Source organism: Mus caroli, unplaced genomic scaffold (assembly GCF_978045245.1).
Source record: "Mus caroli unplaced genomic scaffold, Mus_caroli_1 scaffold_13, whole genome shotgun sequence".
Classification (NCBI taxonomy): Eukaryota; Metazoa; Chordata; class Mammalia; order Rodentia; family Muridae; genus Mus; species Mus caroli.
In genome coordinates, this window is record NW_028227268.1 from 69772082 (window position 1) to 69843329 (window position 71248).

The following is a 71248-nucleotide window of genomic DNA, read 5'->3' on the forward strand; positions in this document are numbered from 1 at the left end:
AACAGTGGTGTCATCTATCTGCCTATAAACCCAGTACTTGTTGGGCAGAGGCACACAGGTCTGTGAGTTCAGGGCCACCCCTTTCTATATAGTGAGCTACAAGCTAGCTAGGCTTGCATATTATAATCCTGCTCCCCCCTGAATAAACAAATATACAAACAAACAACAAAATGAAGACGGAATCTCTGTTGGCCAGGCTAAGTTTTTGACGTAGCTGAGACTGACGCTGAAGTTCTGATTCTACTGCTTTCTCTTTCTAAGTTCAGGATTATGGGTGTTTGCCATGACTGTCTTTCAAGGGAATTTTTTGCTTAGCTTTCCAGATAGCTGGACCAATAGGTATATAGTACCACCTTCGCTGACTTCCTCAAAGCTCTAAAAATTGCAATATAAAGTATGTAACATGGTTGGAAAGAATACTCAGTGGTTAAAAAACACTGGCCACTCTTCCAGAAGACCATGGTTTGATTTCCAGCCCCCATAAGGCAACTCACAATCAACTCTAATTCCAGTTCTGGAAATCTGACACCCTCTTTTGGTCTCTGCAGACACAACTGAACATACATATATGCAGGTAAAACACCCATACACATCAAATAAATTGAAAAAAAATGTAGGGGCTGGAGAGATTGCTCTGCAGTTAAGAATTCTTGTAGACCTGGGTTTGATTCCCAGAGCCCACATGGTGACTCACAATTATCCCCAACTCCAGTTTCTTGGGATCCATCTTCTGACCTCTGAGGGCACCAGGCCTGTGTACACATGGTACACAGACATAAATGCAGGCAAAACCCCATACGTATAAAGTAAAACTGAAAAAATTTTAAGAAAAAAAATCTGTAGCATACAACTTACCATTTTAGTTGGGTGGTGGCACATGCTTTTAATCCTAGCACTAGGGAGGCAGAGGCAGGTGGATCTCTGAGTTGGAAGCCAAGCCTGGTCTACAGAATGGGTTCTAGGACAGCCAGGGCTACACAGAGAATCCTGTCTGGGAACAATAACAAAAACAAACCTAAATTCAAAACCAAAACTCTGTCTCCCTCCCCCCAAAACCCCAGAGTTTAAAACTAACTTGGGCTACATGTGACCCTGCCTTAAATTTTCACTCCAGAGTCACCAAATATATTCACAAGGTTGAGCCAACATTACTGAAATTTTCATCCTAAGGGAAACTGTTCTGGCACAGTAACTCTCCAGGCTCTCTACTCACAAGTCTGTCATAGTCAGTCAGAATCCCTCAGGCCATTCTGGGTTTGTCACAGGGTGGAGTCGTGCAGTTTCTCCCGTGGAGTTCGGCTTCTTTCCTTTGTCATGTTTCAGTGTTCGTCCATGTTGTTGCTTGGATCAGTTTCATTCACGCTTGTTTGTTTTGGCACAGGGTCTCACTATGTAGACCTAGCTGGCCTTGAACTCTCAGAGATCTATCTACCTCTGTCTCTGAGATCTGTGCTACCACACCTTAGTTTCATTCTTTTTTTTGTTTTGTTTTTTTGTTTTTTCGAGACAGGGTTTCTCTGTGTAGCCCTGGCTATCCTGGAACTCACTCTGTAGACCAGGCTGGCCTCGAACTCAGATATCCACCTGCCTCTGCCACCCAAGTGCTGGGATTAAAGGCGTGCGCCACCACGCCCGGCTCATTCATTTTTTTTAAACAATATATTTTTTTAAAAAAATTTATTTATTTTATGTATGAATGCTTTGCTGCATATACATCCTGCCTGAAGAAGGCATCAGTTCTTCCTAGAGATGGTTGTAAGCCACCATGTAGTTGCTGGGAATTCAATTCAGGACCTCTGGAAGAGCAGCCATTGTTCTTAACCATCTCACCAGCCCTTCATTCTTTTTTTTTTTTGGTTTTTCGAGACAGGGTTTCTCTTTATAGTCCTGGCTGTCCTGGAACTCACTCTGTAGACCAGGCTGGCCTCGAACTCAGAAATCCGCCTGCCTCTGCCTCCCAAGTGCTGGGATTAAAGGCGTGTGCTACCACCACCCAGCCTTCATTCATTTTTTTTCCTAAGATTTATTTATTATATGTAAGTACACTGTAGCTGTCCTCAGATACTCCAGAAGAGGGCATCAGATTTCGTTACGGATGGTTGTGAGCCACCATGTGGTTGCTGGGATTTGAACTAGGGACCTTCGGAAGAGCAGTCGGTGTTCTTAACCACTGAGCCATTTCACCAGCCTGTCATTCATTTTTTAAGGCTGCAGATTTCAATATATGTGTGTGTTTTACATAAACAATATTTATATATACATGTATATACATATATATTTATATACACACATATGGATACACACACACACCCCAATCAAAAAATTCATTTACTGTGCAAAGCCCTTAGGTTCAAACCCCAATACTTACTAAACAACAACACAAAACCCCACTCAGCCATTATTAGACATTCAGATTATTTTTACACTTATTCATTTATTTATGGCTATAGTTTTCTGTCATCCAAGTTGGCCTTGAATATATTCTGTTATTCTAGGGCTGGCCTGGTCCTTCTGCCACTACCTCTTGAGTGTGGGGTTACAGGCATGTACATCTATGCTCTGCTCCTTTTGGCCCTTGAATGTGTTGTTCTTTCTCTCCAAGGTCTCATGTAGTCCAGGCTGTCCTTTAACTATGTAGCTGACGTTAGTCTTGATCTTCTCCTGCTCCTACTGCTGCAGCCTTGTAACTGCTGGTATATCAGGAGTGGGCCATTCTCCCCAGCTTACTTTTTTCTAAAGGCTTGTTATGTGTTCATTTATAAGACCCTATTACCCTTTCCAGTAGCATCTGGTTATTGCCTTTAGTTCAAATGTGAGGATCTTCTGGTAATTGGCAAATTTAAAGATGGTACCATTTTGGCTACTAATGAATGAAATGCCTCCAGAGGCCGCAATAAATTCGGAGAGACTCTTCTTTCAAAGAAATGGTACGTGCTTTGTTTGCTTGGATATTAACTTCTTGAGTGATTACTCTTACTGGACCTGTCCTCTAGCAATATAAAACTTACTGTAGGCCATCCAATGAAAGGGCTGGCCAGAAGACTCTGCAGGTACCACCAGGCTTCATGTCTGAGTTCAATTCCTGGAACCCACAGTTGTCCTCTGATCTCTACATTTATACCATGGCACATAGATAAATTGATAAATGCAAGCTCAGCAGTTAACAGCACTGCCTGCTCTTTCAGAGATCCTGAGTTCAATTCCCATCAACCACATGGTGGCTCACAACTATCTGTAATGGGATCGGATGCCCTCTTCTGTTGTGTATGAAGAGAGCAATGGTGTATTCATATACATAAAATAAATACATCTTAAAAAAAAAAAAAACCAAGGAGCTGGAGAGATGGTTCATCAGTTAAGAGCACTGGCTACTCCTCCAAAGGTCTTGAGTTTAATTCCCAACAACCACATGATGGCTCACAACAATCTGTGATAGGATCTTATGCTCTCTTCTGGTATACCTGAAAACAGCTACAGTGTGCTCATATAAGTAAAAAACAAAACAAAACAACCCCAAAGAACCCTTTCTTGTTCAAACCATACTAAATACTAAATAATGTATTGCTTGTTTTCCCCTCTATCACGGCCTTTTTCTTTTGTGGAACGTTTTCTGAGTTGCCACTATTTTATGCCCATAACTCTCATTGTTAGATCAGGATTGATCGAGGTGATGTGGAAGTAAAAGGGAAGACCAACCTCTCACAGGATCAGAACCATGCCTAAATCAGAACAGCTGAAGGACAGATTTTCCTCCTTGGGTGTGGAGACTGTGTCGGGGCTGTAGGGGCTTGGGATTTTATAGGGCAGCAGAGGAAACTTTTGGGTGGGAAGATTTTTCTGCCGACCTACTTTGTGCTTTTCCATGCACATACATTTTGGTGGAGTCTTTACTATGTTGGCATCTATGCCAGGAGTCTGACATGTTGATCCCTGGTCTGGAGCTTTTCTACTCCTAAGTACCTGAAGGGAGTTTCTCAGGTTCTGAGGGCTTTAGGTTATTAACCCTCACATATTACCTTTGACTAGAAACTCTTTGCTCTCTCTCTCTCCTGATGGTGATAATCCAGTGTGTGTGTGTGTGTGTGTGTGTGTGTGCGCGCGCGCGCAACCGGTGTAGAAGTGCTGTGAGGGTGGCCATGTTCTATGAGGGCCGCCACGTGCTGCACAGAGGTTTGAGGGGAGAACAGATATCCCCTGTTGCTCTCTGATGTAGTTTTTGGAGGCAGGGTCTCTCTCTGAAACTGGAGCTCTAGTTTTTGGACTAGGCTGCTAGTCAGGGAGCCCCTCCAGTTAACCTCTAGTCTTTGTCCTGCTAGGTTCTCGATGATAGATCGATATTGGGATTCAAACCCCAGCCTGTATGGTTTCACAGCAAGTATTAACTGTGGAGCCATCTCTCCTGCACGGTTTACTGTGTTGAACACCGTTAGGCACCTTTGAACAAGAGGTGACAAAGAAGTGAAATTTAAAAATCCTTTCAATTTTGTGGTGTTGGGGATCCAGTCCAAGGCCCTGAGCCTGCAAGTGTTCTAGCACTGTAGTCCTCTATCTCCTCAGCCACAAAATAGCCAGAAACCGGGAAATTTAGGATTTTCCTCCTGCACTCTAGGTTAGTAATTACCAGAAACGCGTTGAAGCTGGTTCCCCTCCAGCTTTCGGCAACTGGCTAACGTAGTGGTCACTATAGTTTCAGATTCTTTAGTTTAACGCAGGGTGGGGGCATGGCTGTAAGTGGGTCCCAGCACTAAGGACAGAGACAAGCGCTTCCGAATTTCAAGGTCACCCTTGGAGACTGGCCTGCAGGACATTTTGTCCCCTCTCCACCTACTCTATATATTAATGTGTTAGCATTCACATAAACATGACACTGGTCTTAGACCTTCCACTCCATGGAGCATGTGACTTGGACCCTTGTGTCCAGCTCAGGGAAAACACCTAGGACTGAAAGGTCCCTCGTCTGATCATGGGAAGTGAGTGGGTAAAAGTAGGTGGAAGCGTGGCTTCGGATTCTTTTCGTTAGCGCTTGGTTTTAACACTGAGTTTTACGTAGAGCCGAGCTGAAACCCTTAGCGCCCTTAGCAGGATTAACTCGAGTTCACTGTGGGGCCTTAAGAAAAAACCCTGCAGAGAGCCTGCGAAGTCACTGCCGGAAGTCCCTCCGCGGTGACGAGCACGGCGGAAGTGGGTTCAATGCAGCTCCCCCACGAACTGTCTCATTCCCGCTTGCCTGACTTCTGGATGGGAGGCGCCCTGCAGCTCAAGGAGGATTGTGGGGGGCTTCTCCGCGCAGGCTCAGTGACCCATTTCGCGTCGGACCGCTTCCGTCCCCCCACTTCCTCTCCCGGTTCCTGTGCCAGGACGTGACGCCAGACTTCGTCAGACGGGAGGAGCCTCGGGAGGAAAAGCGTCTGAGCCGGGGTCTCGCGAGAACGTTTCGTTTCAGCGCAGTTCTCGCGCTGCAACCTTGCTCCTGTTGCAACGAGAGCCTTCGAGATCTTCTCCGCCTCCGCGACCGGCGCCTCCTCTGCGGCCGTGGAGCCGGAGCCGCGGCCCGAGCGGTAGAGGCCCCCGTCTTTCTCCAGGCCCCAAGCCTCCTAGCGGACGGTCGTCCGGCTTCGCCCGCCCAGCCGCGGCGCTCCACCGGCCCACGCGGCTCGCCCTCTTCCACGCGCCAGCCCCGCCGGGTTCCGTGTGCAGTGTCGGCGGCCGGCCCTGGGCCCGAGCCCGAGCAGTAGCCGGCGCCATGTCGGTGGTGGGCATAGACCTGGGCTTTCAGAGCTGCTATGTCGCTGTGGCCCGAGCCGGCGGCATCGAGACGATCGCTAATGAGTATAGCGACCGCTGCACGCCGTAAGTGGGGGGCTTGGCTGGCGGGGTCGCCTCGCTTTCCGGGCGAGGGTCCGCAGGAGACCCCCGCCGAGTGCCGGGTCGCCCGCGGCTGCCACCTGCTTCAGATCCTGGGCCTGTGCCAGGCACGAGGCCTTTTCGCGCGGGCCAAACGAAGGCTTTGAGCCGGTACTCTGATCGGCGGAGGGCAGGAGCAGGAACTGAAAGAGAAGGCGGGCCTGAGACCGTGGGATGGACCGACCGCTCTCACCTCTTTTTTTGGGGGAGTGGGGGTTGGGTGGTTCGGTCTGAAACGAGGTCCAGGGCTTGCTGAGCTCGTCGAACCCAATAGAGGTTCGAACTCGGCCCACGGCGAGCATTTAATAAAAGTTAACTTGCAAGATTGTGGCTTCGGGACTGGGAAGCGGTCTGAGTCCCACGTGAGTGGGGGCGGGGTGGTGCCCGGAAGATGTGGAGTCTTGAGTACCCACGGCAGGCCCTTTCTCCAGGCAGCTCGCAGTTGGGGTGGCCAGGATACCTAACGAAATTGAATAAAGTCCATGCTTTTCTTGATAGCGTTTTAATTCCCTTCTTTCGTTTTTGGATATTGAGTTAGGTTGGGTCATTCCTTACCCAGGCTGCTCACCTATTCCTTAATAGCGTTAGTTTTTCATGCTAATGAATTCCAGCCGGAAGGTTGCCACAATTGTTAATGCATGACTCAAGGGCTCTTTTTGACTTCTAGAACTTACATGAAGTTATGGGACCAGTATAGACAAATCTGCAAAAAAAAAAAAAAAAAAAGATGACTCACCCAGAGCTTGCTGGAGTAAAAGGGAGTCTACTTTTTAGACATATGTAGGATTTTTTTTCAACATTTAGCCCAGGATGACCTAAAATTTTCATTCTGCTTCTGTCTCCTAGAATCTGGCATTACAGGTGTGTTAAAGAATTTATTTATCTGGCGCTGGTGGCACAGGCCTTTAATCCCAGCTCTCGCAGGGAGGCAGAGGCAGACTGATTGCAGTGAGTTCGAGGCCAGCCTGGTTCATAGAGACCATTTCAGGACAGGCAGGGCTACGCAGAAAAGAAAGCTCTGTCTTAAAAAAAGATGTTAATCTACTGAATTCCTTTAGATAAACTTTGGAAGAAGCTCTGTTGCTTCTGGGTTCACAGTCCCAGATCATTGTTTTTATCTTGTTTTTAACCAACCTTCTGAGGCAGGTTTCCTACATCCCAGACTGTTCTGAAATAACTTTGTGTCTGGGAATGACTCTTAACCCTCCTACCTTCATCTCCCAAGTGTACATGTGTACAGGCTCAACACCCAGTTTGATGTACAGTGGGGGCTTGAATCCAGGGCTTCATGCATATAAAACAAGCACTCTACCAAGTAAGCTATTGTCTGGCACTTGGTGCCACAGAGCTCTGGTACCATTATCAGAGTCAGTTTTCACCGTCCCTTCCCGCCCCAGTGCCAAGCTCTTTTCCCATTTGTCCTTTTTAAGCTAGGTATTTGAGTAGTCTTTGTTTGTTTGTTTGCTTGTTTCTTTCCTTTTTTTTTTTTTTTTTTTTTTTTGAGACGAGTTTCTCTGTGTAGCCCTGGCTGTCCTGGAACTCACTTTGTAGACCAGGCTGGCCTCAAACTCAGAAATCCGCCTGCCTCTGCCTCCCGAATGCTGGGATTAAAGGTGTGCGCCACCACGCCTGGTGGTATGAGTTTTTTTTTTTTTTTTTTTTTTTTTAAGATTTATTTATTATTACATCTAAGTACATTGTAGCTGTCTTCAGATGCACCAGAAGAGGACTTCAAATCTCATTATGGATGGTTGTGAGCCACCATGTGGTTGCTGGGATTTGAACTCAGGACCTTCAGAAGAGCAGTCGGTGCTCTTAACCACTGAGCCATCTCTCCAGCCCATGAGTAGTATTTCTACAGAAGTATCTCATACTGGCATTTGAGAAGTTAAAAATTTTTGCTTCTAGTCATTTTAGCACTAATTTCGTATTTGGTAATGATGCTGCTGGTTCCTCACTTTTGAGAAGGTCATCTTTCCAAGAAATTTCAACAGGCTGAGCTGAAGATTTGGCTCTTTGGTCCTCATCTACTTAGAATTGAACATACTTAGCCGGGCCTTTGGGCAGAGCCTTGACCTGCAGAAGCCTGAGGCTTGGGAAACGCTGCTCCTACCTAGCCTTCCTTTAGATTGCCTGAACCTGCTCCTCTCTTAGTTTGCCATGAGTTTCAGTATTTGAAACTTTAGGAGTTGTTTTCTGTTGGCAGTTAAATTTGCATAAGGATTGAATAGGTCATTAAGTAATCCTGTGATTGTGCACACTGCATGCATACTTCTTTGCCTTAGTTTTCCTATGTGTTTCCCCTGACTCGGGGCTTGTTTTATTTTATGTTTTTAAGACAGGCTACATAGCTGTGGCTGCTCTAGAACTCAATGCTGGGAGTAAAGGTGTGCACCACCACACCCGGCTGTATTTTTTTATTTTTATGACAAGGCCTGACTCTTAGGCTAGCTTTGAGGGAACTACAGAACTGCAGCCTCCTGAGTGCTGGCATCACAGGTGTGCACCACTATGTCTGGCTTCATTTAAATACTCCGAACTATGCATTTGATTAACAGATTTCTATGTTGGAGGTGTGGCCTTAAAAATCAGAGCAGAAAGTTCAGAGTCTTTTCAGGCTGTGGGAGAATAGATTTAAAAGTATGCAGAGCCTGTGTTGTACGTTTCTTCCAAGGTGAAAGTGTAAAGGTGTGGGTCTCTGGTTTGACTGTGACAGGGAGATGCACCTCATTTGTATTCTAACACACTCCCAGTTCAACCTAATTCTGTAAAGGCAGATGAAAACCTTATGTACTTCATTGATTATTTCACATGGGGGTTTACTTGAACTTGAGGAGTAGCCAAATCTTTGCCTTTCCATCTCCTTTGTTTTAGTGGATTATGTAGTGTGACTATGTGGCTGTGTTAAGCACTGGAGATACTATGATGAATAACAAAATGCTCAGTCTTGCCATCATGGGCATGGTAATGGAAAAAGCCACAGGCTAAACAAGAACATTCTATTACTATCTGGTGAAGAACAAGATGGAAAAGTACAGAATATGGTGTAACTGACATAACTAGGTGTGGGCTGCTTCTAAAAGGTCATTTGTGACCTGGAAGGTAGGCACGAGTTCACATGGAGGCCACGGTGGGTTTGAAGGAGTTATTTGAGCAAATGGGAAGGCCTGGGGCAAATAAGTGTTTTTACAGATTGAGAGGATGGCACATCTTGAGGCAAGGCTTGGGGAATGGTTAAGATTTCTCTTGTTAGTGCAGTAGAAAGTGAGCCAGTTTTTTTTTTTAAAGATTTATTAATTATATGTAAGTACACTGTAGCTGTCTTCAGACACACCAGAGGAGGGTATCTGACCTCATTGTGGGTGGTTGTGAGCCACCACGTGGTTGCTGGGATCCAAACTCAGGACCTCCAGAAGAGGAGTCAGTGCTCCTAGGCAGCCCAGCACTCTTAAGGCAGAGGCAGGTGGATATCTGACTTTGAGGCTAGCCTGACTTTGTCTACAGAGCAAGTTCTATTGCTACACAGACTCTGTCTCAAAAAGCAAAGAGAAATGGCTTCTGAGAAAGTAAGAATGGATATGAGAAAAGGAAAGAGGTTGATACCGAGGAGATTGCCTTGTGTGGTAGCAGTGGGAGAGAAATGAGCAGCTTTTGAGTAAACCTGAGTTTTTAAACTTAATTTCTTACTCTAGCATTATGCATGTTTTATTGAGCACATTTGCCATGGTGTGGGTGTGGAGGTCAGGGACAGCTTGGAAGAGTTCTACCATAATGTGACCCAGGTATTGAACTATGTAGCCAAGAGTGACCTTGAGTTCCTTCAGCTTTTGATCCTTCAGCTTCCACTTGCTGAGTGCAGGGGTTATATGTGTACACCAGTATGCCTGGCCTGCTTTTATTCTTCACTCAGTGCATAGAATATAGTATAATACCAGAATATTTGCCAGTAGTCTATTTTTGTATTTCTCTCTCTCCTTGAAGACAGACTTGTGTCTGACTCAAATTCATGATCCTCCTGCCTCAGTTTCCTGAGCATTGATATTCTAGGCCTGATCTGCCATACCTGGACCTGATTAATACTCTGTTAGCTATATTATAATGACACTAAGATGAAACCATGGAGCCGGGCGTGGTGGCGCACGCCTTTAATCCCAGCACTCGGGAGGCAGAGGCAGGCGGATTTCTGAGTTCGAAGCCAGCCTGGTCTACAAAGTGAGTTCCAGGACAGCCCGGGCTATACAGAGAAACCCTGTCTCGAAAAACCAAAAAAAAAAAAAAAAAAAAAAAAAAAAAAAAAAAAAAAAAAGATGAAACCATGGAAATTTGTGCACTTTTTAAAAAAAGATTTATTTATTATATATAAGTACTCTGAAGCTGTCTTCAGACACACCAGAAGAGGGTCTCAGATCTCATTACGGATGGTTGTGAGCCACCATGTGGTTGCTGGGATTTGAACTCAGGACCTTTGGAAGAGCAGTCAGTGCTCTTATTCACTGAGCCATCTCTCCAGCCCCCCCTTTTTAAAACATTTATCTAATTTGTGCACTATTAAGCATTTTACCTGTTTTTAATGTGTATGGGTGTTTTGACTGCATGTATCCATACACCATATGTGTAGTGCCCTCGGAGGCCAGAGTGCATTTATGATTCCCTGGAAGTGGAGTTATAAACAGTTCTTACTTGCTGTGGGGTGCTGGGAACCAAACCTCTGTTCTCTCAAGAGCAGCAAGTACTCAGTTCACAGACCTCTGTCTAGCCCCCCACCCTTAATTTTTTTACTTATGTAATTTTATGTGTGTCTCTATATGTGTACTTTGGAGGCTGGAGGCTAGTCTGGGAGTTGGCTTTCAGTCCTCAGGCTTGATAGTAATTGTGTACCTGCTGAGCTATCTTGCTGGCCCTGCTCCTTTAAATATGTAGTGCTTACTAAGAGTTTGTTTAATTTAGGAGCTGCAAACTTTTTTTTTTTTTTTTTTAAAGATTTACTTATATCTCAGTACACTGTAGCTGTCTGCAGACACACCAGAAGAGGGCGTTAGATCTCATTACGGGTGGTTGTTGGGATTTGAACTCAGGACCTTCAGAAGAGCAGTCCTCCATCTGAGCCATCTCTCCAACCCTGCAAACTTTTGAGACATGGTTTTTCTACATAGCCAGAACTCAGTACGTTCCAAGCTGTTGCTGAATTTACAGAGATCCACCTGCTTCTGCCTACTGAGTGTTTGGATTAAAGGGGTGTATCGTGCTACATCCAATTTAGGAACTGCAGATCTTAAAATCTGAGTTTCTTAGCATATTTGGTATTAACTTGTTGTTATTTTCTAGTTCTAGTTTAAGGCCAGTATCCAGACAGTGCTCTTTAAGGGAATCTGCATTAGCAGACCAGCCAGCTGAAGAGACAGGTCTGTTGAAGAACGTGAGCTCGAGTAATTCTCTCTGCCCTCAGTGACACGACCACCCTGTGTTTAAGGATCTCGACATTCATCTTAACCTGTTGAAATGCATAAATATTTGGCTAGTATCTCATCTGAAAAAGTTAGAGCGAGTGTTCTCTGCCTGAAAAGTAGGATTCAGTTTAGAACAGAGGATCTTGAGCTTAAACGTGAACTCGTTTCCTGGAGTGGCAGTTTGTAATTTGGAATGGAGGAAAAGTAGTGTCAGGCTGTTACTGTGTGATTGTTCTTAGGGGTTTGTGCAGGGTTGGCTGATTGTAGTAAAGTGCACAGATATAATAACTACAGGCAAAACACCCTTGCAGATAAAAGGAAAGCACAGATGCTTACTGTCTGCAGTCTTTAACAGCCCTGATTTTTGAATTCTGGGGTTGCAATTTACTAGCCGTTTATAAAGCACTTGTCTTGAGTGAGGTTTTTCTTTTTTAAATTATTATATGTAAGTACACAGTAGCTGTCTTCCCCCAGAAGAGAGCATCAGGTCTCATTACAGATGGTTGTGAGCCACTATGTGGTTGCTGGGATTTGAACTCAGGACCTTCAGAAGAGCAGTCAGTGCTTTTACCCACTGAGCCATCTCGCCAGCCCTTGAATGAGTTTTTAAGATGAACAAGTATAAATAATTTTAAAGAAAGATAGGTGGTTAGATTTTAGAGGACAGCTTGGAAAGCCAATTTTTAGAGGAAATAATTTGGTATATTTTTGTATGAAACCTAGTCTATATGGCTTTTTGAAGCTGTAATAGTTGGGTTTTTTTTTTTTTTTTTTTTTTTGGTTTTTCGAGACAGGGTTTCTCTGTGTAGCCCTGGCTGTCCTGGCACTCACTTTGTAGACCAGGCTGGCCTCGAACTCAGAAATCCGCCTGCCTCTGCCTCCCGAGTGCTGGGACTAAAGGCGTGCGCCACCACGCCCGGCTCAATAGTTGGGTTTTTTATTATTATTTATGTTTGCAGTCTGTGATACGAGCTTTTTAGAAGTGGATAATCAAAAAATGGTCTTTAGCAATGTATTGAGATGGATGCTGTAATTTCTCCCATATAATGTAAGTAAACTACATTTCAGACTAGGAATGGCCCAGCTTGAAAGAAGCCCATAGTATGTTTATAAAGCCTCAGCAACTTGTCCATGCTTGTCTCCATCACCTATAGTGATTGCAGAGTAGAAATGCTGCAGGTCTCAGTACTAGTTCATGGGGTACTATGTGATGAGTCCTTGAGAATTTTATGTATATATAAATATATACAATGTAATTTGGACATACCTACCCCTTCCTCCTCCTTATTCTTGCTGGATACCTGCTTCCCATATCCTTTCACCCCAACTTCATCTCCCACCCTCAGAACCCAGTGAGACTAATACCTGCTTACAACATTGCCAGTGCACTTTGAATTCATGTTACTGGTCCTTTCTCCTCCCACCATAACTTGAACACAGGATGTCATGTGATCTCAGGTATCTGGTTTAGTCTCTACCACTGAGTTGTACCCTCAGCGAATTTATTTATTCTTCAACAGTTTCATCCAGATATATAATATATTCTGGTCACACTTGCCTTTCCCCCACCCCTGTGACTTAATACTTTTGAGGTTAGAGTTTGAACAAAGGGCTACAGGAAAAATGGAAGACCAATAACATTGCCTTACGTTAGGATTGTGTTCTTGTATAGTTCAGAAGGCAGATCTGGTGATTTGTAGAAAGATGGAAGTTTGCCAAGCGTTAGTTAGGCTAGGCAACCTTTTTGGAGTGGGATTAATGGAGTAAGGATATTTTTTTTAAAGGGCAGTGTGGCTTGTGATAGCGCATTTAAGTGGTTTCTTAGGAGATTTCTTTCTTTTCTTTTTAAAACCTGCTCTTTTAAAAAAGGGACTACTTCTGTCTCTGCCCAAACAGAGCTCAGGACTCAGAGAAAAGCCCCTAAGCTCCCTGGCTGTGTTCTGTCTGCCATGGACAACATAGCATACCGAGGCCTGTACCACCTTGTAGATGAGCTTAGAGGGTTCTTAGCCTCTGAAGCTCAGAGAGGCCTCAATTCTCTCCAGCCCCCGCCATTAGTGTAATGTAAACATCTTTATCTTTTATTTTGTGTGTGAGCTCATGAGTGGATATATAAATATATACAATGTAATGCCTGTGGGGTGCAGAAGACAGCAGCTTATGACAAATCAGTTCGATTCCACCTTGTGGGGCCTGGGATTAAATGTAGGCTGTCATGCTTGGTTGGCCCCTCCAGGACTCTTCCGTCTTGTTCTGCTGAATTGGAAAATGAAGTTTCATATTCAGGAGGGTTAGAGAGTGTCAAAGCTGGAGTATGAAGTACAGAGACATGGTCTGAGTCCATCACTTTCAGACCTTAGAGGAGTCAACTTACTCTACTGATGACATTCCTTTTCTCTCTGATGAAGGAGGTAAGATGGGATGCTTCTGAGGATAAGCAGGATAATACGTGAAGTAAGCAACCCATAGAGTCACCATTAATAAAGAAGGAAAGAAGAGATCAGTTACTGGAAAGGGAGATGACATATGAGCATAAAGAGAATATGACCTGGTTCTAGGGGTATTAGCATGCAAATCAAATGTACATAGCAAAAGCATCAACTCCCTAGTTAGTAACTTACTTTTTTTTTTTTTTTTTTTTGGTTTTTCGAGACAGGGTTTCTCTGTGTAGCCATGGCTGTCCTGGAACTCACTTTGTAGACCAGGCTGGCCTGGAACTCAGAAATATGTCTGCCTCTGCCTCCTGAGTGCTGGGATTAAAGGCGTGCACCACCACGCCCGGTGTAACTTACTTTTTAAACATAAGAGTGTTTTGTTTATAACATACAAACAGGATTCTGTTTTTTCTTTTTAAAAGAAGCAGCAAAGGAGGTTAGAATAATGTCTCAGAGTACATGCAGTTCTTTCAGAGGACTCGAGTTCAGTTCCTAGCACCCACTTCTGGCAGCTCATGACTGCCTGTAATTCCAGCTTTAGGAGATAGATCTGACATCCCTCTGTCTTCCTCAATCATATGCAGACATATGTGTAGACATAATAATAATACAGATTTTCAAAAAGCAAGTAGCCCAATCCAGTATATGTATGATTGATTTGGAATAGTGTTAGGTGGGAGTAAATTTTCTTGGCAGTATACTATTTTGTTTTGTCTGGAAGATCTAAATAAATTATTCTTTTTTTCTTTTCTTAATATTTTTTATTAGGTATTTTCTTCATTTACATTTCCAATGCTATCCTAAAAGTCCCCCATACCCTCTCTAAATTATTATTTTTTCACACAAGTAGGGCAGGACTGTTTTGCTTATTTCTATTTTATATCAATGAGTGTAATATGTGTGTGTCTGTGTATTACTTGCATACCTGGTACCTACAGAGGTCAGAAGAGGGCACCAGATTCCCTGAAGTGGAGTTAAAGATGGTTGTGAACTGCAGTATTGGTGCTGGGATTAGAACTCCTGTTCTCTAGAAGTACAGGAAATGCTCTTTCTTAACCACTGAACCCAAGAGTTGTCTTTAAGTTTTTATAGGCTGTATTCTTTGTTTGTTTTCAAGACAGGGTTTCTCTGGAGTTCCTGGAACTCACTCTGCATGCACTCTGTAGACCAGGCTGGCCTCAAACTCAGAAATCTGCCTGTGTCTTCCTCCCAAGTGCTGGAATTAAAGGCGTGTGCCACCACTGCCTGGCAACTCTGTTCATTTTGAAACTGAGCTGTGTTAAAAAAAACAAGACTGCTTGATCTGATAGGGGAACATGTTGCTTTGTACTAAAATTTGAACATGGGATGTGGAAGTTTAGGGTGGTAGGTCTTGTCCACCTTTCTTTAGTATTTTAAACAGGTGGTTATCAAGACCTGTGCTCCAGCTTTGAAATGACAGAATTCATCCTAAGGCAGCCTATTTCATGGATAGTTTTATAAAATAGAAATGTCAAAATCATAGATAGGTCATGTGCTGTTAAAATATGTGGCTTACACCTTAAATCACATATAAGCAACACTATTTGAATTCAGCAGATTATATTGTGTGTTTGACAGTAATAATAATTAGGGCCGGAGAGATGGTTCAGTGCTTAAGAGCACTGTTCTCTCTCAGAGGTCCGGAGTTCAATTCCCAGGAACCACATGGTGGCTCACAACCATCTGTAATGGGATCCAGTGCCATCTTCTGGTGTATCCGAAGAGAGCAATGGTGTACACACATACATAAAATAATCTTTAAAAACAAAACCAAAACAAACAAAAAATAATTAAAAAGAGGCCGCAAATTTAAGGAGAGTGGGAAAGGTGTGTGGGAAGGGTTGGAAGGAGGCGGGAAATGATGTAATGACATTTTAATTCAAATGTTTAAAAAAAAAACATGGAGTTTAAGTGATACTCAGATCTTACCTGCAGGGGTTTCAGATGTATTATAATAAAGTCTGATTCCTCAATGTTTTTATCTTTTAGGGCTTGTGTTTCTTTTGGTCCTAAGAATCGTTCAATTGGAGCAGCAGCTAAGAGCCAGGTATAGTTCTATCTTCCTCCCAAAATGACTTATTTCTCTGATTTATCTTTATTGTCACTCAGCACCAGAGCCCTCTTTGATGTACTTATGGATTTTCTTTTCTTTTCTTTTCTTTTCTTTTCTTTTCTTTTCTTTTCTCTTCTCTTCTCTTCTCTTCTCTTCTCTTCTCTTCTCTTCTCTTCTCTTCTCTTCTCTTCCTTTCTTTCTTTCTTTCTTTCTTTCTTTCTTTCTTTGATGTAGGTTCTTGCTATATGTCCTAGGTTGTCTTAGAACTCTGTAGCTCAGGCTGGCCTTGAACTCAGTCTTCCTGCCTCAGCTTCTCATGTGCTATGTGCCTGCACTCTTAAACAGAGTTAACTTTTGGTATTTTAAATGCTCTTTGAAACTATTCAAAGGCCTTTCACCTTTATATCTAAAGTTATTGTTAAGCAGGCGCCACAGGAAAGGCCTCTAGACCTGAATAGGCTTGGTAACAACATGCATTGTTCTTTGTCAACAAGGATCTTGATATATTTGCTTGTTTCTTAGTAACCAGAGCAACAGAAGCTCCAAGAATCTGTTACCCTGAATGTCTGAGGTAGCTGTAGAGTTAAGGAATTGCATGTTTGACCTCGATACAGTTCAGTCTGGAGCAGCAAATATGTGAGTAGCTTTTTTGACAGACAGGACCCAAAATGAGCCTAAGATGCTGTTGGGGTTGGGGAGATGACTCAGTGAGTGGTAAAGTGCTTCTCTTAGAAAATGAACTGGGAAGAAGTAGAGGAAAAAACTGGACATTGACTTTATGTGCACATAAAAATCAGAGAAGTTTCTTGCCTGGGAATGGACATCAGTTGGTAGCATGCATGAGTCCTGGGTTCAGTCCCTAGCACTACATAAAAACACTCAGTTTGTTTTATAATCGCAGCACTTGAGTGATAGTGTCTTAGTTAGGGTTTCTATTGTAGCAACGAAATTCCATGACCAAAAAGCAAGTTGGAGAAGAAAGGATTGATTGGGTTTATGCTTCTACATCACTGTTAATCACCAAAGTCAGTCAGGACAGGAACTCAAGCAGGAGCTGATGCAGAGGCTATTGGCTTGCTCTCCACAGCTTGTTCAGTCTGCTGTTTTTGTTTTTGTTTTTTGAGACAGGGTTTCTCTGTGTAGCCCTGGCTGTCCTGCAACTCACTCTGTAGACCAGGCTGGCCTGGAACTGAGAAATCCGCCTGCCCCTGCCTCCCAAGTGCTGGGATTAAAGGCGTGCGCCACCACTGCCCAGCAATTTTCGACTTTATAAGCATCTAGAAGTGTTTCTTTTCTAAGTAAGATCATGCTACACAGCATTTTTCCTATTAGAAGTGGAAAAAATTATTTTTCCACTTAAAAAGTATTACCCTTACAGTATTTCAGTATTTGGAGATAAAGTTTTCACTTCTCTGTTACAAGAATAGTTGGAAACACTCTTCCAAATAGCCTTTGTTCTGTAAATGTTCTCTGGTCGTTTTTCCTTCATGGGGCTGTATGTGCATGTGCGCTAGAGAGTGAATCCAGAGTGCTGTACATGCTGGGTGTGTACTACTTACAACTTTAATGATATTTATGAATTTGTAAGTATTGATGAGTTTGTTCTTGGAAAGTTTGAAGCATAAACTGTGAGCAGTTTTAGAAGCTAATAGTTTCTGGAAATATTAAAGGTTTAGGAACAAAATATTTTGGTAAGTGCAGTGGCCTGACTTGATGGAGAGGAAAAACATGCTCTAGATAGTCTTCAGCCTTGCCAGTGGGACCCATGTAAGTCCCTTGTTCTCATTTTGCTTGATTTAGAAGGATTGAATGTCTAAAGAAAATTGAAACTTGGACACCTTTTCCTTACATGTCATTACTTCCTGCTCCTTTTTTGTGTGTTTGAGCATTTGTAAGATTGTTACATTAGATGGATTGGTGAAGTAGCCATGTTCTCCTGTCCCACAGTAGAGTTTTACCAGGGACACATGGTTAGAAATAAAGAATAGGACAGTTTATTAAGAAAGGGAAAGTACGCATGAGAGAGAGTGTAGGCCAGGCACCTGGGGGAGAAGCATATCTTAGAAGCCTTTTGTGTGTGTGTGCACATGTGTACTCGAGGTGTTCTTCTTACGACATCTCCCTACATAGCCCTGGTTGGTCTAGAACTTGGTAATTTTTCTGTTTTTATCCCTAGAAGGAAATTTGGCGAATTAAAAGGATCCTAACTAACCCAAGGCTGTTGAAAATTGGAAATAGAATGGTTTTTCTATGCATTTTCTTTTTTAGGTAATTTCTAATGCCAAGAACACAGTTCAAGGGTTTAAAAGATTTCATGGGCGTGCATTCTCCGATCCATTTGTGGAAGCAGAAAAATCTAATCTTGCATATGATATTGTGCAGTTGCCCACTGGATTAACGGGCATAAAGGTAAGGATCTGCTGATACTGTGTTATGAGGCCCTATTTCATCAGTTCAGTGTGTGTTAGTGTAGTTCTCGTGAAGCTGTAATGAACATTCTCTTTACACCTTTATTTTTATCATACACGAACGAGGCTTTTTTTTCCACGTATGAGTATTTTGCCTGCATGTGTGTTAGTGTTCTGTGTATGCCTGTGCTCTTGGAGTTCAGAAGAAGATACTGGATCCTCTGGGGCTGGAGTTACGGTTTTGCACCCTCCTGTGTGGGTGACCTTATAATGCAAATGTTAAAGAACATTTCTTGCGGATTAAGGCTGATAGTCTTTGAATGATAGTGATAGTTTATGAGCTATTGATGGTGCTGTTTCTCTGCATTGGAAATCTGGGGAGAGACATTAACTCTGTCACTGCTATTGGTAGTGTTCACAGAGAGAGCCACCTTTCCAAGGTGATATTAGTGAAGTCTTATAGAAGAGCAGGCCAAAGTATAGCTTGTTTTCATTAGCCAGTCTCACTGCTGTAGTCATGTCAGTAGGACTGAAGCTGCAAACAGATGTTCTAGGGAAGAGTGCACTTTGTCTTTGAAACACTCACAGAAGAATCTCTGCAGCAGTAGTGACCCCATCACACTAAGGCTGGGATATAGGCTGGGGTGCTAACCTGTATCTCCTACAGTGGAGTAATAGGAATGTAGGCCAGTGAGCATAAGAGCATGTGTTATGGTTGTGGTTTTTGAGACAAGATCTTATTCTGTAGCCTAGGCTAGCCTTGAATTCACCTGCCTTGGCCTCCTGAGTGCTGAGATTACACGTGTTAGCCACCATCCTCAGCCCGGTGTGGTATTTGAGATCACAGCAGTTGTAGAACTAAGAATCCTGAGAATCTTAATTGAGATTCAAATGAAGCTGGGAGTAGATCTCAGTAGTAGAGCAATTTATGAGGTCCAGATTCAAATCTGGTACCACAAAAAAAATACACCCCGCAGAAATGAAGAAGCAGAGCAGTGAAGTTCTGCCACTGTAGCTGAGAACTGAGAGATGAGGAGCAGAGGTTCTCCTTAAGATGGATTACCTCCCGGTGCTTGTCACCAAGGCTCCGTGTTTGTGAACTACATTTACAGAGTTGTTCTCTGTGTGTTCCTCTATACATACTGTGGCACGCACCCCCCCCCCTCAAATAAATGTAATTTAAAAGTGATGACTAGGTTTATGTAAGGTAACTGTGTCATTCGTCTCAGAAGAGTTTGAATGGCTCACTGAGGGAAAGCGGAAAAGGTATTGTGAGGAAATGGGGACTTGTTACAGTCAGGAAACAGGGCAGATGTGTAGAAAAAGAAGGAAAGAAGATCTGGGGGAACTGGTCTGTCTCTGTAGACAGAGGGACTGTCTAGTCATAGGGACTGACCAAAAGCCCAGCAAGGTCAGTAGGTGGGGCAGGTTATGAAGGGACTCAGTGAGGGAAGTCTGTCCCTGTCTCTGTGAAGTGATCCAGTGTCAGCTTGTGCCTCAGGGTTGGAGGGAGATGCTTGCTCAGTCAAGCTCCTCCAAGTTGAAAGAGGTTCTGTTTTGGATGTTAGCTGCTGGGTGGGGCTAAGGGTAGAAGGATGGGTTATCAAAGGCAGAGCTTTATCATGAAACATTTCCTGAGACCTGGTCATCATTTATTCTTTAACCCAGTAAACATTTATTGTGACTGTGTGGGTTCTGGGGCAAAACCACCTGTGTCCTGGTTGGGGAGACGACTAATGTGAACACAGTATCCGATGGCGAGGCAGTCTCTCCTAGCAGTCCTGTTCATGGCAGGCGGGATGGTTTGCCTTCGGATCAGGTCATTGCCTCAAGGTTTGCTTTACGTTGTGATTGTCTTTTGCTGAATGGCATGTATATTAAACAAAAACGTAACATTCTTTGTAAAGATGACATTCTTCAGTCCCCTCCTGAGGTACTGCTCCATTGACTAGGACGTGAAGTGGACTAAAATTGGATCCCTTTGTCTTGTTGCAGGTTACATATATGGAAGAAGAGAGGAATTTTACCACGGAACAAGTGACTGCCATGCTTTTGTCGAAACTGAAGGAGACAGCAGAGAGTGTCCTTAAGAAGCCGGTGGTAGACTGCGTTGTCTCGGTGAGTTGGGCTCGAGCTGCCTTAAGAACCAGAGAGGAAAATGTTTTACTGCAAGTACAAATTGTACGTGTTGTGTGGCCGTGGTGTTTTGAGAAGTTCCTGCTTTGGCACAGTCTTGCTGTGTAGTCCAGGCTGCCCCAGTAGTTAATGTGTCTGCCTCGGTCTCCCATGTGTTTGGGATTGTAATGTGATACCATGCTCAGAAATCTAGCTTTCATTTTCTTTGGTTTTCTTCCTTTTTCTTTTTCTAGTTTTGGAGACAGGATCTCACTGTGTAGTGTGGGCTGGCCTGAGCTTGCTATGTAGACCAACGTGGTCTTGCACTTGGCTGCTATTCTTCTCCCCGAGCCTCTTGCCTGTGCTGGAATTCCAGGCATGGCTCAGCTTGCCTGGCTAAAAGGACCACCACCACGCTGCCCACTCACCCAGTCTGAGCCAACTCCCCAAGCTCATAGTCATTTTTCAAGTCTTCTCCTTTTTGTCTCCAGACTCCACTGGTGTACCGACTTAACTCTTGTCCTTCAAGCCTCATTTGAAATCCCACTTTTTTCCTAAGGTATTTTTTCAGTACCTAGTGTAGTGCTTAGGGACAGGTAGCTACTTGATTGAATGAATTGAATGTTAGATATCTGCCTTGCCTCCTTTTTTCCTTCCTGCCTGTATTTAGTTCTAGAAAACAGAGTAATATACATTGTTCAGTTTTCTGTGTGCCCTTGTTTTGATGGGAGCCTGGCTGCTTATAGTAGGGTGTGGTGTGGTGGGTCTAGAGGCTGTATGAGTTTGCCATGCAGTACTCTCTCTCCTTCTGCCATTGTTATCTGATTGTCCTAGTTAGGGTTACTGTTGCTGTGATGAAGCATCAGGATCAAAAGGAACTTGAAGGAAAGGGCTTACTGACTCATGTTTCCATATCACTGTTGATCATTGAAGGAAGGAAGTCAGATAGGAACTTGAGCGTGGCAGGAACGTGGAGGTAGGAGCTGATTGTCCAGGCCACAGAAGAGCTGCTTGCTGACTTGCTTCTCATGGCGTGTTCTGCCTGCTTTGAGACAGAGCCCAGGACCACTAACAGAATAGTTCCATCCACTGTGGGCTAAGCCTTGCCCCATCAATCACTAATGAAGGAAATGCCTTATAAACTTGCCCTTAAAAAAAAAAAGATTTATTTATTTACTTATTTATTATATATAAGTACTCTGTAGCTGTTTTCAGATACACCAGAAGAGGGCATCAGATCTCATTACAGATGATTGTGAGCCACCATGTGGTTGCTGGGATTTGAACTCAGGACCTCTGGAAGAGCAGTCAGTGCTCTTAACCGCTGAGCCATCTCTCCAGCCCCAGGCTTGCCATCTTACGGAGACATTTTCTTAGCTGAGACTCCCTACTCTTGTTGACTTGTGTTGAGTTGACATAAAACTATCCCCCACACTGATGTTTTAGCTTTTTTGTCTTAATGGGTACATTGATTAGCAAAGCAGGACTTTTGGCTGCCTTTTTTTCACTGCAGATTCTTGATCATCCAGCAAATTGGTACTGGTACAGATAATGATTGGGGAGTAGTTGTCCACACTCTGGGGATCGGAAGAATAGAAAGGCTGTTAGGAGCCCAAGGGAAGTGATTGATTACTTAGTACTGTGGTTTTCCACATGTGGATCATGATCCTGTGGGGGGTGCATGTCAGATAACCTGCATACCAAATATTTATTTGCATTACAATTCATAACAGGAGCAAAGTTATAGTTACATGGTAGCAACAAAAATAATGGTTGGGAGTCACCACAACATGAAGAAATGTATTAAAGGGTTGTAACACTAGGAAGGTTGAGACTGGCTTAGTAACTGAGGTGTAGGTATAGATACTGTGCCAGGTTCTCTCTACCATTCCTCTGCTCTGCATCGGGCTCCCAGACTTGACCTCTTTCCTTTGTCTAGTGCCTTTTACTTTGAGTAATGCTCACATAACATTTTTATGAAGTAGTGGGGATATCTAAATTTTTTTTTTCTTCCTTCTTCATCCCATTTTGAGGGACCTGGGTTTTAAAGGTGAGTTTTCTAATTGTTGCTTAGAAGTCCTTAAGATCTCACTGAGTTTGAGCGATGTGCTGGCACAATTCTTTTGCAGTGACAGGCCGCTGCAGTCTGCAGGGAAAAGGCAGTGGAGCAGGTTGTGTAGGAAGTGAGGCACAGCGCTGGCCCAGGTGTGCTTCATCCCTTCAGCATACAGTGTAGGAACATGTATGACACAGTTTCCATCCACAAAATGTGGCCGGAATCTAGAAGTTCATGGTTATTTTCGGGTTTGGTTTCCTACCCAGCATGAGCATGGACAGCATTTTGGACTTGAGAATAGCAGTAGTCAGTACAGCAATATTGCTAAGAAGTACAGTCAGCTGTTTTTCTAATTGGTTAAGGAAAAATTTCCACCAACTTATTAAAAAAATTTTTTTTTTAGCCTGGTCTGTTTATCTCTGCTACCTTTAAATATGCTGGGATTATAGGTAGACTCCTCCAAAATTAGCCTGAGGAAACAATTTTTTTTTGCTTTGTTTTTCAAGATATCCCTGGTTGTCCTGGAATTCACTTTGTAGACCAGGCTGGCCTCTAACTCAGAAATTCGCCTGCCTTTGCCTCCTGAGTGCTGGGATTAAAGGTGTGCGCCACCAAACTGTTCCGGTAGGAACAGTTTCTTAATCTGATTTCTAGATGTCAACTTTTTGCAGGCCTTTGTAAAGAGAATGTTTCTTTTACAGGTTCCTAGTTTCTACACTGATGCAGAACGGCGGTCAGTGATGGATGCAACACAGATTGCTGGTCTCAATTGTTTGCGGTTAATGAATGAAACAACTGCAGGTAAGAGGGATTAACGAGGCTAGGTGGCAAATTCCTTTATTCCCAGTATTCTCAGCAGAGGCAAGTGGATCTCTTGAGTCTGAGGCCATCCTAGTGTATAGAATAAGTTCCAGGACAGCCAGGGATCCATTAAACAGAGAAACCCTGTCTCAAAAACAAACAGAAAGGGGGAATGAATGAAACAGCTGCAGATGAGAGGAACGTCCTTAACTCCTACTCTCTTAATTGTTAAATACTGAAGCTGCTTAACTTGAGCACTGTGATGGTAATGTTCCACATGAATAAAATTATGCAGTGTTTATAAAGAAATTGATTGTCACCAACACAGTGCGCAGTGTAGCTTGTTCCTGAGATATGAAATGTGTCCTCTTTTTTTAAACTGATGAAATGAATTGTAGTATTTAGGGATACTCTGTTGAACTGACCTTTTTCCTCTTGTGTAGTTGCTCTTGCTTATGGAATCTATAAACAAGACCTTCCCGCCTTAGAAGAAAAACCAAGAAATGTAGTTTTTGTAGATATGGGACATTCTGCCTATCAAGTTTCTGTATGTGCATTTAATAAAGGAAAACTGAAAGTAAGTATTTTTCCAGAAAACTGGAAATTAAAATTTGATTAAATTTGATTAGATTTTTGAGTGACAAAATTTTTTTTTCCCACCAATTGGAAGCATGTTGTGAGTCACCTGAGCTGGAATGCAGATATGGTGGGAGGAGTAGAGGTGTGGGCCCCAAACAAGCTTTACGTAGAGTTGGTGTGGTGTGAAGTCAAGAAAGAGTATGAACTTCGAGGTGAGGCTCCCGAGATCGCCATCGTAATCTCCTCACTTGGACAGTATAGGAAGCAGCCCATCCTCTCGGGCTTCTTCGGAGCATTTTCCCTGTCTCCTCTCTTGGTAACAACAGAGAGGATGTTTAAGGTGCTCTTGCTATTTGGAGAGTTGTAGAAAGAGGCTCTTGATTGAAATTTTAGATGCTAAAGGACTCTAGAAGTGATAGTCTAGGTCTCTAGAACAGCTCTAGAGTAACAACCATTGTATATAGAATTGTAGAGCTGTTTAAAGAGAGCGATTGCCACAGTGTGTGTGTCTGGCTCCTTTGAGGAGCTACACAGTGAATAGAGGCTAGTGGTCCCTTTGGCTAGGTAACTTTATCTAATGCCTGCTTTAGTTGAGTGTGTTTCAAGATTCTTGGTGTTAAGGTTTAAATTTGCCCCCCAGTTTTGTAGTGCAATGTAGGGAGGACTAACGTGAAATCGTTTGAGGGCATTCTTGGGTTCTAGTTCTGTTTCTTTTTCTTCCTCCTCTTCCTCCTCCTCCTCCTCTTTTGAATAATAGACTTGGTTCCGTTTTACTTTCTTATCTATATTTTCATACTCTAGGGTTTTTGTTATCAAACATTGGTTGGGAAATGAGTATTTAAGTTTTATAGCTATAAATTATGGGTCAGACATAATTCTCAATGTTCAGGTAATATTTTAAACTGCACTGGTAGCTCATGACTATAATCTTAGGCTTTGGGAAGCAAAGGCAAGTGTATCATACTGAAGACCAATGTGATCTATATAGTGGGAAAAAATAAATAAATAAAAGAGTTGGTAAGATGGTTGAGTGGATGAGGCATGCTTGTTTCCAAGCCTGATAACCTGAGTTCAATTCCCAGCACTCACAGGGTAGGAGAGAGCTGAGTTTTGAAAGTTGTACCTCTATCCATTTATGCATTCTCAATAAATATGTAAATAAATGTGTTAAAATACAAAAAAATTAGCCACTGTCTTAGGGTTTCATTGCTGTGAAGAGATACCATTTAAAGGACGCCATATAAGAACCACTCCATAAAGGACAACATTAATTGGCACTGGCTTAAGTTCAGAGGTTTGGTTCATTATCATCATGGTGGGAAGCATGGCATGTCCTTGTAGATATGGTACTGGAGAGGGAACTGAGAATTCTGTGTGTTGATCTGAAGGCAGCAGAAGGAGACTGGGGTATACTGGGTGTAGCATTAGATAGCCCCACCCCCACTTCCTCCATACCTCCTAATAGTACCACTCCCCATGGGTCAAGTCTGTGGGGCCCTACCTATTCAAATTATCACAAACTACTGATAGAATTATTTCTAAAAATCTGACACTTTCACATTTAAAATAATAGATTGGATTTCGAGGCAAGGTCTCACATTAGCTTAGGCTGGTGTTGTGTCTCAGCATGGAATTCTGGGATTGCAGATGTGTACCTGTACACCTAGCTTTATTGTATTATCTTTTCGGGGTGCTAAGGGTTGAGCCTAGGGTTTCAGGCTTGTTTAGCAAGTGCTTTATTGCTGTGCTACGTCCTTATCCTCAGTTGTAGAAAATAAAATTGGAATCCCTGTACTCAAATCTATATCCAGTTTTTCAGTTAACTTATTAAAAAAATTTCTTGAGCCAGGCAATGGTGGCCTGTGCCTTTAATCCCAGCACTGGGTTCGGGGGCTGTAGAGGCTGTTGGATCTTTGTGAGTTTGAGGCTAGCCTGGACTTTAGAGCAAGTTCCAGGGCAGCCAGGACTACACAAAGAAAACCCTGTCTCCAAAACAAAATAAACAAGATTCTTAATGGATTTAATGTTCATTAAAGAGGTTATGTTTATCAGGTTTTGTTGCTTAGCTTGTCTCACTTACTGGATCTGCTTTAGATCTAAACTTACAATCCTGCTACAGATGTGGAAAACTGTCAATGCAAGTTTGATAGACTTAAGTGGCGCATAAAACCACAATTATGCCCAACATTTCTGCAGCTTTCAGGCAGTGAACTGATTAGAAGTTGGTACAAGTGTTTGGTCTTGAGTGTGAAACTCCTTTTGAAGTGGTTTCTACTACAGTCAGTGTTAGCAACCTGAAGATGGCTTTTTTTTTGCTTCTACATGATGTGTAAAGTAGAGAGAGATAATGAACTGTGTTATTTATTGCTTGCGTTGGAGTTGATGCTGGTCTGGAACTCACAGGCTTGTGGCAGTTGTCTTGCCTCATCCTTTGGAAGGCTTCCGTTAGTGGAGTTGAGCCATGCCTTTTCAGAGTGTGTTCATGGTGTTTCCTCTCATCCCCCCAAAGAAAGAAAAAATTTTATTTAGTATATTACCTGGACAGTGATGAAAAGGACTGCCTGTTTCATAGTGTAGCGTTAGCAAGTATTAATGTGCAGCATCCTTTTTTTTCACCCTTGATGAACACATTTTCTGGCCTTTAGGAAATAAATCATGGCCAGGTGGTGGTGGCACATGCCTTTAATCCCAGCACTCTGTGAGTTCTATGCCAACCTGGTCTACAGGGTAAATTCTAGGACAGCGAGGGCTACACAGAGAAGCCTTATCTGAAAAACCAATAAAAATAAAAGTAATAAAAATAAGAGTGTATGTATCATGGTAAATTTTACAATTGGTTAATTTTTGGATTATCCTCTTTTTCTTTGAAGGTTTTGGCCACAGCTTTTGATACAACATTGGGAGGCAGAAAATTTGATGAGGTGTTGGTAAATCACTTCTGTGAAGAATTTGGAAAGAAATACAAGCTAGACATAAAATCTAAAATTCGTGCTTTATTACGACTGTCTCAAGAGTGTGAGAAACTCAAGAAATTGATGAGTGCGAATGCTTCAGATCTCCCTTTGAGCATTGAATGTTTTATGAATGATATTGATGTATCCGGAACTATGAATAGGTAACCACGTTCTTAATGTTAAGTGAACAGTGACCTTTATTTTGTTTAACTGATTAATGAAATCATAGTTGTTAACATGTTAAAAATTACAAGCCATTTAGGACCCAGTTTTCATTTAAAAGTTGTATCCAGTCGTTTTAGCAAGGGAGACTGAAACTTTTATTCTGGTAACTTTAATGTTTCTGAAAGTCACTAGTTAGTTCAAATATGTATTAGACACAAATGACTGGGTTTCATAAAACTGTTTTAATCCTAGAAATAGGATGAATTTAACTTAGGCACCAATTTAAAAAAATGTTCTTTTTGAGTAGTTCAGGATCATTTGAGGGCAGTATCCCTTTTCTACAGCACTGCAAGAATTCTGGGTAACTGACATTTAAGGTTATTTCAGAAACACTCAGTGTTATTGTTGCCTGATTGTGTTGCTTGGATGAGGGAGTGAGATGTTCTTTTGGCTGTGAACTCCTGGTAGAATTCAGGCAAGACTAATGACTTGTTTGGAGAAGTGTGCCTGAGTGACCCTTAAAAAATTTGAGATGGTATTTATTGTTGACCAGTGTCCAAGTATATCCTAGCTCACCCTTTTCTCCTGCTTGGAATTTTTCCTCTTTGTTTTTAATGAGTGTGAGGCCTCCCTCCTCCTCCCGTGTGCATGAAGTGGGGCGGGTGGAGAGGGAGGGGAAAAGGGAGGGAGAGAGAGAGGGAGAGACAGGGGAGGCCAATATGTTTTTAAAATTTGTTAGTCAAATGCTGTTTATAAGAGTTAAAGTGTGTGTGTGTGTGTGTGTTTTCAGACTCTGTTTTGCCTGCATGCTGTTCTTTTTTTTTTCTTTTTTTCGAGACAGGGTTTCTCTGTATAGCCCTGGCTGTCCTGGAACTCACTCTGTAGACCAGGCTGGCCTCGAACTCAGAAATCTGCCTGCCTCTGCCTCCCAAGTGCTGTTTTTCTAATGTTAATTTTTTATGTGTACGGGTGCTTTGCCTGCATATATGTCTGGGCCACATGCATATTTGTCTTTGGAGACCAGAAGGAGAACTCTGGCACTAGAATTAAAGACAGCAGGGGCTGCATAGTGGGCGTTAGAAATTGAACCTGTGTCTTTTGGAAGGGTGGACAGTGCTTTTAACTACTGAGCTATCTAGTCTCTCCAGCATTGACTGCTACATTGTTGTTAAAAAATGTGTTGTATCTACATGTGAGAACACAACTATTTTATAGCTCTGATTTTTTTTTTTTTGAGGTTGACTCTGCTTAATTTTTAAATGAATGGGATTAGATTACTTTCACCATTTCAGTATTCTAAACTAACTTTGTCTTTAGTTTTAAAACTATTGAGGTATGACTGGATGTGATGCCACATGTCTTTAATCCCAGCACTCAAGAGGCAGAAGCAGGCAGATCTCTTGAGTTCGAGGCCAGCCTGGTCTACAGAGGGAGTCCATGGAGAGCCAGGATTCAGTTACACAGAGAAACCCTATCTTGAAAAACAAACAAACAAACAAACAAACAAAAAAACAAAACAAAAAAAGAGAGAATGAGAATTGAGATAATGGCTCAGTAGGTAGTGTGTTTGGTTAGAATTCCTGGTTTCAGTTTCTATCAACCTATAATAGGTTGATAGGCTTAGAAGTTCAAGATCGAGCCGGGCGTGGTGGCGCACGCCTTTAATCCCAGCACTCGGGAGGCAGAGGCAGGCGGATTTCTGAGTTCGAGGCCAGCCTGGGCTACAGAGTGAGTTCCAGGACAGCCACGACTACACAGAGAAACCCTGTCTCGAAAAACCAAAAAAAAAAAAAAAAAAAAAAAAGAAGTTCAAGATCAGGCTAGAGAGATGACTTGACAAGTAAAGGTGGTTACTGTCAAGCCTTGTGTCTGAGGTCAGTCCCCAGGATTTCCATGGTAGAGGAAGAGCACCTCCATGTGTGTGCTGTCTCTGTCTCTGTCTGTCTGTCTGTCTGTCTCTCTCTCTCTCTCTTAACTCACATACTACTCACTAAAAGGAAACACAAATTTTAGCTCCATAGTTTGAGGTTGGCTTGGTCTTCATGAAACGTTGCTATCCTGAATGTGTCATTTCAGTAATTAAAGACAAGGGTTTGTCGCCCTGGGTAGGGACAGGGAAAGTGTCACTTCATTTAATCTTCTGTCTGGGTAAATGTGATATCTCAAGTTAGGTGGCTGCTTGAATATGTACCATCAAATGAGGTTCAGGCCAGCCTGGGACACGGAAGATGCCATCTCTAAAATTCACACACCATGCAGTGAAACACTTCCCAGTGACCAGTCAGTGGTACTTACTTAGTCCATGCAGTGCTATGAAGCATCACTTGTATATAATGGGAACAGTCATTGGGTAGCTAAAGCCCTAGAGTCTGTCTGTCTGTCTGTCTGTCTGTCTGTCAGCAGTTCTCCTTTGGGTCTGGTTCAGATTGTATTTGCATTCTCTGCACATATCCTAGCAGTGGAACCATGCATGTATGTCATGTGTGTAATGCATGATGGTTTTGAGGTTTATTCGTGAAGTGTTCACCAGTGCGTCGTTACCTGTTCTGGCAGATGTGTGCATTCATAGTCAGTGTTTAGTGATGGTTTGAGAATTGAGGCAGGCAGATTTGAACAGAGATACTTGAATGTCTGTTTTTAGTTCTTTGAGGTGTGCACCTAGGAGTGTAATTGTTCTCATGAGGTAGTTCTTAAAACCTTTCCTTGTGTGTGCAAGCCACTTTTTGGAGCACCATCTTCCCAGCCCCCATCTGGCTCTGTTCTTAAAGTAAGCTTGTCTGGGGAGGAGTTGAGTGATCGTTGTGTTTTCCAGCTTTGCTTTTCTTGAGGAACTTTGCCTTTCTGGGATGTGACAGTCTCTGCTGGCTTGTTTGCTCTTAAAAACTTTGTGGTTTACTTTCCCTATTTTTGTTCGTATATAATTTGTTTTCACTTCCTGGTTATTTTTTGTTGTTGTTTTTTGTGGCTGTTGAGGTAGTCTTCATATAAAAGAATCTACCATTTTAAATGTACACTTCAATGTTTTGTATGTATTCATAAGGTGGCCACTGTCTAATTATAGAATGTTTTTTGTCATCACCTAAAAGAGACGGACGCTCCGTCCTGATAGCAGTCTTCAGGAGTTCCTTCTAGTCTCAGGAAGAGACTCTGGATTTGTATATTCTTTTGTGCATTTTTAGTTGAAATAGGTATTTCTAGGTTCTTTTCAGTTTTTCTGCTCCAAACCCTTTTACTTTTGTGACATAGTTGCCACTCTGTGCCTCTTTGGCTTGGAACTCACTGTGATGCAGGCGGCTCTTCACCTCCCCAGTCTTTCTCCCCAGCACTGGCATTACATCATGGCTGCTTACTTGGGCTTTTTTTTTTTTTTTTAAAAATCAGGGTTTGTAAGTCTGTGTAGCTCTGGCTGTTCTGTAGACCAGGCTGGCTTGAATTCAGAGTTCCACCCACCTCTGCCTTGGGAGTGCTGGGATTAAAGGTGTGTTGCCACCATTGCCTGAAGAACTTTTTTGCTTGCTTTTTTTGGACACAGGTTATTTTGTATGTTCTAAGTATCGTGGGATATGGAGTGCAGGGCTTCATGCATGCTAAACAAGCACTGTCCAGCTAAGCACTATGCCCAGGCCTTGGGAAGCAGTGTTTAGAGTGGTTTTTCTTCCTTTTGACTTTACTTCTACTTTCTTGCCCAGTTTGGGTTTATCAGTGTTTTTTCTTTCCTTACATTCTTGTTTCCCTTTTAAGAGAACTTTTTAAAATGCTATTTAAAAGGTTTATTTTTCTGTATGTGAATGTTTGCCTGTGTGTATGTAGGCGTACCATGTGCGTCCCTGGTCCCTTCCTTCAGAGGTGAGAAGAGGGTTTGGATTTTCTGGAACTGGAGTTGCAGTTATATGCCATTATGTTGGGTCCAGAAAAAGCAGCAACTGTTAACCCTTGAGCCACATCTCTAACCCCTTTTAAGGGAACTTTTTAGGTTTGCCCTCTGTTGCTGTCCTGTCTTATCAGGGACTCTTTTATTTTTTCCCCCAACAAACAAAACGTGTCTTGGCTCATTGCATGGATTATTTTTTGAAACATGTACATATGGAACTGGAGATATATATATTTAAGTGGCTAAGAGGCCCTGGGTTTTGTCCAGTACCATCCTGGTAACTTACAACCATCTATAACCCCAGTTTTAGGGGATCTAACACCTTCTTCTGATCTGAGGGCACCAGGCCATGCACGTATGTACATAGATGCATGCAGGCAACATGACTATACACATAAAATAAATATAAAAATAATAAAATGTAGATATAGAATAAATCATGGATGGCCTGTGAAACATGCTAGTTATTAGACTCATTTTGAAATAACTTGAGTATTGCATAGTTCTGTTTATATAATTATGTTCAGAGCAGATTAAACTAAAACCCAAAATGGTTTTTTTTAAAAAAACAAGCAAACAAAAAAGATAGATGTTGTCAAGGATTCTGGAGTAAAAGTAGAGACGGGTGGGAACCACCTGCCCCGTTGCTAAGCCTGTAGACAACTGGCAGAGACTCCTGTGTCAGTAGTCACTAATTGTAAAAGATCACCACACTAGTTCTTGCACAAGGTGTAGACAGAAGAGCTGTGCTCTTTTTCTAATTCTAAACCAATCTTACAGAGAAGAATTTTTTTTCAAGATTTATCTGTCTGTCTGTCTGTCTATCTATCTATTATATATAAGTATGTTGTAGCTGTCTTCAGACACACCAGAAGAGGGGGAGGGCATCAGATCTGATGACAGATGGTTGTGAGCCACCATGTGGTTGCTGAGACTTGAACTCAGGACTTCTCTTTTAACCTCTGAGCCATCTTTCCGGCCCACAGAGAAGAATTTGATGTATGTTAATGTTCTTTCTCTTTTTTTTCCTACTCAAGCTGGCACTGAACTCTTGTGTGTGTGTGTGTGTTGATTTACCTATCCTGAGTAGTTCATATAACTGGAATAAATAAAAGATGTCCTTTGTTTGACTTCTGTTTAGCACAGCACTTTCAGATCTAGCCTGATATCACCCTTTTCTTCCTGAGTACATTGACAGGCATTTGAATTGTTTTTGCTTTCTGGATTTTATGAATCATGTTGGAAAGCATCCTATCATGTGTACATGTTTTATTTCTGTGAAGTTACGTTTTAATTCTATTAGTGTGCATACCCAGTGTAGAACGCAGTCCTCTGGCAGTGCTGTTAAAGTTTAGCATTCCAAGCAAAAGCCAGACTCTTAGTGTTCATTTTACATTGCCCAGAAACGTGTAAGGCCTGCAGTTCCCAAATCCTTATCAGTGCTTGTCATTGCCTTTTGTTTTACGTATAAGTGGAATGTGGTTTAATTTGTATTATTTCTTTACTAGAGGCAAATTTTTGGAGATGTGTGATGATCTCCTAGCAAGAGTGGAGCCGCCACTTCGAAGCGTCTTGGAGCAATCCAGTGAGTACTTTTGTCATTGAATTAATTGTTTGTAGATCTCAGACTCTGGGGATGTATTGCATGTTATCATTTTCTCCCAGTCAAATGTTTGCTGCATGAACACTGTCAGTTTAGCTTCATGCTATAATAAGCTTTATCTGTCCCCTGGAATATTTCTTCTTTATAAAGCCTTCTATGAAGAATACAGGGAAATAAAAGTGTTTTCTCTGAAAACTTTCTTTCTCAAGCACAGATGGATGTAGAAATCTGTTTACTGAGTTGCTTTGCAGTGTGTATGTGGTAGTCTTTTTGTCAGTGAGCCCTGTGTTAACTTAGTATGGCTCTGTGGGTAAAGCCTTGCTGCTCAAACATAAAGACCTTTGGCTCCTCGGCATCTCTGTAAAACCCAGGTGCAGCTGCACACACTGTAATCTCCAGTGGTGGGAAGGTAGACAGATCATCCTAGAATCAAGCTCCTCGTTCAGTGGAAGACTCTCTCAAAACAAAACAAAACAAACAAACCTAGAGAGATGGCTCAGAGGCTAGAAGTAGCTGCTCTCTACCAGAGGACCCAGGTCAAAGTCCTAACATCTTCATGGTGACGATAACGCCAGTTCCAAGAGACCCGACCTCCTCTTCTGGCCTGTGTCACCATCAGGCATATATGTGGTGCATGGATGAACATTGTGCACAGACACATGCACACAAAACAACCATATACATTTTTAAAAAATTATTTTTTTGAAGGACAGGTTGAATGGTGATGCGTGCCTGTATTTTCAGCAGATAGGTCAGAAGTTTAAGGTCATCATTAAATTTTAAGGCCAGACTAGGTTAGAGACCCTGTCTGAAAATCTCAGTAACCAGGAGAAAGAGACAGATGGATCGACGTGAACTCAGGACAGCCAGCAGTCCTAAAAGAGATCCAGTCTCAATCAACCAATCAAACAAACAGATTAATAAATATACAAAAATAAAGTGGAGAGTCATGTTGAAATAGGAGCACAGAAAGACATGCAAACCAGGTGTGATTTATAAGATGTTTTAATTATGTTTCAGACTAAAGGGTGACAATTCCCTTAGGAATACATTATTAACTAAAACGGTTTGGGGTCTAATGTTTACATTTTTGTTTGTCACTGATTAATTCAGGGTGTTCATGTAATGTTAGCTTAGTACTGGCTTGGCTCTTAAATCAGTGTTGATGAGAGGTAAGTGTGTTTTAACTATGGATTTTGGGAGTGTCACCCTCCCTGTTTCCCATTTTTCCGTCTTCTCAGGAGTTGCAGTTACATTGTGTAGGCTGGCCTGCAATCCTTGGACTCAAGCAGTACTCCTTCCCCTGCCTCCAGCTGGAACTGCAGGCACATACTTAATATGCCTGGCTGCAGCTCATTTCTTTTTTAAAAAGTGAGTTAGTGGAGGTCAGACAATATCTAAGTAGAGTTGATGCTCTTTGCACATTTTTGTGCATCCTGGAGGCTGAACTCTGGGGTCACCAGGCTTTCTCAGCATGTGTGTTTAACCCTCGAGCGGACAGTGGTTGTTAGATAAAGTGTGACTGGGAAAGCACTTGGCATTAGATAGGTTTTGGGCAGTAGCAGAGCCTTGCCATGCCCTGATCCCCAGGAGACCATAGTCCATGGCTGTGTGCCTGTGCCTTGTTATTTGGAACTTCCTTGCTTTATGGCAGGTCATGGATGACGTAGTATTTTGAAGCCCACTTTGGGCTAACATGCTGGCTGGAATGTTGGATCTCTTTACAGTACTTTGTGTAGCCCTCTAAGGGAATGCAGGACCTGCACAGGCAAAAGTGTAGTGTCCTTGGGCAGTGTCTTCCAGACCCCACTATTGTTATTTGAGAGTCAAGATGAGTACTTTTTTGTTGTTGTTGTTGTTTTCAAGATAGGGTTTCTCTATAGAGCCTCAACTCAGAAATCCGCCTGCCTCTGCCTCTCAAGTGCTGGGATTAAAGGTGTGCGCCACCACTGCCTGGCAAGATGACTACTTTTTACCAGAGGCTATGCTCCAGGGTGAGAGAATGTGAGTGTGTGTGGGTAGGGCATGGTGGGGGATGGGTGGGTGGGGGAGGATGATGAATTTTGGAATGGGTATGTGAGGGAGTTGTTTGTTTTTTAAAATGTTTGTGGACACCATGAGCTCTACTACTTTGTTCTTCATTGTAGAATATTGGTTTAAAGATTCTTTTTATGTTTTGTTTTTTGTGGTAGAGTTAAAGAAAGAAGATATTTATGCAGTGGAGATAGTTGGTGGTGCCACACGAATCCCTGCAGTGAAAGAGAAGATCAGCAAGTTTTTTGGTAAAGAACTCAGCACAACATTAAATGCAGATGAAGCTGTCACTCGAGGCTGTGCTCTGCAGGTGAGTTTGGTCTTCTTCAGAAGTCATAGCACAGATCTACCCATTAACAAAAGGGCAGCTTAAGGTGTAAGATTCTGAAACTCTTGCTTAAAATGGGCAGCTGACATACATACAAGGTATTGATGGCGTAGCGTGTAGTAAGAGGAGTTTAAGCCGGGCGTGGTGGCGCACGCCTTTAATCCCAGCACTCGGGAGGCAGAGGCAGGCGGATTTCTGAGTTCGAGGCCAGCCTGGTCTACAAAGTGAGTTCCAGGACAGCCAGGGCTACACAGTGAAACCCTGTCTCGGGAAAACCAAAAAAAAAAAAAAAAAAAAAAAAAGAGGAGTTCAGAAGTGCAGAGAGAGGCTGGGGGCTGTGCTGACGCAGGCCTTCAGTTTGATTCTAGCACTTGGGAGGTAGAGGCACATGGAGCTCAGTGAGTTTGAGGTCTGGGCTACAGAGTGAGTCCAGGACATTCACAGAGTGAGGTAAGCCTGGGCTGCACAGAGAACATTGTCCTGCAAAAACACAAACAAACAAACGGAATTGTGGGCCTAGGTTAAGGGCCTAAGCTAGAGCTGACAGAACTTGTTGGATTGTCGGTATTGATTCATGAAGTAGTAGACTTCAGTTAAAGTAACTAGTTAGACAGTAAATTTAACAATGACAGCAGTTTGTAGAACTATTCAGATAACGATTATATTACTACTGAAAATATTCAATCAGTGATGGCCTCCTACTGCTTGTAGTTCTATAATACCAAGTTATAATGTCTGTGTCAATGGAATTGTTAACATTTTCCTTCTAGTGTGCAATCTTATCACCTGCTTTCAAAGTCAGAGAATTTTCTATCACTGATGTGGTGCCATATCCAATATCTTTGCGATGGAATTCTCCAGCCGAAGAGGGGTCAAGGTAATGCATTGTCAGTCTTGTTTTTATGTACTCAGTTGGATGTTGAATCTAGGCAGTGTGTTGTCCTTCTTTTCAATTTACGCGTGTATCTGTCCAAGGCATGAAATGTGGTGGTTGTTGGTGTAAATTCAAGGCCAGGCATGATAGTGAATCCCTGTAACCGAGCAGGTTTTGGTAGAGGGAGGCAGGAGGATCAAGATGTAAGGCCATCCTTGGCTGCATAGTGAGTACGAGCCTCTCCGTTTTTCCTTTTTTTTTTTTTTAAAGGCATGAGTAAATTAGTGTGCCCTGTCCTTTAAAATTATATATACTTGTTCAAGTATATTATTTTTTAAACAGTTCATAAAGAATTTTATAAGATTGATGTTTTATTTGTGTATTTTAGCTGCATGTATGGCTGTGTACCATGTGTCTGCCTAGTATATGAGGAGACCAGAAAGAGGGCATTAGTTGTAAGATAACATGTGGGTGTTGGGAATCAAGCCCATGTCATTTAGAAAAGCATCCAGTGCTCTTAACTTCCGAGTCATCTCTCTATGAACCTGCATATAGTAACAGCTGACACGGAGGGGAAACTAGGACTGTTGAGTAATTACAAAGCTAGGATACATGTGTCAAAGGTGTTCAGAATGTCATACATTTTTGTCTGAGGAAAACGCTTGCCATACAAGCCAGAAGACCCCCAGAGCCAATATAAAGCTAGGGTGAGATGGGAGGCGGAGGGTCAGGACTCCCCAGAAGCTTCCAGGCTGAAAGCCTGGACTGGGTAGCAGCAAAAAGCAGAGATTGCTGTCTCAGATCAGGGGGAGTTCCTCTCACCTCAGCATGGACACACTCGTGCCTCCCCCCCCCCCAAAAAAAAACAAAAATCAAAGGAAGATTGGAATATTTTAAAAAGAAAAAGTTTTATGAAGTTTTTTGTTTTTTGTCCTTTTTCTTCTTCCTAGTGACTGTGAAGTCTTCCCCAAAAATCATGCTGCTCCTTTCTCCAAAGTCCTCACTTTCTATAGAAAGGAACCTTTCACTCTTGAGGCCTACTATAGTTCTCCTCAGGATTTGCCCTATCCAGATCCTGCTATAGGTGAGTAGAATTGAACTGAAATAATAACAAAAACTTGTCTGTACTTAGAGTACTAAATGGAAAAAAAATAGACTGTTCAGAAATGTAGGCGCTTTAGGCCACAGAAGCAAACATCTTCTGCCCTTTGTACTTGCTGTAGAAGCAGTCAGATGGTTATTTAATGGAGGCTTGACTTTTGTAGCAGTGTTCCTGGGTTGAGTGCATATTGTGGGTCATTGCTTAAGGTGGTCCTGATGTCATAGAGTTGAGTTGGATTCTAATATAGGGTTACAAGATTTGCACAGAAACCACTAGATTGTTTACAACATCAGTTTATTGTAGATTTTGGAACCAAGTTGACCAGTCTTTACAAATTGAGAACATTTACAATTTGGAAATATCACTTGACAGAGAAACCAAGAGTTGTAAAGATCTGTGCGGTGGATGAACAGCCAGGAGCAGTGTCAGTGACCTTTAGGAATTGTGGGAAGAAGGTTGGCCTCCCTGCTTTTCATTTGTATGACAGTCATACGCAGAAAGGCTAACTTCTCGAACTGTATTCTTTTCTATGTTTTCCCAATATTGGTCTAGCCCTGGGAACGCTCACTTACACATTGGGCTTCCATAGCCTTCCTCTGAAACCCACCTTGGCTTTTTGTCTTAGGCAACTCCAAGATGTACAGCTTGCCCGTCTCAAGTTTTCCATGGTTTTGTTTATTTTTGTTTTTAAACAAAATTGTTTTTGAACTTTAAAAGATAAGAAAATAAAATTCCACAACAAACTCTTGGTATGGTAGTAAAATTTACAAATGACCATTTCTTGGAAGATGACAAACTGGAAAAATTTAAAAGTAAATTGTGGAAATTGGATACTTGACTATCTGGCACAGCACATGCAGATGACATAGGGGATTGGAGGAAAGGAGAGACCAACAGGAGACGTTTGAGCCCTGAGTGGTGGGGGTCAGGATTGCGCTGTGTTGAGAGGAAGGAGATGCTACTTCTCTGAGAAATGGTCTGACCCAGGAGCCTGGTTGTTTTATTACTACGGCTCTGGATGTTTAAGGTCAGTCTCACTGTGCTTTCTTTCCTTAAATCCCAGCTCAGTTCTCTGTTCAGAAAGTCACTCCACAGTCTGATGGCTCCAGCTCAAAAGTGAAAGTCAAGGTCCGGGTGAATGTGCATGGCATCTTCAGTGTGTCCAGTGCGGCCTTGGTGGAGGTGCACAAGTCCGAGGAGAGTGAGGAGCCCATGGAGACGGATCAGAATGCAAAGGAAGAGGAGGTAGCCTGCATGCGATACCATTTGTATTGGTCACAGCTGACGACGGGCTGACAGGAGCACTGAGGCCACTCAAACCACTTTTCCATTTCATTCCAATGGAAAGGAACTGAAATTGGCTCCTCCCTCAGACTGTTTCTCAGCTTAACCCTGTACTTCTGATTATGTCTGGTGATTGTTTTTAGAAGTACAGGAGATTATGTACTCTTGATAGATACAGGTCTTTGTCTGTCTGTACATCAGATTCAAAGCTTTGAAAACTCTTCCCCAGCCGGGCGTGGTGGCGCACGCCTTTAATCCCAGCACCCGGGAGGCAGAGGCAGGCGGATTTCTGAGTTCGAGGCCAGCCTGGTCTACAAAGTGAGTTCCAGGACAGCCAGGGCTATACAGAGAAACCCTGTATCGAAAAAACCAAAAAAAAAAAAAAGATAGCCTTTCTCATTTTGGGCTGGTGAGATGGCTCAGTGGGTAAGAGCACCCGACTGCTCTTCCAAAGGTCCAGAGTTCAAATCCCAGCAACCACATAGTGGCTCACAACCATCCGCAATGAGATCTAGCGCCCTCTTCTGGAGTGTCTGAAGACAGCTACAGTGTACTTACATATAATAAATAAATAAAATCTTTTTAAAAAAAAAAAAAAAGAAAAAAAGAAAACTCTTCCCCATGTGTGGGACCTGCACTGTGCAGAGCACCCACATTGAGATCCTGGTTTCAGATGCTTCCCAGACTTTTTTTGTTTGTTTGTTTGTTTGTTTTCTGAGACAAGGTTTCTCTGTGTAGTCCTGGCTGTCCTGGAACTCACTCTGTAGACCAGGCTGGCCTCGAACTCAGAAATCCACCTGCCTCTGCCTCCCAAGTGCTGGGATTAAAGGCAAGCACCACTATTGTTCAGCCCCAGACTTTTTTTTTTATTTATTATATAAGTACACTGTAGCTGTCTTCAGGCACTCCAGCAGAGGGCATCAGATGTCATTATGGATGGTTGTGAGCCACCATATGGTTGCTGAAATTTGAACTCAGGACTTCCAAGTCAGTACCATCTCTCCAGGCTCGCCCCGACTTCTTTATTAGTGAATGGTGCTGAAAGAATTCTCTGTGGGTCTCTTGACAAAAGTCAAGCCTCTGGGAGAAGGCATGTGGAAGAGAAGCTCAAGTTTTCTTAGGAGTTTGTGTTTCCACACTCCATTGAGTCTTTTATGATTCACAAAGGAGTTCCATAGTTCCTACAAGGGTGGGCATGCTGGGCAGGGCAGGTACCAACCACACTGTTGTGCTGAACTCCAGAGAGGAAAACTTCATGCTTTATGTAATTGTGCGTAATTGGAATTTTGAACCCTGTTACAGTGATGGCTGGTAAGTCAGCAGGCATCCTATACCATGTGACTTTGAGTATGTTGTGAAGGCTGCCTAGGTTTTTTTCTGTTGTAATCTTCTTGTTTCAATGTTTGATTTAACTGGTCTTTCAGAAGATGCAAGTGGACCAGGAAGAACCACATACTGAAGAGCAGCAGCAGCCACAGACACCAGCAGAAAACAAGGCGGAGTCTGAGGAGATGGAGGTACAACCTTAGGATTCTCAGTCTCTCAGGAACCCCAGGGCCTGATTGGAATGTGGTTCTGTGCTGTTCTGTTTATTTGTAGAAGTTTTTAGCTACATTGCATAGTGTGTTTTGGAAAGTTAAAAATAAAAAAGAACATTACCGCTAAATTTTTACTGATGAAACAATGAGACATAAAATTTCCTTTTGTATTTCTCAAATTTTGCCAATTATTTTAGCCTGTTTTGTTTTTGTTTTTGTTTTTTTTCTTTCTCCCCACCCCCACCCCCCCACCCCCCCACCCCCCAGACAGGGTTTCTCTGTGTAGCCCTGGCTGTCCTGGAACTCACTTTGTAGACCAGGCTGGCCTCGAACTCAGAAATCCGCCTGCCCCTGCCTCCCGAGTGCTGGGATTAAAGGCGTGCACCACCATGCCCGGCTAATCTGTTTTTTTTTTCTTCCCCTTTTCTCTTTTGCTATAAGTTTTAGTGAAGAAGAATTTTGGTGGTTTACTTTTCATGAGTCTGTTCTGACACGTTTGTAAATTTAAGAATATTGTAGTTATTATAGTGGTAAGCAGTAGCGCAGGGCAATGTGATACAGTAGTCTAGGAGATTTATGTCTTTGTGGTCACCTTTCTGTATCTTAGGAGTGGAATGGCTACCAACCAAGAACAGTCTCGAAGGTGGCTAGGGAGCCAGAAGGGCCACTCCTTTCTATTGTAAGGTGTTACCATGTGGCTGGGGAGATGAGTCAGCTGGTACCAGGGATAAGTTCTACACCCAATTACCTGTTGCCAACCTTGCCTACTTGAGTTGGATTCCTCAGGCCCACTTGGTGGAAAGAAAACTGATTCCCCACAAATTGTCTTCTGAACTCCACCCACATGTACCAGGGCATGTGTGTATGCATACATACAAAGTCTTAAGAACGTAATTTTTAAAAAGGAAGATGCAGCAGTGCATTTGTGTAGGTACAGAGACGAGGTGGGTAGGACACAGGACCCCAATCCCTAATGACCACCATTATGCTTTACTCCTGAGTGTAGTATTCTACATATAACAGACTCACTCTTTAGTTACTAGATATGATACTTAGGAGTTACATCATTAGTTAACTGAGGCCAAGTCAGCTTTTGATATTTGATCTATTTTAAAATATTAAGTTAGCCTGTGTGGTTTTGTTCTTCATAGTTTTTGTTTCTTTAGACATCTCAAGCTGGATCAAAAGATAAAAAGACGGACCAACCACCTCAAGCAAAGAAGGCAAAAGTGAAGACCAGCACTGTGGACCTTCCCATTGAGAGCCAGCTGCTCTGGCAGCTGGACCGGGAGATGCTCGGCCTGTACACAGAGAATGAGGTATGTTTGGACTTTAAGTCAGTGCTTTTAATTCAGTTCCTGGTGTTGTGTTGATCTCCAACAATAAACTATTTCCTTGCTGCTTCATTAACTGTAATTTTGCTTCTGTTAGGAATTGGAATGTAAATATCTGATATGCAGGTGTCTGTTCCTGACTCCTGTGAAAGGGCTGTTTGATACTGCTTTAGGGTTTCTGCCAGTTTGGACTATTTTTGGTAAAAGCAGATTTAAGTTGTAAGCTATGGCTCTTTATGTTCTTTTGTGTGTGATAGTAACTTGATGTCTACATTGCTATCTCTTGCCAGGTGCCTTTTTGTTTTGTTTTTGTTTTATTTTGTTTGAGATAGGGTCTCTCCTCGGCTGTCCTAGAACTCACTATGTACTTCATGCTGGCCTGGCCAGAGATCTGTCTGCCTCTGCCTCCCAAGTGTTGAGATTAAAGGCCTGTGCCACTCTGCCTGACACAGAACTCTGTCGCCCCAAAGTAATAACTAACCCTTTCCTATGCCCCCCCCTTTTCTTTTAGTTTGAAACAGGCCCCCCCCCCCCCCCCCCCCGACTGGGTTTCTCTGTGTGGCCCTGGCTGTCCTGGAACTCACTTTGTAGACCAGGCTGGTCTTAAACTCAGAAATCTGCCTGCCTCTGCCTCCCGAGTGCTGGGATTAAAGGTGTGCACCACCACGCCCGGCCACCACTTCTTGTCTTAAATGTTTTGTTTTTGCTTTTGAGGATCTTTATTTTTATTATCTCCCCACAAAGAACCCCCCACAAAATCTGTGCTTTTCAATTTTTTAATTCCTGGGTCTATTTTGTAGGGGTGACTCAAGAATTGGAAGCTTGTTGCTTTTAATGTTAGTTGATGTGTAAGAGGAAATTGTCATAGTTGTCCTCGTGTTTAATTCATTGTTCTGTTCCAGGGTAAGATGATCATGCAGGATAAACTGGAGAAGGAACGGAATGATGCCAAGAATGCTGTGGAAGAGTATGTGTATGAGATGAGAGACAAGCTTAGTGGTGAATATGAGAAGTTTGTGAGTGAAGATGTAAGTGCCCTGTTCCCTTACTGGTGTGGTCTAGGGGGAATCCTTGGACACTCAAAGGAAGCTGTGTTAGTGTGTGTGATCATGTTACCAAGAAATGCTGCCGAGACCTGCGTGGTAGGAGCACAGGCAGGCTCTTCAAAGGCTGGAGTTTTGGTCTTAGCACTCATAGTGGCTCATTCTGTCTATAGCTATAGAGAATTGACAGCCTTTTCTGCCCTACATGGACACTTACATACATTAGGCAAAACATTCATATGCATACAATCCAAAAAAATGTGAAATTTTTCTGTTTGGGAGTTACATAGTTGTAACTTTTGGAATAGTTGAATGTTTAGTATTACACGTGTGAAGGGTTCACACGCACGTGAGTCCATGGAGAGCCTCAGAATTCTTGTCTGCTGTCTTCCTGGATTGTTCTCCACTTCTACTGTCAAGACAGTCTTTCTTGAACCTGCAATTGGCTGAATTTTTTTTTTTTTTTTAATTTTTTTTTTAAACTAGTGTAGCTAGGCACCCTGTTTTAGGGATTCCCCATCTCTTGCCTCCTGAGTGTTGGATTAGAGGAGCTGACACATCTGTTTGGCTTCTACATGGGTTCTGGGTTTCAGAACGCAAGCTCTTATTTATACTTGGCATGGCAAGCCCATGGTTACTCACTGATCCATCCCTTAGACCTGGTTTGCACTTCTGTATTGTCTCCCATTACAATGTGTGTAAGTCAGAAAGTCAGACATGTAACTGGTTTTTCTTTTCTTTTTCTTTTTCTTTTTTTTTTTTTTGATTTTGGTTTTGCTTTTTTTATTTACAGGATCGTAATACTTTTACCTTAAAATTAGAGGATACTGAAAATTGGCTGTATGAAGATGGAGAAGATCAACCAAAGCAAGTTTATGTAGACAAATTGGCTGAATTAAAAGTAAGTGACTCAACACAGAGGTATCTGAGCCTCTAGTTTCCAGAGTGGAGCTTCCATGTAAAAGCACAGGCTAAAAATGCATGCAAGAACTGTATCACTCTGATGACGTAGCCTGTTATTCTCTTAACCGGTTATAGAATGAGCTAACTTTTGTTCCAGTGGATTAGCATTGAGGCCCTTCTTGGTGTCAGGATATAGAAAGCGCATGGAGTTGTAGCCCTTCCTCAGGTACCTGCTGTGCAGTTTGGGCCAGGGTTGTGTATGTATATACCTTTCCCACAGTGTAGCTGAGGCTCTCCTCCAGCTCCTCAGCCTCCCCCGGTGCTGCGTGTGCAGGCTTGCCACATGCCCAGCAAAGCCTCTCGATGTGAGGAACATGCTACGGAGCTGGATGGGTAACATAGAAAGTATTACCTGTTTGTTGGGGGGAAAAATTGTTTGAAAACAAAGTTGTAAATTCACTGAGAGGAAATTGGAACTTTCCCTTTTGTTATGGCTTTTATTGTGGACTTTCTGGAAGAACTGGGCCATTGTAGCTGTCCAGAGTATATGGCTCAAGAACAGTGCCTGGGGCTTAGTTTACTTTGGTAGGGATGCAAGTGGTTCTGCTAAACAATGTTTTCATTTGTTTGGTTTTTGTTTTTAAAAAGACAGGGTTTCTCTTGTTGTTGTCCAAGTTGTTCTAGAACTCAGTATGTAGACCATGCTGACCTTGAACTCAAGGGATCCCACCCGCCTTTGCCTCCCAAGTGCTGGAGTAAAAGGCTTGCACCACTACTGCCTGGCTTCACTTCTTCCCCCCCCCCCCCCCCCTTGGAAAATGCCAGACATAAGAAAGTTAAGACTAATTATTTCAGCCATTCTGGCTAGTGTGTCTTTTCTGTACCTTCTTCCAGTTGAGTTAAGCTTTTTGTGATTTATGTTTTACTCAAAATCTACAGCCTCTTGCTACACCATCATTGCACCAGAAATCTCCAGTGTTACTCCAGTTTTCTGGTTCTTATTTATTTATTTATTTTTTAAGATTTATTTATATCCCAGGCGTTGTGGTGCATGCCTTTAATCCCAGCACTCAGGAGGCAGAGGCAGGCGGATTTCTGAGTTCGAGGCCAGCCTGGTCTACAAAGTGAGTTCCAGGACAGCCAGGGCTATACAGAGAAACCCTGTCTCAAAAAAACAAAAACACAAAGAAACAAACGAAAAAAAGATTTATTTATTTATTTTTTATATGTAACTACACTGTAGCTGTCTTCAGACACCTCAGAAGAGGGAGTCAGATTTCAATATGGTTGTGAGCCACCATGTGGTTGCTGGGATTTAAACTCAGGACCTTTGGAAGAGCAGTCAGCGCTCTTAACCTCTGAACCATCTCTTCAGCTCCAGTTCTTATTTCCTAAACAGTGACAACCATTTAGTTGATCAGAGTTGGGACCCAAATAATGTACATATGCATAGTTCACCTGTGTCTATAGCTGATTTTGTCTCCTGCTTTTCCTCGTCTATGTGTGGGAGAGATGGGATCAATTCATTGTGGAGAGTTTTCTCTGTGTGTGTGTTTCTGAGCCAGCGTATGGGTGTGGGGGCTTGAACCCAGGTTGCTCTTAACTGTGGAGCCATTTCTCCGGCCTCCCCAGTTTGTTTCTTAATAAAAAATGTTGGTTAAGTAAAAGTTGTTGGCTAGGTAACTTTTGGTTGTCCTCCCATTGTGAGGATTGGGCTTGGTCATGAGGAACAACTTCACTTGGGACAATCTTGACTTGTGGTCATGAGCAGCTGGAGAAGGTGCCTGGGACTTTCAATGGTTTGGACAAACATTTAGCTTAAAATAACCTGTATTATTTTAAGCATGTGTTGTGCATATATATTTGTGTGTATATTCATGTTCATCAAGTGTGTGCATACACATACCCAGAGAGTGACAAATTACCCCCATTACTCTTAATCCTAGTAGTTATATAACTTGGATAGTTTAAGCTACCCTGTATAAACCTGTGTATTCTCCTGTTAGACTTTAGGTCAACCCATTAAGACACGGTTCCAGGAATCTGAAGAAAGACCAAAATTATTTGAAGAACTAGGGAAGCAAATCCAACAGTATATGAAAGTTATCAGCTCTTTCAAAAACAAGGTATCTTAGTTTCATTTTCCTATGAGTTTTGGTTATGGCAGTGTGTGTTTGTTTGATTTTGTGTTTTTGAGGCAAGAGCTCACTGTGTAGGCCTGGGTGGCCTGGGACTAGCTATGTAGGCCAGGTATCTTTGAGCTCACCAAAGTCCATATGCCCGTGCTGGAATTAAAGCCATGCGCCAACACAACCAGTCTTGGTTTTTCCAAGATTTTTTTTTTTAATCTTACTAGTTTTATTCTTATGCACATATCAAAGTGTTGGATCTTTATTGGGGGCTGAAGTTACAGTTGGTTTTAAGCTGCCCGATGAAGATAAAGGGAACTGAACTTGGATTTTGTACAAGAGCCTTTAGCTGCCAAACTGCCTCTCCAGCCCCAAGATGAGAAATGTTTGAGAGGCGATACTGGGTAGGGAGTTGCTCATCTTCCAATTAACTGTCATCTCCACTTGTAGGAGGACCAGTATGAACACTTGGATGCTGCTGACATGACAAAGGTAGAGAAAAGCACCAATGAGGCAATGGAGTGGATGAATAGCAAGCTTAACCTGCAGAACAAACAGAGTCTGACGGTGGATCCAGTTGTTAAGACAAAGGAGATTGAAGCTAAAATTAAGGTAGTTCTTGCCCTTGCGTACTTTGGACATTTCTTTTTTTTCTTTTTCTTTGAGACAGGGTTTCTCTGTATAGCCCTGGCTGTCCTAGAACTCACTTTGTAGACCAGGCTGTCCTCGAACTCAGAAATCCGCCTGCCTCTGCCTGAATTAAAGCCGTGTGCCACCATGCCCGGCCCTGAACATTTCTTAACAGCTCTTTGTTATTAACAGTTGGGATTTCATTATGGCTTAGGTACTGGGGCTTAGCATGTCATATAAAATTTGTTTCATTTATAAGAAACTATAGTTTTCTTTACCATTCTAGGAGCTGACAAGTTTTTGCAGTCCTATAATTTCAAAACCCAAACCCAAAGTGGAACCCCCAAAGGAGGAACCAAAACATGCTGAGCAGAATGGACCAGTGGATGGCCAAGGAGACAACCCAGGCTCCCAGGCTGCTGAGCACGGTGCAGACACATCTGTGCCTTCTGATGGCGACAAGAAGCTTCCTGAGATGGACATTGATTGATTCCAACACTTGTTTATATTAAAACAGACTATTATAAAGCTTTAAGTTGTCAACTTTGTTCTGAATATCAACTAGAGCAAGCAAATACTGGAGATTTCTTAGTCAGTTTTTAGGGGACCTCGGGGGTGGGGTATATAGGTAATATACAGAGCATTTTGACTTCTAAATAGTTAGATCCAGAGATGAAGTGCACTGTTCTCTCTTCATTACGGCCCTGTTTAAGAGCCCAGCTAGTCTATCTGAGCTCTCGCCTCCCTCCTTGTTTTAATCATGCTTCTAGAAGGTGAAGTGTGCTTGGGGAAACTGAATTCTAACAAAGCTGAGACGGCCGCCAGGCAGGCTTTTCCTCACACATGACACAAGTTCAAATTATGCTTTGGAAGGTCTAGGTGGAGATCACCACCAGCATTCTCTGCCTGTGCGGTTGTGGGGCTGGTGCTTTCTCCATTTCTGAGGGTCAGAATGGCCAAGCATGGATTAACACAGGAGAGCGCAGAGCGCAGCAGGGCCTGCTCTCATCCCTCTATCCCCAGCCCCGTCTTCCTCCTCCATCCTCAAGCAGTATAAATGCTATGTGCCCTCTTCACTTAGAGCGAGCTTTAGTGTGTCAAGGGACTTGGACTCTGGCTTCCTGTACTTCCTAAAAGTACATTCACTAATACTAAAGCATCAAAGTTAGTTTAACCTTAAGGTTGGGTTGTAAATAACACAGTTGGGTATAGGCATGGTAAATCTGAGCAGTCCATCCTTAGTATGGTGGAAAGATTTGTACCCTGACCTGCTCGAGTGGTGGTAGATGTATGTAAATTAGAGGTTTGAATGGAACAGGTTGAGAGTTCGAGGCTCTTTGGTATCTTTTGTGTTAATGTGTCTTGAATCTGCCAATCTGTATGTTAAAACAGCTGACAGATTGTAAAGCTATTGCACTGCATTGCCCTGGACAAGTCTGAAATTGGTATAAAAGACAAGGTGCCCAAGGTCACAAGAACACCTCATTGCTGACTGAAGCCAGTGTCAGGGCACCACATATTCCTGGGGCAAACAAAGGGGCGGATGGATGCCTGCAGTAGAGGTCAGAGTTGGTTGCCTGCCTTAGTTACAAGTGTCGCTTATGTTCTGGGTCTTTGTATCACTGATCTCTGTAACAGAGCCTCTGTTTATTTTTTGCTTGTTGGAAATAGGGTTCAACCATGCATAGTTAGAATCACTATGCGTCTTGTCTGTCCACACAGGAAGTGCTATAGCTCTCAAGTGCTCTAGAGGCAGTTGGGAAGGAAGGAATGCTTATGTGAGCAGCTGGACTCGCGCTCAGTGCAGGCCTGGAACCCCAGGCCAAATGTATGCTCTGCTTCCTTGAGTGCTGCAAGAGTGCCCACTGGCCTTGCTCTGAGGCCAATAGCTTTTTCAAATGCAGGCTGCAGGATTAAGCCAACTCTTATGCAACTGACTGTCCTTAATGACGAACTCTCATAAACATTTGTGTGTGGGGGTGGGAGGGTTTGGGTGTTGGGATGGGGATGAATTTGAAGTTAAAAGCTAGAAATCAGATGGTCTGCTTCTGCTCTGTCTATATAGACCGATTGGATTTATGTGGAGGCTGGCCAGATGGCAACTGATGACTTGTGTGCAAACAAGTGTTTATCCAGGTTGCGTTATCCAAACTGGTTTGTTAAAAACTCTGGGTCACATTCTTACACTAAGAAAAGCAGTTAACATGAGACAAAGTTTAGGAAAAACTAATAAAAGAAACCTGTCTTAACTTGAATGGTTTTCTTAATTTTCTTAAGTGGGCTGTGTGTGTGTGTGTGGGGGGGGGGGACTTACTTGAGTTGTTACATATGTGGGTGGGTGGGTAGGGGCAGGCTGCGGGAGACTGTCAACAGAATAACCTGGACTGCATGCAGTCCATAATCTTGCCTTAAGGTGTTTATTTTGGAGCCCTCTGCCCCGGAGAATAGCAGTCCAGTGTTGTTCTTGGTATAGTAATCTGCGAGGCTGGCCTTTAGATTTGATGGTAGAAGGTAGATGGCACAGAGTATTAACATAAGTGCCAGGACTGAGTAGGGCCAGAATCTGCTAGGAACTGATGCCTGGCTAGTGGGTACATGCCCTGTGGTGAGGCAATAGGGTTGAAGTGTGAGCCCTTTACTGCCATGGCATGGGTCCTATCTAGGGAGAAGTCAGACGCTGGTTGGTTGAAACTCACCTTTATGGTCCGTGCTGGCCTCGGATTCAGATCTGCTTGCTTCTGCCTCCCCAGGGTTGGGATTAAAGGTATGTATCGCCACACCCAGCCTCAGGTCAGGCCTTGGACTATGCTTTTTGGAGAAGAGAGGTTGGGGTGGGCGGCCATAGCTGTTCCACGGCATCAGGTGTTCACCCATGGTCAGCAGTGCCCCTGCATGGGGCTGTGGGAACTGTGAGGGTGGGAGTAAAGCAATGACTGATGTAAAATTGTCCACTGTGGTCACTTTGCTCTGTGTGTGGAAAACCCTGTCAGAGAATCTGGAGGCATGAAGAACCAGGTAACTTGTGTAAGGAAAATGGTAGAAAGGGCCTGGGTGACTACTTAGATCTGTTTACCAGTGGCTGAGTTTTACAAGGAGCCAAGCTGTACCTGAAGGAGGGGGAAGGATTTCAGTGTGGCTCCAGCTTAGCCTATGGTGAAAAACTGGCAGTTGCTTTTAGGGGAATAAGTGACAAAGCAAGAGGTGGCAGGTTAGAAGTCTGGTTGACTTTTCATTGTCTCATTGCTGAAGATGAAACCTAAGGCTCACACATAGCAGGCAAGTGCTCTACTGTAAGCCACATTTTATCCTCAAGCTCATCTCCCTTGCCTGCCTGTCTCCCGAGTGGCTGGGATTAAAGCCACAATGCTTGACCTAAAATCGTTTTAAAAAGAATGGCATGGGAGACAGAGGCAGATGGATCTCTGAGTTCAAGACCACTCTGGTCTGTGTAGTGAGTTCCAGGTCAGCCAAGGGTACAGTGATACCTTGTCTCAGCAAAACAAGCAAAAACAAAAGTGAAGAGAAAGACCCTGAGCTGGGGTTACAGCTTAGTTGGAGCCAGCATGATGGTGCATGTCAGTAATCGCAGCGCTCATGGAGTAGAGAGTGGAAGGATGGAGGATCACAGTTCAAGATCTGCCTATGTGTGTAGCGAGTTTGAGGCTGGTCTGCACTACAGTGGGATGCTCCAGAATAAGTAAGCAATGGATAAATGACTTTAAGGCCTTAATTCTAAAATAGATGTGGAACTTTAGGTCTGTTGGGGTCATGGCAGGTCAGCTGCTGGTTATAAAGGTTGTAGAGGATAGAGAAAACTGTTGTAGTTCCAGGTAGCTGTGGAAGGAATCCTCAGGGCTGGGGCTGTCCTGGATATATTTAGAAGTGTCCAGAAAGGAAGTAGAACCTTCTAGAGCAGAAGGTTGGGAAGAGGGAGTTCAACCATGAGAAATGGAATGGCCAGTAGGTCTAGATGCGCTGGTTGAGCCTAAGGAGCTTGGGTTCAGTGAACCCACAAGTTCCCAGGCACTCTCAGCCTGCTGGAAACGGGATCAGTTGGCAGGCTGGGCGGTGACCTGTGCCCATGGTTTAGAATTAAATGAGGATGGTTCTCACCACTCTTCTTCACTCATGGTTTGCCAGTGCATTTCTTGGATGGCTCTGGCCGGGGACAAGCCCAGGACATGACCCTCACAGACCTGGAACACGGCTGCCCTTGTGCACTGGATGCTGCTGTTTGAAGCAGAGGCTGCTGTAAGAACTGCAAGAAGGAGGGATGTGCTGAATCTGAGGCCAACATGGACCATAAAGGTGAGTTTCAACCAACCAGTGTCTGACTTCTCCCTACATAGGACCCATGCCATGGCAGTAAGGGGCTCACACTTCAACCCTATTGCCTCACCACAGGGCATGTACCCACTAGCCAGGCATCAGCCCAGGAAGCAAGACAGAAAGCAGGAAGGTGTGCTTTTCTGGGGGATCAGGGAAAGAAGGGATCTAGGCAATGTTAACAATACAGACATGCTTCCCAGATCTGTGCGGTACCCAAGGGCAGTCACGGGCTGGCCCTAACCTACTGTCCAGTTTTGGTGCATGCATTCAGGACAGAGAGAATAGAGCGATATTTGCTTCCAGTTACTCAGTGGGATTTGCAAAATTCAAGTCCAACATTCAGAGTCAGACACTATAGAAAGCTGTATTTGTCTTGGGCCCTTTCATGAGCTGTGCAGAGACTTAAATCCATACAGGGCTGGGTGCCTGTTAAAAATTTGGAGTCCTGGATCAATGGAGGAAGAGAGAGCACCATGACTGCTTTTCTTATCTCCAGTTAGCAGGCTTTTTTCCACCACTACTGCAGGACTCACATTGTTCTGCTTTGTTTTCTACCTGAACTAAAAAACTTACTTTAAAATTGGGATTGGAAAGACAGCTCAGCAGTTAAGAGTGCTTGCTGATCTTGCAGAGGCCTGAGTTCAGCTCTCAGTGCTCATAATGGGGCTGTCTGTAATTCCAGCTCCAGAGAATTGGAAACCTCTGGTCTCTGCAGGCAACTGCATTTGCTTGCACGCACACACTTAAAAATAGTAAGTCTTAAAACCCCTCCTTATACTTTAAAGCAATACCAGCCTACTGTTTGTTTGGCTAGTGCTTGCAGAGGGGAAGCTGTGGCTCAGCTCCCAGGACAAACACTAGTCAGATATTTGCAGGGTGAGCTGGATCAGAAGGCGTATCCAGCTCAAGGGCATCTGCTAGCTATTCCAGTGGAAGGAGTGTTACTGTGTGTTACTTTTATTGTTGTTGTTGTTGCTCATACAAAGTACCTAACAAAAGCAATACAATCAAGGAAGGACTTTGATGGCTCACAGTTTGAGGGCACAAGTCCATCCTGGTGCGGGTGGGGTGATGAGAGCATGCAGGAAGCAGAGGTGAGTCATGGTTCACCCCACTCTGCCCCCTTTCCATTCAGTTCAGGGCCCTGGCCCATGGCATGGTTCTGCTTGCTCCGGGGCAGGTCTTCCCTCTTGAGTTAAACCTCAGGGAAATATTTTCACAGGTACATATTGGTGTGCCTCCTAGGGGATTCTAAATTCCATTAGGTTGATAATCAAGAGTAGCTTTCACATAAGGTTTTATAGTACCTGAAACATCGAGAGGCCCATGCAGTGGTCTGGAAAGGCCCTTGCTTGAGTGATGAGCCTTGCCTCTGTGCCTGGTCTCTCTCAATGAAGCAGCGACTGGAGTCCAGGTGCCTCCCCGAGACTAAAGAGATGCGGTGTTTTCAATGGAGACAAGAACAGCCACCAGCGCTCTAGGACTCGCTCCACAACTCCCTTTTCTGGATGGGGGAAGGGTCAAAGCTGGTGCTTGTTATAAGCTCAGGACTCCCCATACCAGCTGGTTACAGTAGCATAGCTGACCTTCTGGAGAGCCACGTGTCTGCCATAGTGGATGAGGACTTTCAAAAAGCCACCCTCAACATGGTGTTACCATAGTTGCTTCAAATCTGTGGGGAAACCCACCTAAGACCCTTCGAACCTGTGGTGGTGCTAAATCCTATGTATATTAGATTTTTCTCCCATATGTACCTTTGATAAAATTCAGTGCATAAGTTAGGGAGAGTAAATCAGGTGTGATTTCACATGCCTATAGTCTCAGCTATAGGCAGACTGAGGGGCAGGAGATCAGACATTCAAGGTCACAGTAGTTCCTTAGTAAGTTCTAGGCCAGCCTGGAATCCATACGGCTTTATTTCGGGGAAAGTAAGGGCGGTAAGAGATGAACAGTACTGAGAGAATGTTGAGATGTTCTATCTTGTATATAATAGACACTATAGGCTGTACTATATAGTGTACTAGTATGCTGTATATTAGTGGAGTACAGAGCACACAAGGCTGGGCAAAGGGATGGGTGGTATCCTAGGAAGAATTGAGCAACATAACATGAGGTTTCTGCACACTATTGAGGGTAGTATGTAATTCAAAATTCACGAGTTATTTCTGGAAATTTCCACTTAATGCCTTCAGATCATGGCTAACTTTAGGGAACTAAAACAGGAAGTCAAGACAGTGGATGAAGGGGCCTACTGGTTTTGAAGTAGCTCTCATTTCTTCTTTTGTAAAGTTTTATTCCATCTATTTATTTTGTGTGTGCCCTGCACACTTGTGAGGGTCAGATACACGTTTTAGGAGTCAGTTCTCTCCTTCCACCATGTAAGGTGTAGAAATTGAACCCAGGTCCTCAGATTTGGGGCAGGTCCACTCAGTCATCTCACCAAACCCAGCTCTCATTTCTTAAGTTTCTTCTCCAGCCAGCTCTGGTCTTCTGTGAGCTGCAATGCCACTGCTGCCACATGGGGGCGCCATCGTTCTTTCTTTGTTATGGTAGGTTGTTGCCAAGCAGGTCAGAATCAGAACACCATTCAGACTTCAGGTTTGGAGAAATTTGGAGAAGAGAAGGTAGCTCCTCCATCTATGGATTAGTGAAGTAAAGCAAAATCAGTCTGGTACCACACAACAGCTAGACGTGAGAGTGTTAGTCACTAACACTGTCAACCTGACGGCTTAGAATCACCTAGGAGACACACCTCAGAGTGCCTGTGAAATTGTTATCAGAGATGTTCACCTAGAGAAGGAAGAGCTCCCCTAAATGTGGGTGGCACCACCCCCATGGGTCTGGAGTGAATTAAAAAACCAGCAAGTTGAAGGCTGGAGAGATGGCTCAGCAGTTAAGAGCCCTGGCTGTTCTTTCCTGAGGACCTGGGTTCCAGTCCTAGCTCCCACACGGTGGCTCACAGCCATCTGTAGTTCCAGTTTCAAGGGATCCGGTGCCCTCTTCTGGCCTCTGTGGGCACTGCACACATGTCATGTAGACATAGGCAAAAACACCCACATACATAAAAATAATAAAGACATGTTTAAAAAAAATAGAAAAATGCAGATTGTGGAGGCTGGGGAGTGTGGTTCAGTTGGTTAAAATGCTCGCCTTGCAAGGACGAGGAGCTGAGTTCAATCTGCCGAACCTGTGTAAAAAGCCAGATGTGGCGGTGAACACCTGTATCTTAGTGCTGTGGTGGCAGAGGCAGCAGATCCTGGGGCTTGTTGCCCAGCAGCCTAGCCCATTTGCCACGCCCTGGGCCTCAGAGAGAGAATGTGAGCTGAAAACCAAGGAGCATACCTCCTCAAGAAAAAATAGTACCCAAGGTTGACCTGCGGCTTCCACGTATGCATGCAACTCCCCACCATGATGGGCAGCGCCCTCAAGCAAACCCACCCTTCCTTCAGAAGCTGCTCCTGTCAAGTACTCGGATGCAAGTAACTAAGGCGCACCTAGAGAGCTGGCCGCCAAAGTGCAGTGTTACTGGGTAATAAAGAGACTCCTGCACTGATGTTCACCTGCGGTAGACACTGAGGAGTCATGGGATAGACAGACACTGGGGTGGACAGACACTGGGGTGGGTGGACAGACACTGGAGTGGGTGGACAGACACTGGAGTGGGTGGACAGACACTGGGGTGGACAGACACTAGGGTGGACAGACCCTGGGGTGGACAGACACTGGAGTGGACAGACACTGGGGTGGACAGACACTGGGGTGGACAGACACTGAAGTGGGTGGACAGACACTGGGGTGGACAGACCCTGGGGTGGACAGACCCTGGGGTGGACAGACCCTGGGGTGGACAGACACTGGAGTGGGTGGACAGACACTGGGGTGGACAGACACTGGGGTGGGTGGACAGACACTGGAGTGGGTGGACAGACACTGGGGTGGACAGATACTGGAATAGACAGACACTGGGGTGGGTAGACAGACACTGGGGTGGGTAGACAGACACTGGGGTGGACAGACACTGGGGTGGACAGACACTGGAGTGGGTAGACAGACACTGGGGTGGGTAGACAGACACTGGGATAGACAGACACTGGGGTGGGTAGACAGACACTGGGGTAGACAGACACTGGGGTGGGTAGACAGACACTGGGATAGACAGACATTGGAATAGACAGACACTGGGGTAGGCAGACACTGGGGTAGACAGACACTGGGGTGGACAGACACTGGGGTGGGTAGACAGACACTGGGGTGGATAGACACTGGGGTGGACAGACACTGGGGTGGGTAGACAGACACTGGGGTGGACAGACACACTGGAGTGGGTAGACAGACACTGGGGTGGACAGACACTGGAGTGGGTAGACAGACACTGGGGTGGACAGACACTGGGGTGGGTAGACAGACACTGGGGTGGACAGACACTGGGGTGGGTAGACAGACACTTGGGTGGGTAGACAGACACTGGGGTGGGTGGACAGACACTGGGGTGGGTAGACAGACACTGGGGTGGACAGACACTGGAGTGGGTAGACAGACACTGGGGTGGACAGACACTGGGGTGGGTAGACAGACACTGGGGTGGAGAGACACTGGGGTGGACAGATACTGGAGTGGGTGGACAGACACTGGGGTGGACAGACACTGGGGTGGGTAGACAGACACTGGGGTGGACAGACACTGGAGTGGGTAGACAGACACTGGGGTGGGTAGACAGACACTGGGGTGGACAGACACTGGGGTGGACAGATACTGGAGTGGGTAGACAGACACTGGGGTGGACAGACACTGGGGTGGACAGACACTGGGGTGGGTAGACAGACACTGGGGTGGACAGACACTGGAGTGGGTAGACAGACACTGGGGTGGACAGACACTGGGGTGGGCAGACAGACACTGGGATAGACAGACACTGGGGTAGGCAGACACTGGGGTGGGTAGACACTGGGGTGGACAGACACTGGGGTAGACAGACACTGGGGTGGGTAGACAGACACTGGGATAGACAGACACTGGGGTGGGTAGACAGACACTGGGGTAGACAGACATTGGAATAGACAGACACTGGGGTAGACAGACACTGGGGTGGACAGACACTGGAGTGGATAGACACTGGGGTGGGTAGACAGACACTGGGGTGGACAGACACTGGGGTAGACAGACACTGGGTTGGATAGACACTGGGGTGGACAGACTCTGGGGTGGACAGACACTAGGATAGACAGACACTGGGGTAGACAGACACTGGGATGGGTAGACAGACACTGGGGTGGACAGACACTGGGGTGGGTAGACAGACACCCGGTGGACAGACACTGAGGTAGACAGACACTGGGGTAGACAGACACTGGGGTAGACAGACACTGGGGTAGGTAGACAGACAGCAAGCAGCATATACAGACACCAATACACCAGGGTTGACAGAAACTGGCATAGACATTTATGCTACCTGGAAGCAGCCTGAAACCCTCCCCTGTTTCAGCAGGTCCAAGGCAGTTCTGAGCTTCCACAGCTTCAGGAGACCCTTCCTTCCTGTCTCTAGCAAGCCAGGGTACGTCCTGAGAGGAACAGTGTTGCCCAGCAACTGCAGGACCCTCCCTCTGGGAGAAGTGGCTGTTAGCCTCTGGGTTGGAGTTGAGCTACTTTCTGTTCCTTCTGTGACACAGGGCTCTATCCCAGGGCTTCACGTGCACTAGCTAGGACCCTTTACCAACTGAGGTACAGGCTAGCCATTTTGTTATTTATTTTGAGACTGGGTCTCATGTAACCCAGGCTGGCCACAAACTTGAACTCAGATCCACTAGAGGACTTTGAACTCCATCTGCCTCTATGTCCTAAGTGTTGGGGTCATAGTTATGCACCACTCTGTCCAGTTTATGTTGTGCTGGGGACTGAACCCACGGCTTCATCATTGCTGGGTCAGCAGCCCTACCACCTGAACTACCTTTGCCACCCCAGTTGTCCTTTCTAACCGAGCCTGTCGTCTCCAGCGTTCTGACTCGGGTACATACATAGTAAGCCATCCCTCCCTCAAACTAGAGAGTGGCTCTCTAGCATGAGGGATCCTGGCTGCTCAGGGGCTGTTCCTGGGTCAGCTGGCCACGCCACACCGTTTCCATTAGTTCAGATCCAGCTTCAGCCTGCTCTATACAGCTTTCACAGATGCTTTCAAAAGGAGCCCTAAATCAGAACCAACTCATCAAGTGGCTCTATTAACAAAATTGCTTCCTGCTAATTTGAGTTTACAAAATAAATGGCTCCTGACAATCTGGCAGGGCTGTGTGGTGGGCACCCCACCCACCATGTGCTTTGGGTACAGGACAGGGCATCCATAGGGGAGCAGGGGAGCTCCAGCCCAAATGCCATGGCAACCATCAGAGAGGACTTGGGGTTATCACAAATAGATAGGCTGAATTATTTGCTGGGTTTGTTCATCACTCCGAGGAGTCTGGGATGCTGCACTGGCCTAGCAACATGGTTACTACAGGGCCCACAGCTGCTATTATGCAGCTCTTTGTCTAGTTGGGCCTGCAAATAAGTGGATAATGAACAGTCATCAGGCAGAGAGGGACAGTGTGGCCCAGACAGATGAGCCTGGAGCTGAGAGGTAAAGAGGCACAATGGAAAGAGGGGGTTGGGGGACAGCTTAACCCCAGGCATGCAGGGAGCAAGGGGCAGCACTGTGGGGTAGAAAAGAATCCAGGGCAGAGGTCAGTCAGGTCAGACACTGGCAAGTGCTCGAAGTTCAGAGCCATAAAAACCTTGTCCAGTGGGACGATGGCTTAGGTGGTAAAGTGCTTGTCACATACGCATGAAGACCAGAGTTCAATCCCCACCCAGCATCTATTTTAAAAACTGCCTGTCTTGGTGATATATGCTCCTAATCCCGGTGCTGAGGAGGTGGAGAATTCACCCCCTGGGCCTTGATGGCTGAATCAGTTGTGCTCCAGGCCAATGGAAGACTCTCCAAAACAAGTGGGTGCCTCCTGTGGTAGCCCCCAAAAGGGGGAGCATTATTAGGAGGTGTGGCCTTGTTGGAGTAGGTGTGGCCTTGTTGGAGGAAGTGTGTCACTGTGGGAGGCGGGCTTTGAGGTCTTATATAAGTTCAAGTCTCATGCAGTGAGACAGTCTCCTTTTGCTGTCTGCAAATGAAGATCTGGACCTCTCCGTCCCCAGCTCCATGTCTACCTGCACACCACCATGCTTCCTGTTATAATGGACTAAGCCTCTGAAACTGTAAGCCAGCCCCAGTTAAAGGTTGTCCTTTATAAGAGTTGCCACGATCATGGCGTCTCTTCACAGCAATGAAACCCTAACTGAGACACCTCCTGAGGGAGGGAGGACACCTGAGGGTGACCTCTGACCTCCGCGTGCCCTCTCTACCCAATCTGAGACAGGGTCATCACCACTGTTCACTCCAGTGCAAGCATTACCTGGTCCTCGAGCTTCCATCTTGCCACAGGAATGCTGGGAGGAGAGAGGACCATGTCCAGCTTTTCTGTGGGGTCTGGGGATCATGAACCCACGCCTTTATACTTGCATGGCAAGCCCTTTGCGCACGGAGCCACCTCTCTAGCCTTTATAGTTTGCTTCTACAAAGTCTCATATAGCCAAGGCTGTCCTTGAACTCTTGATATTCTTGCCTCAGCCTCCCCAGTGCTGTGATACCTGGCCTGAATTTGGGTTCTGGAAGGCTGGCGAGGGGGTGGCAGTCTGATGGCATGTGGTGGTCTGATGGCGTGTGCCACACGAAGTATAAAGTGTAAAGGCAGCAGCTGGCGACTCCCTTTTCCTCCATGCCAGGACTGGGGTCTTTAGAATGATCCCGAGTGGCCCATCCTCTGATGCACCTTGAACCAGGGACAGGAAGTGTGTTTCTCTGCATGGTGTGATGGGTAATTACCAGCACACCAACACCGAAACGCAGCCTTGGCTCGAGGAAAGAACACAAAATGGCAAGAGCAGAGTTTCCGGCGTAGACCTCCCGCACTTAACATTTATGAGTGCCCATAAAAGGCAAGGTTGGAATTGTATCTGCAGTTCCCAAGCACACGCCATCATTTTACACACTCTAACATCTGTTTTAAGATCACAGCAGAGAGTGTTGGGTAATTGGCTTCCTTTTGTCCTGGGCCCATCGGTTAGGCCCCATCAACTCGATTATAAATTCTCAGGGATTTACCAGTAAACAGCATTTGGGGAGCCCGATACTGTCATTCTGCAGCTCGGGTTTGGAAAGAGGTTAGGGATGGGTTTATTGGTGCTTCCCTGCACAGCCGCAGGGCCACAGCTGCAGCCTGAGACACAGGCTCTGCTGGGAAGCCCCAGACCCAGGGCGAGGTGGCAAAAAAGACCGCCTGAGGGGAGGGTTCCTGGGAGTGGAGGCTGTGGAGAGGTTGTGGGGAAATGTGGAAAGCTTTGAGATTGTGGGAAAAGCTTCTGTGTTCTGTGCCTCAGTTTCCTCCTGTGTAAAATGCAGCTGGCGATGGTTGTCCTAATTCCCTAGGGGCAACTTGAAGCCAGGGCACAGAGCATGCTCAGCATTGTCTGGCTCTCATGGAGAGACGCCTACAGGGGGACACTGTGCTCCTAGGGAAGTGAAGAGACAAAGACAAGCTCTTCAGATGGCTGTTCATAGGTTCCAAAGGTCTCCTTCCTGGAGGCAGCTGTGAGGGCGGGCCACACTGTGAGATAAGATTACAGAGATCCATAGCAAGGCCTAGTGAAAGCGGGGAGCGGGGGGTTGGGGTGGGGTGGTGGATGGGTGTGGGTGTGTGTGGCCATGACAGGCATTTCTCCTGGACTGGGGTGCTGGCATCCTTCTTGTGTTCATGAGCTGGGTAGTCCCAGTAGAAGGGGATAGCAGGAACCCAACAGGTCTTCCGGCCCAGGCTCTGGAAGAAGGAACAATGTTCTGAGCTTTCTCTTTGGGTCTAGTGACCTTAGTTCAGCCCGTCTGGTTTCTTGCTGGCCAGGGCCAGTTTTCCTCATAGGGTCTGGAAGTTCCAGCCTGGCTCCTCTGGGAGGGCTTTTCTAGAGAGGGGTAATGAATGGGTTCCCAGAGAGCAGACAGACTGCAGTAAGATAGTCCCTGGGGCCCAGCCCTGGAGTCTGACACAAATTTTCCAGACCTAAGCGTCCCAGCTTGGAGCCATAGGTGATAACCAAATCTAGCAAAAACTAACCAGGCAGGCAGCGGCTGACAGGCAGAGCTCTGCACCTGGCACTTACCCCTGCAGGATCTAGGGAGTACTGTGGAGCTGTCTGCCCTTTTGTTAGGTTAGACCAGAAGTTGGCATTCAGATCTACTGTAGCAGTGGCTGAATGCTTGCCCAGCGTGTGTGAGGCCCGGGGTTCTGTCCCTAGTACAAGTCAAAACAGAAAAGAGAGGAAAAAAAAATCTTGTTACTGCTTTTACCAGTTCCTTGCACCCGTGGAAGAGGCTGGGTTTGAAATGGACCCTGCCTAAGTCACGCACTCCTAAGTCTGCATTCTTTTGAGACAGAGCCTCAATAAGTAGCCCAGGCTAGCCTTGAGTTCACCCTGTCGTCCAGACAGGCTTTGAACTCGCCACTCTTTTGCCTGAACCTCTTGAGTACCTGGGATCGTAAGCATGAGCCACCATCCTGGCAGGAGGGCTGTTCCTGTCCTCCTCTTTACCTGCTGTATGACATTAGATGAGTTATTTAACCGCCCGAGTCTCACGTGTAAATGGAATCAAAGGATTTAATGAGTTAACGGCTGTAAAATGCTGAGACTGGGCCTGTCAGAAAGCTAGTGCTGGGTGTGTGTGGTGCACAGACATACACGCAGGCCAACACCACATATAAAAGTGAACAAATCTCTAAGAACGAGAGCAAGAGCAAGACACACACCACACACACACACACACACACACACACACACAGAGTGGAGGGGGAGGGAGGAGAAGAGAGGGGAGGGGAAGAGAGAGGAGAGAGGGGTAGGGGGAGAGGAAGAGGAGGAAGGAAAGGGAGAGGGAGAGGATATTTTCAAAATAAGCTAGTTCCATGTCTGGGGAGATGGTTCAGCAGTTAATTTTGATTCTCAGTACCCACATGGCAGCTCACCTGTCTGTCTGTAACTCCAGTTTCAGGGGATTCGATGCCCTATTCTGATTTTTGCAGGTACTCATGTGCATACATGAAACAAAACACACATACACATAAATATGTAAATAAATAAACAACCCCAAAACAAAAAACAACCAACCAAAAAACCAACCCCCCAAAAAAAGCCCCCCCAAACCCCACCAAACCCTAGTTCTTGGGAAATAAGAGCCATTATTGTTACTGCTAGGTACTTAGGTACTTATCTTGTATTTTGCTGTTGAAGCCACTGGGTTGTATATTCTATTTAAAAATACTGATGATGATGGTGGTGGTGGTGGTGATGATGATGGTGATATGTATATCTATGTGTCTATGTGTGACATATGTGTGTGGACATGCCCACACCATAACATGCTTTTGACAAGACTGTCTGAGGGCCAGAAAAACGGCCTCAGTGGTGGGGAGGATGTTTGGGGCTTGAACTGATGACACAACTGCCCAAAGGCCGGCAGAGTGGCTGAGATTTGGGAAGGCCGCTCAGGCCTGAGCTTCGCTTGCTCCATGCTGACATTTCTAGGTCTGAATACTCGCGATTATCTTAACCCAAGCACTCAGGCTGGGCCTGGTGCCTTCTCACAGGGGTAATTTCCAGGCCAGGCCTATCCTTCTTTGCCCACCTATGATTGTCTCTGAGGTCTGTTTTACCCTCCTCTGATCCCTGGGCATCTAGAAGAAAGCCTGGGTCCCTTCCTGTCTAGTGTGGTCTTCCACCCCAGAAGGATAGTGGGGTGGGGACTTGGGTAGACATGGAGGATGCTTTGGGGAGTGGTCCCTGTCGTATCTCACTGTGACATGATGCCCCAGGGGTACCTAGCTCTCACGGGATGGGGGTGGGGAAGCTCTACGGGTGAGCGCTGAGGTAGGAGGTTGGGTCATCCTGACCACTCCTTCTTGGCTAATTCATGGGACCTCTCAGAGTTTCCCTCACTGTGTCAGATGGTTCCTTCCCTGATTGGCCCTCTGCTTGCCCTGCCTGGTTATAGGGCCACTGGGCACACTACACTTACCTGCTGTGGATGCTAGTTGGTATCTGCCTTCCCCAGCATCAAGGTCAAAGGTTGAGGGCCTGAGGTGGTCTGAGAGGAGCCAGAGCCGGGGGCTTGGGCCTTGCCTTCCCTGACCTCTATCTTCATCCTCTGAGATAAGTGTTGCTGAGATTTAGGTACTGCTGGCCCGAGTCCAAATGGTCTCATTACTAACCAGGCTGCAGCCCTATTTGTCTGATTTATGGTTAATATTCTCCTGGCTTATACCTTTTCTTAGCAATTTAATAATGATCCATAAAGCTGTCTCCTTGGACTGAGATTTGGAAGGTCTGGTGCCTTAGAGACCATTTTGGTTTTCAGAGATTTTTGAAATTCCCTGGGGAAACTGGCGTCTATGCTGGCTGACCTGCAGCCATGAAGGTTTTACTGAGTCTCAGCCCTGTCAGGAGCTGGGTCCTTGTATAGCTTCCCTAGGTCTGCGGTGTGGTAATTCCTTTGTCAGCTCATGAGTACCTTGCAGCAGAAACCATAGTGGTGTGTCTTCATGAGGGTTTCATTGATGTGAAGAGGCACCGTGACCAAGGCAACTCTAAAGGACAACATTGAATTGGGACTGGCTTATAGTTTCAGAGGTTCAGTCTATTATCATCACGGAGGGAAGTGTGGCAGCATGCAGGCAGACATAGTGCTGGAGGAGCTGAGAGTTCTATATCTTGATCTGAAGGCAGCCAGAACACCTTAAAGCCTACACCTACCATGACACACTTTCTTCAACAAGGCCACACCCATTCCACACCTCCTGATAGTGCTACTTCCCATGGGCCAAGCATCTGCAAACCATGTGGTTGCTCAGTGTTCTCCACTTTAGAAGGGTGAGTGTGTGTGTGTGTGTGTGTGTGTGTGTAAATGTGCATATATGAATTCGGGTGTCCAGGTAGTTCAGAAGAAGTATCAAGTCCCTTGGAGCTGGAGTAACAGGCGGTGTGGTCCACCTCATGTGGGTACTGGGGTCTAACTACAATTCTCTGGAGAATTCTCAGTTGCTGAGCCAGCTCTCTGGACCTTTCTTTCTTTGTCGTGTGGGCCTGTGTACTAGAGGTGGTGGTCCAGCCAGGTGCTAGAGTTCTGGGATAGGGAGGGGGGGCAGAGGGGGAAGTCACTTCTGCCACCACAGCTGGTTCCACCTCTGTCTTCCCAGTGCCACCATCTTGGTTATCCTGGTTGCCCTGCACTGAGTTGGGTCTGGCTGGGCCGATGAAAGGCTGCCTAGCCAGTGAGGTGTGTGGAGGGGCTTCAGCAGCTTTGGGAGAGCAGCAGATCTCTTCCCAGGTGTTACAGTTCTTATGACAGAAACTCTCGGACAACGGAGTAGTTCTCACACACCTTTAATCCTTCAGGATACGATTCTTATATACAGTTTTGGGGTGGGTTAGGGTCTGACAACAGGTACTTCTCATTGACTTCGTCTGAGAGCTTTGGGGAAACCTTATTTGCACGTGGGAGGGCTTGATGCTCCTCCTTTGTGACAGACGGCCACATACCTCTCAGCTGGGGTGGGGTAGAGGGTGGGGGACTGTGGGAGGCTGTAGCTGGGATAGGAGCCAGGGGCCTAGGAGGCGTGGCCGAACTCCTACAGTCCCATGAAGGTGGAAGTCATCGCTCACCAGGTCTCAGGTGTTCCAGGCTCGACTGGGACCAGGTTGCCTGTGCACAGCTCACTGCCCCACATTGTCCTGTTTTTGTTGTTGTTTGTTTGTTTTTATTTTTATTTTTTGGTTACATGGTATTAGATTGCAATAGATTGAGGTGATAATAAAATAAAATAGTATTGCTCTTGCAGGGGATGAGAATTCACTTGCTGGAACCTATGTTGGGCAGCTTACAAGTCTGTAATTCCACACCTGTGACTCCAGTCCTAGGGATCTGCTGCCCTTTTCTTGACTCATGCATTCATGTGCAAGAACCCACATGCAGACACGTATGTTACACACAATTTAAACGGAAATAGTGAGAGGGTTTGTGTGGGTGTGTGGGTGAGAAAGGTCATGGGCACCCATGGCTCAGCCACGATGGGGAGACTCAGTGGCTTGCTTCAGAGAGGAGGCACGTTCCATTCTGTTTAGGCAGTGTGAGACCCTGGTCGTTTCCATGTGTCAGTCCAGAGGGCTGAGGCTCTTCCTGGATGGTGCCTGGTGGCTTTGCTTATGGGGAAAATGGTTTGTGTTCAGAGTCATTTCTTGGGCAGGGCTAAAAATACCCTCTCCCCTTTGCCTTATTCATTGTTATGAATTGCAATCAAAGACAGTTTAATGGCAAAATTGCTATAAAACGGCCAAGAAAACATTTCTGTGGGTATTAGTTTTGTTTTAGTAAATTACGAAGTAGAGATTTAACTTGCCACCTTCAGGATTATTTCTGCCTCTCAGTGGGGTAATATAATCAGCAAGATCTACTCCAGCTTTCAGTTTTTAGAGAACACAGATAAATAACCTCCCAATATGCTTCTGTGCAAAGTAAATTACCACAGACATCTGATGTGGCCCATTCAGAACCACAGAATGCCACTTCGTAGTATGTAGGTGAGGGCATGTGGCAGATACTAGAGACTCATGGGAAATCTGTACCCAAAGGGACTGAGAATCAGAGATGGAGCTTGTCCTGATGGAGACTCCCTGGAGGAGAGTCCCTACTGGGCAAATAGGTGCATGGGTTCCCAGTATCATGGCTGTGCTATGTAAGGGAACAGAAGTTACTGGCTTCCTTAGACCCATGGGGTCCAGAGGATGGAAAGAGGCTGGATTTAAGAGTGTGGAGCCCAGGCAGTCCATGGGTAATACATACTATTAGGGCATCCCATGCTCTGCTTGGTTATTTCATAAACATTATCTGTGTCCCTACTGTGTGTTTGTTGGGCACGATTGATGAGGCGGCTCCTGTGTCTGTCCTTGAAGGAGCTCAGAATGTAGAAAGTACCGGAACTTGATACCAGCAAGCATGTGTTGTTCCTAGGACAAAAGATGGCTTCTTCCCTGAGATTCCTAAGCCTTGACAGCTGTCAGGGTTTTCCAAGCAGGGAGGGGAAGGAAGAGAAGACAAGCGTAGGCAGAAGGAACCGAGTGGGCAGAAATGCAGAGGGGGTGTGGTGGTTTGAATATGTTTGGCCCCCCACAGACTCATGTGTTTGAATGCTTGGCCCATATGGGGTAGCACTATGGGGAGGTGTGGCTTTATTGGAGGAAGTGTGTCACTTTAAAGTCTCCTATGCTCAAGCTCCACCCAGTATCAAAATCTAGACTCATCCTGCCTGCCTTAGGTTCAAGATGCACAGCTCTCAGCTCCTCCTCCAGTCTGCCTGTGTGCCCCCATGCTTCCCACCACGATGATAACGGACTAAGCCTGACCCAATTACATGTTTACCTTTATAAGAGTTGACTTGGCAATGGTGCCCCTTCACAGCAATAGAACCCTAACTAAGACAGGTAGGAGACCTGCAGCTTGTTAAGGTAGCACAAGGCTGGGGTCTGTAGGGTGTACTGTCCAGGTATGGCTGGGGAGGTTGGCACCAGGTTGTCAGGAGTCTTGAACAGTTACTAGCTTGGGAGTGTGGGCTGGTTCTGGGTTCTCAGCGAAGACCCCTCTAAGACTGCACTTCCAAGCCCAGTTGTCTGAGAGGCTCTGGGTAACTGTAGCTGTAGTTGGTCAATCTGCTCAACTCACCCGGCAGCGGCAGTGCGAGTTCCTTGCTACCCGCTCCAATGTTCTGGATTCTCGAATGAAAGACATGTATACTCAGCTTTAGTATGCCTTAAACGGCTCAACGGCTGGGCCGCTCCCATCTCTCTTCCAATACTCCTGAGTTATTATTTACTAAAATCTATATCCCATCCTTGCTACCCTAGACTCAATCAGGGGGTCCCCCTGGGGCCGCTCTTCCCTGACTCTTACGCGATTAGCATGCTTCTCTTCCTGCCACTCTCAAGTGGATGTTATCCCTTTTGTGGCATGGTAATTCTGCTTCTTCCTCAGTCCCCTTGCCCGAGAACCCTAAAGTTCTGCCTTGTGTCTCTCTGCCCAGCCATCGGCTGCCAGCGACTTTATTTGCCAATCAGAACCAGCTAGGGGCAGGGACCCTCAGTGTTTCACAGGCAGAATTCTCTTGCAGTTTTGGGAACCCATAATGCAAGCATTAAACCAAATCCACAACATAACTCAGCCCCACGGAGCCACATCTTTGAAAACCCATGGCAGAGGTGAAGCTAGAGCCGGGCAGTCTCAGCCTCCTAGAGCTGGAGCTCTGCATTTTCCCAGCCTTAGCAACCAGTTATGAGGCAGGCTGTTTGCATATTGTTCCAGAATCCATCTCTGAGAGAAGCCAAGGCGTTTTCCTTCACGTGCGCCGAGGTCAACAGCACCCCCTAGGGATGGCAGTAGGAATTTCCGTCAGTGGAATCTGCTTTTCCAGGGTTCAGTGTGGGAACCACAGAGGGCAGCCACCTAATCTGATGACTGTGGGCGGCTTTGCTGAGAGGGCTTGTAAAGTTTGGGACTGGACCTTTATTGCTCAGGGCAGTTGAGGAAGGCTGTGAATTTGATATTCCTTGCCCGTTGTGCTATGTCCTTTTACTGATCCTGCCTCTCCTCCGACTAGCTGCCACATATATACACATATAATTAAAGACCTTTTATTTTTTTTGATAGAGTCTCACTTTGTATGGAAGAATATGTAATCCAGGCTGGCCTCGAACTCTCAATCCTCCAGCTATTTCTCTAGTACTAGAATTGCAGGCATGCAGCTACGTATTGAGGTGATAATACTTTATATTATCATTTTGGGTTAAGTTAAATACATTGTGAATAGTTTTACCTTTTTTACATTTACTTTTTAAAAATATGGACACTTGCCAAGTGATGGTGGTGTATGCCTTCAATCCCAGTACTCTGGAGGCAGGGGCAGGCGGATCTCTGTGAGTTTGAGGCCAGCCTGGTGCAGAGAGCGAGTTATAGGACATCCAAAAGCTACACAGAGAAACTCTATCTAGAAAAAAAAAAAAAAAAACCCGAGAACCCAACCAGCAGAACAACCAAAACAACCACTGAATATTGGAAAATTTCAGTTCATGTGTTACAGTAAATTATGATTCTTTGGACAGTGCTGGTGTAGGGGCTCCAGGGAGGAAGTAGCCCCTCTTCTCTGGTTCAAGCCTTTGAGTGACAGCTGTTTTCAATGCTAACCTAAAGCTCCTGGAAGCCTTTTATGAGTTTATAGTCTCTGCTGTGCCTTCTGAGCATGCTGGAAACTGCCCTTGGCCAGGGAGTGATGGGGGTGGTACAGGTAGAGTCAGCTGTCACCTTGACACACCTGGGAGGAAGGAACTTCAACTGAGGATCTGCCTCCATAGGACTGGCCTGTGGGCATGTCTGGGGGGGGGGCATTTTCTTTCTTTCTTCCTTTCTTTCTCTCTTTCTCTCTTTCTCTCTTTCCCTCTTTCCCCCCTCTCTCTCTCTCTCTCTCTCTCTCTCTCTCTCTCTTTCTTTCTTTCTTTCTTTCTTTCTTTCTTTCTTTCTTTCTTTCTTGGTTTTTCGAGACAGGGTTTCTCTGTGTAGTCCTGGCTGTCCTGGAATTCATTCTGTAGACCAGGCTGGCCTCAAACTCAGAAATCTGCCTGCCTCTACCTCCCAAGTGCTGGGTTTAAAGGCATGCACCACTATCGCCCGGCTGGGGAGCATTTTCTTGATTGCTAATTGATAAAGGAGGGCCCAGCCTACTATGGGAAGTTCCATGTCTAAACATGTGGGCTTCAGCTGAACATGAGCTTGAAAGCAAGCAGTGTTCTTCAGTGGCCTCTACTTCAGTCCATGGCTCCAGGATTCAGCTTGAGTCCTGCCTGGTCTTCTGTTGACAGTGGGCTGTGCCTGTAAGAGGAACTAAACCCTTGCCTTTTCAAGTTGCTTTGCTCACAGCGTCTATCACAGCAATTGGAAGTAAAGTAGGACAGGCTAGTTCAAAGACGTCCAGAAAGTGTGGTTTGCAGATCCCAGAGCATGAATGCAGGTTTTCAGAGGAGACTCCAGAGGGCCTTTATCTCTCAAAGACCCCTTTCCATTTAGTGGGGAGGTCTTTCTGGATGGAGGGAAGCTGCCATTCATATATGTAGCCGTGGGACCTGCATGGATCTGGCCCACAGTCAGACTGGTGGATGGATAGTTCCGTGAGATGCAGAGACTGAAGCCAATGAAATGGGGTGAATATTGGTGCATGATGTGAATAGCAAGGGACAGACTGTTTCCAGAAACATGGGTGGATGAGAGAGTGGGGAAAGACAGAGAATGGTGGATCTGGGTGGACAGACAGAAGAATGTAGGACAGTTGGATAGATGGACAGATAAACAAATGGGGCATGTCAAAGTCAGATGGGCAGCTAAGTGAATGGATAAGTGAACAGTGGGTGGCTGGAAGGGAGGGCTGAGGAGGCTTGTCTCAGGGTGTGCGTTGGCTGGCTAAGGCCTGCCAAGGGTCGTCCCCTTTTGGTCAGCACACAGCATACTTCACTTCCCTAACTTTGTGTTTTGTTCAGACAAGTCTGGAGCTTCCCCAGACTTTAACTGAATTCTCCAGAGTTCTCAATGCTGTGACTATGCTAATCAAGACTCTCTTCCTAATTACAAGTGTTGGCTCCCTGGTGAGCCACCTCTGCTACCTTGGGGGAACGGGCTGGCAAGATGTGTAAGGACATGATGTGTAAGGGAGTGTAGATGATGTTTGTTAGGTGGTGTGTGTGTGTGTGTGAATTCTTTATAATGTTAATTATTCTCTCCCCCCACCCCCCAAATAGTGTTTCTCTGTATAGTCCTGGCTGTCTTAGGACTCACTCTGCAGAGCAGACAGGCCTCACACTCACAGAGATCCACCTGCTTCTGCCTCCTGAGGACTGGGATTAAAGGTGTGCTCCACCTCCACCTGTCAATCATCTTTTTAAAGAGCATCATTTGACTTTTTGGAAGAATCAAGTCATTGACTGAAAGAGGAGAGGAAGGAGAAAACCACAGGAAGGGTTCTGAGTTAACGACACAGAAGATGCAGATTAGAAAGGCATCTGGGAGGTGAGGGCAGGAAGATCAGTAGTTCAAGGTCACCTTGGGCTACACAGGAGTTTGGGCTGCATGAGACTCTGTCTCAGAGAAAATTTCTTTTTAGGACTATATTCCTGACCTCTGTGGGAGTACAATAACTAACTGCCTTTGTATATGCAGATAGGACTTTCTAGAACATTCTCTCTCTGAGAACCTGTTTTCCTTTCTCAGCAGTCCTGGACAATCTTATGGAGAGCATAAGGTCCCCTTTGAGGAAAATGAGTCTCCAAGAGAAGAAAGGATTGCCTCATGTTTGAGTTCTCTGTGGTGAGGGAGGGGCAGGAGTAAGTGCTGGGACTGGAAGCTTCGGGTCTCTGAGGACGCACAGAGAAGAACGCAGCCGGTTGTCCACTGCTCAGACAGCATTCATGCCTGAGGTAGGGTTGAGCCTGCTGTGCTAGGTCTGCTCCTTTCCCGGCTTGGGATTTTCTGCACCAGAAAAGGCTTTAATCATGGGGATCAGCAACCATCAAGTCACTGCTAATTGGCTCACTTTACAGCAGGCTTCCTGGATAGGGTCTTCCATGGGGACCTCCTCCGGCGGCTCCTCCTGCACTTGGGCGCTACCTGAATGTGTGGTCACATTGAATTGTACTTTTCTTTCCTGACTTTGTGTGAGGTTGCATGCACTGTGGTACAAGCGAGGGCCAGAGGACCACTTGTATGACGCGATTCTCTTTCCATCATGTGGTCCTGGGGTCAAACTTAGGTGGCTCGTCTTTACTTGCTGACCCATCCTGACAGCCACACTTTCATTTATTTATCTGTTCGCCATTTAAACATTTATCTTCTTTGTTTATATTTTTCTAGAGATTTGACTACAGAGGTCCAAAACAGGATTTCTCTGTGTAACCCTGCCTGTCCTGGAACTTGCTCCAGGCTGGCCTAAAACTCAGAGATCCATTTGCCACAGCTGTGTGCCATCATGCCTGACCAAACACACCTCTTCTGACGTTTTGTTGATGTAGCCAGGTTTACATTAAACTCCTGGTCTACTTTCCTCAGCCTTCCAGGGTACTAGGGTTATGATGGTGTGGCACCATGCCGCCTGGCTTTCATTTATTATTTTTAAACTAATTTATTTAGCTTTCTTTGTTTTTCTTACCCCAATAAAAACAATACATGCCACTTTTAGCCAGGGGGCAATCGTTTGGCTTCTAGTTTAAATGTCACATCTTGCTTTGAGGCAAACTCCCAGGGCTTGGGAGGACTTGTCATTGGGAGGGCAGTGAGGTGCATTCTTCACCCCACACTCACCCTGAGACATATCTGACAAAAGAGGGAGACATGAGAAGGCAAGACCCTGCCTTGCTCCTCTGCGGGAAGTGGGGAGCATCTTGCTCTGCTTGTTAATTTCCTCCTGGACGGTTTCACAGGCTCTGAGGGACACAGAAGAGCTCGCTTCCCATCCAGTAGGTCAAAGAAAGTAAGGCCCAGGAAACAGGGTTCAGGCAGGGCTGTGGCTTATATACATGGAGAATGAGAGGCTACTTAGAGGGGGGGGGCAAGAGGTGGGCTGACTGCAGAGTGAGGGGCCAGAAGCAGTGGAGATCATGAGGACCCTCCCGTGGGCACCTCTTCAGTGCTTCTGCTTCTAGGTATTTTGGAACGGATGAAGGATCAGTTTCAAGTTTCTGGGCTAGAGAACAAACCTCTGGGTCAGAGAGCGGCGATGTACTCCTTTAATCTTTGTACGTGGGAGGCAGAGGCAAACTGAATTTGAGGCCTGCCTGATCTCCATAGCAAGTTCAAAGTTAGCCAGTGCTACATAGAAAGACCATAAAACAAAACCAAAAATACACTCCCCCCCAAAATGAAAAATAAATAAAACAAATCCCCACCCCACCCCCATCCCAAGCAAGCTTTGGGAAGCAAGTGTAATGGTGATAATGTCATGGAGTTTGTGTCACCCGTAGATTAGCCTCATTGACTTCTGGCGGAAGGTTAAAAACTATACAAATAATTTTAATGGATGTGATTATGTCCCCATCACAAAATAATGTGGATTCTTTCCACAATTATTCAAAAAATGATCATGGTGAGAACAGCTATTAATTAGCAAATAGCTCTAGAAAAAAATTTCAATAGTTTTGGGAGGTACCGTTAATAACCCGTTACGATACATCTGGAGGTCAAATCACCATGTCATGTCAGAGCATAGATTTATGGCTCTGTTGATAATCATTTGAAAATAATTAAGAATGTGCTGTGTATCTGGCTGGGCCGATTTGAGGCACACACAGAAAAGACCATTTAACTGCGCCGTAGCAGGGACACATCATTTCCTGATAAAATGGAGATCAAAGCTTTTTTTTTTAACATCCATTTGGCAAGATCATGACCAAGATATAGCTTTTCTGTTATTCCTGATAGTGCTCAGCTTTTTCTTTCCTTCATAGTCTTTTTGAAGTTGAGAGGAAACTCACAAATCACCAGGAGTCCTAACCTTGACTAGGGATTTTAGAGAGTCTATCCATGTTCGCTCTTGCTGGCAGAAATAGCTTATTTCTACAGGACTTTGCCTTTCTCCAGAGTGGTGCCCAGTGGTGGTGTCTCTGTTCTTCCTTTTCCTTGGTGGAGTTGTGTTTGGATTCCTCATGGACCCAGAACCTTCCTGATTCCCAGGAAACTTGTCTACTAGGGCAGGCAGGCTGTTGGAGAGTGCCTCAGTCACTGTTTGATTGCTGTGAAGAGATACCATGACCAAGACAACTCTTACAAAAGAAAGCATTTTAACTGGGTCTGGCTTACAGCTTTAGAAGGTTAATCCATTATCGTCATGGTGGGGAGTATGGAAGCATGCAGGCAGAAATGGTGCTGGAGAAAAGTAGCTGAGACTTCTACATCCTGATAAGGAGGCAGCAGGAAAGGATTGCTGCTAGGCCTGCATTGTTGGGCTTTTGAAACCTCAGAGTGATAGTGTCTCCAGCAGGGCCACACCTCCTAATCCTTCTCAAGGAGTGCCACACCCTGATGACTAAGGATTCAGTATGTGAGCCTATGGAAACCGTTCTTATTCAAACCACTACAGAGAGCAACCACCCCTCACAGAAAGGCTTGG

General features: G+C 45.0%; 1 protein-coding gene across 1 annotated transcript; it reads left to right on the forward strand.

Annotated features, from left to right (window-relative positions):
- Nucleotides 1-5432: 5432 nt before the first annotated feature.
- On the forward strand, nt 5433-47866 carry Hspa4 (heat shock protein family A (Hsp70) member 4). The gene is made up of 19 exons (XM_021178214.3): nt 5433-5850; nt 15797-15854; nt 18129-18269; nt 20264-20386; nt 23141-23240; nt 23684-23817; nt 26690-26934; nt 32318-32394; nt 34605-34756; nt 35545-35651; nt 36599-36732; nt 37814-37995; nt 39459-39551; nt 40739-40891; nt 41809-41934; nt 42743-42850; nt 44859-44978; nt 45432-45593; nt 45898-47866. The coding sequence occupies exons 1-19, from the start codon at nt 5744-5746 to the stop codon at nt 46099-46101; spliced, it is 2526 nt and encodes an 841-aa protein (XP_021033873.1). The 5' UTR covers nt 5433-5743; the 3' UTR covers nt 46102-47866.
- The last annotated feature ends 23382 nt before the right edge of the window (nt 47867-71248 follow it).

Excerpts from the sequence above, each read along its gene's own strand:
- Hspa4 (XM_021178214.3), top strand. The coding sequence starts at position 5,744 with ATGTCGGTGGTGGGCATAGACCTGGGCTTTCAGAGCTGCTATGTCGCT. Across the intron at positions 5,851-15,796 it reads TATAGCGACCGCTGCACGCC|GGCTTGTGTTTCTTTTGGTC; the intron begins GTAAGTGGGGGG and ends TTTATCTTTTAG. Across the intron at positions 15,855-18,128 it reads GAGCAGCAGCTAAGAGCCAG|GTAATTTCTAATGCCAAGAA; the intron begins GTATAGTTCTAT and ends TTTCTTTTTTAG.